This window comes from Salarias fasciatus, chromosome 4, assembly GCF_902148845.1.
Source record: "Salarias fasciatus chromosome 4, fSalaFa1.1, whole genome shotgun sequence".
NCBI classification, from domain to species: domain Eukaryota; kingdom Metazoa; phylum Chordata; class Actinopteri; order Blenniiformes; family Blenniidae; genus Salarias; species Salarias fasciatus.
The window spans coordinates 17,275,387-17,347,475 of record NC_043748.1 but is presented as its reverse complement, the minus strand read 5'-3'; the positions used below and the strand labels follow the sequence as shown (position 1 = coordinate 17,347,475).

Below are 72,089 nucleotides of genomic sequence, written 5' to 3'. Positions count from 1 at the left end.
CGTCAGCATACAGAACTTCCTGGTGGACACATGAGTGTTCAGGACCCGCAAGTCCAGAATGGGTCTCATCCCACCGCTCTTCTTGGGAACCAAGAAGTACGGGGAGTAAAAGCCCGAATGTGCCTCTTCGGCGCTTAGCTCTGTTAGCATGGCCCGGCGTAGGAGCGAGGACACCTCTGCTTCGAGAGCAGCCACCCCCCGTCAGGCACACAAGCTGCGTACGAAGGATCCCGTTGAAAAGAGGTGGGGGTGACCCGCGAACTCATCTCAGCCGCATCTCAGCGTCCTGAACAGCCAGGGTGAGAGCGGACCCAGCATCGCACACCATGTCTGGAAGTGGAGCATCAGCAGCTGTACCACGACCATGGCCGAGAGAGGCGACCCACTTATCCTCCCGGCCTTGGGAGTTTTGTCACGTTCAGTATTGAGCAATAAAACGTCTGATATTTACCTTCTTTCGAGGGTGGCCGGTCGCTAACAGCTTCATGATGCTTTGATAGCTCGCCATGAAAAATAGACAGACAGAAAAACTTTGTGGGAATCCTCCATTGTTGTTTTGCTTTGCTTGTAAGCGGCTTGCATGCACAGTGACGTACTGACATGGCTCCACCTCCATTTTCATGGCTCCCGGCAGGTGGAAAAGCAAAACCGGTTTTCTGGAGGCCCCAGATTTGAACCCTTATGGCCCAGGCCCCGATTCGGTCTGGGAGCCAGTTTAGTCGAAAAGGGCCAATGTGGCGCTCATCAATAGCCCCAGATTAGCCCAATACCGTTTTTATTAGGACCTCTTAGGTGCCCTGATTAATGCCTGAAGCAAAAACAATTTTAAAATAGAAAATATTAAACCTTCTTTTATTGAAAGACCAATATTTTTCGTAATGTCAAATTAAAAATTGGACCACGCACGGTTTATTTTAACAGTGACTGATGACGAGAGCAGCGATCAGGCAGACCAACGACATAGAAAACGACATGGACCAACGACAAGGACCAACAGCAGAGAGCAACAACATGAGCAAATCACAGAAGACAGACATATGTGCAGACAACTTCATAAGCAACCAGCAGAGGGCAAGAGCATCATATGCAAAGTAAGATGAACTGGCAAAATCAGGGAGTAATGACCACAACACATACGAGCGCAACATATGCAACAAACACATTTACAATATACACATATGCAGCAAATGCATGTGCAGCATCTACATATGCATCAAACACATATGCTAGGGGTGTCAACAATAATCAATTTGGCAATGCATTGCAATGCAGGGCATGCACGATTCAGCATCGATGTGGCAACGTGACGTAATCGATTATGTCGCTGTTTATTTTGGCCTTGAGTGGACAATAAAGTTGTGAAGTTTCAATTACGTTCAGCGGCATTTCTGGAGCAACGTAGCTACATGCTAAGCGGTGGCGCACTAGTTAGAGTACATACAGGACAGTGAATATCTGTGTTTTTATCTGCTGATATCTGCTCGAATAATGTCTCAACATCTCCATGATACGCTGCTCCCCTGGCCGGAGCACCACCGCGCCGAGCGGCACATCTCGGTGTGTGCCTGTGCCTTGCGCCGCATGCCGATGTTTCGAATTAACTGGTGCCCGTATTAACTTGTGACTAATAGATGACTTAAACATGTAGTCGTTCTGGCGAACGTCGGTTATCAACAGTTACAGTGAGTGTATACGTTTAAAGTCTTTTGTGAGTCTTACTTTAACAACTGCTGTAATCAGCATGTGTTTATGCAGACCTCTGCCGTCACTCGTTAACACGGGAACCAGTTAATCCATAACACCGGCCGGACGATCGCTTGTATTCTGCTATGGAGCTCTTTATACAACTCGCTGTTGCACGATTTGGTTCCATCTCACCTCTCCAGTGTTTTTTCTGTTGGGGTTTTTATTAAGAAGTTTTTTTCAACCACCGTGGTGTTCTTCTGCTGGTTTTTTGACTGTCCTTCTTCCCATTTACCACGCACATCACAGAGAAGGGTAGGACCCACAAACATGGAGAACCGCAGGGTTGTCCGAGTTGGAGGCAGACATATAACTCCGCCCCACGGCTGCGCTGTCTACTTCGTCTAACTCCGTCTACCTCTGGCTTTGCCATCGTGAACGCACCTACGGACACTGAGCGGATTGTCGGTGTAGACCACCTTGTACAATTGGCTCCAAAATACAATCCACTCCGAGTGAAGCGGATCCACTCGGTCATTTACGTGACACATTTTACAATCCGCTCCACGTATAATCCGTTTATACTGGTCCATGTAAATGTGCCCATTGTGTGCAGTAGAATTTTGATGCATCGTAGAATCGAATCGAATCGAGTCGTTATACCTGGTGAATCGTAATCGAATCGAATCGTGAGGGCAGTGCCAATGCACACCCCTAACATATGCACCAAATAGATGTGCAATGTCCACATATGCAGCAAACACATATGCAACATATACATATACATAAAGTAACAACACTTGGCAAAAACATTGATCACATAGACATAAACCAAATACACATAGCAACAGCATAGATCAGGGGTCCCCAAACTTTTTCCTGCGAGGGCCACATAACTTTTCCCTTATTTGATGGGGGCCGGTGTCACTTTGCAAAAGTCCAACTTTATTATCAAATACAAATACACATACTGTATTTTCCGCATTATAAGGTACACCAGATTATAAGTCACACCGTCAATGAATGGCTTTTTTTTTTTTTACTTTTTTCATGTATAGGATTCACGCGTTATAAGGCACATAGAATAGACAACCCAGTCTCACGGCAATTCATGCTATAAGTCCGATAAATTAATCTATTGAATCCTGTCCAGGAGCAGCGCTTTGCAGTTTTCGTGTCCCGTGCCTCTCTTTTTAAACTAATACATTTTAATGAGAGTCACCTGTCCATGCCCCCCTCACGATTAAATGATGCATATACTATTTTTTCTTTTATTCGGACACTCAGATAATATCCAGTTTTACTATTACTGTCCTGCTTCAGGCACATTCTCCACCTGGCCGCGCTGAGCTGCATGTCCGTGCAGAGGAGCGTCCTCAGTCAAACTAGCTTAGATATGTCGCTTTGCTCACTATTGAACACATTTCAACCGAGAATGTAACCACCTCGATCACCAATATGTATTTCGACCATACAGAAAGTGGATACTTTTTTCATCCCCTTTAATATTTGAATGGATACGATCGTGATGTTTGCAGAATGTTCCTGTTCAGTGTGTCTGCACACATCTTTAAAGTTACCTTCAGCGTGGACAGGGCAATAAAAGTAAAACTGGCTATTCTTTGAGTGTCTGAATAAAAGAAACAATTGCATATGCATCGTTTAATCACGAGGGCGGTGTGGCCAGGCGACTCTCATTGAAATGTATTAGTTTAAAAAGAGAGGCGTGGGACACGAAAAAACTGTGCAAATTGTGCTCCTGGACGCGATTCAATAGAGTAATTTTCGCGACTCATTGCACGAATTGCTGTGAGACTGGGTTGGTCCAGTGGAAACACGGGGTTATGCTTCCATTCCACCGATTGCATGGCACAAGAAATAATATTTATCCTATTATTCACTAAAGACTTTAATCCAAGTCTTTAGTGCACATTTGAGGTGTGGCATGGGTATTTGTCAAGATGTCCCAATTTGCCAGGATTGGTTTGAAAAAATTATTATCGGTGATGGATTTCTCATCCATTGGTACAAATGAACAGAATGAACTGTAAAGGCAGGATTTTTGATGAGCTTTGCAGACTAGTTCGATGGTCGTTGATTCAGCTGATCCAAAATACACTTTTGTATTCTCAAGCAAAAATGTCACTTTATAAATAAGGTTATCAATGACAATTTGAGACAAGTAATCTACCATGATTTAAAGGGGCTGTATCATGCAAAATTCACTTTTTGTATGTTTTAACATTGTTATATAGTTATGTACTCACCAAAAACACCCCCAAAGCATATTTTTCCTTCGTGCCTGTGTGTTTGAGCTTTCCTCATGTTTCTGCTGCTCAGAGAGGCAGCCCCTCCCGCACCCGTGAAAACTCTCCGTTTCCCAAGTTCACGTCACACGGAGAAGATGGCTCCCCTGAGCCCCCCTCCCGCAGGCCCTCGGCAATCAGCGTTGCCGCTTTTTTCTAACTCCGACAACGGAGATAAATTTTAACCATCATCTGAAAGCAACAATCAAGCAAGAGCAAGAGTCTGAAGGGTCTGAAGGGTCTGCGCTCGGTGAGTTTCTAACAGGAAAAGACGTTTTCGCGTGTCTTTGTGTGTAGAGAAGCTAGAGCTAAAGAGCTAAAGCTAGCCAGCGTATTTGTTTTGAAGCGCTGATTGGCTGAAGTACGCCGTCAGTCAAAGTCCACAGGGGGAGAGGTGGGATTTTCAGTGAAACAGAGCGTTTTCTCTTCCGGGTTTCAGAATTAGCCCCAGAAAATCTTTTATTTCACACAAAATGACTTTTCATTAGTGGCAAAAATAAACTATTACCATGTTCATACCATTTCTAGGGTTTGGACTAGCTGAAAAAGCATGATACAGCCCCTTTAACTTTTGAGGAACTGAGGAAAATTGGACAGTTCAATCATTCAGTGAAACTTAAGGCTCATTCCTTATTTGTTACATGATCAATTTCTCCAAATGTGACAGGGAACTTCTTGAAAGAGAGTTTAAATTGGATGTTGACCCTTTTACTCGTGCTTTTTTCCCCCACAATATCTGCATTAAATGGATGATTTGGACTTTCTCTCATCACATGCCATAAGCATAACGCTGTTGCCTGAACAACATATTCACTGCTTTAAATTCAGGGGGAATACAGTGTCTTTCTCTTGTTTCATGAATGAATATAAAATGTATTACATCTCTCTAACAGTGAAAGGACTTAAAACTCATATCGACCATCAGCAGCCAAATTTCCGAACTGCTGTTATTGTAAATGTTCCATGCCTGTTTGTTGTATGTATTTCATTTTGTATGCCATGGTAATTTGTATTTCCTGTTTGTATATCTTTGATGCCCCCTTGTGTCTGGTTTGTGTACTGCCGTCTACAAGAGAGAGTGAATGAACCAGCTGAACAAGAAGAGAGATTATGAGGGGCGTTTCTTCAAAGATGCAGGTATGAAGAATGAGAGAGAGAGAGAGAGAGAGAGAGAGAGAGAGAGAGAGAGAGAGAGAGAGAGAGAGAGAGGTGCCAGTCAGAGGCAACAGAAATGAAAGAAAAGATGCTGCTGCAGTTGAATAGTTTTTTCTTGAGTTCACTGTCCAGACTGTGACACTGTGTCAGTGAAAAGTGAAAAGGATAATGTTTCTGAGAAATGTATTGGTTGATGACTAATACCAGACTGTTTACATTTCAGATTTACAACCTACCAATTTCAACTACCACCATTATTAGTTGCAGTCAGGGTCTCTGTTTGATCAGTGTAACTAATGCCCCTTGGAGCCACTTGGAGCAGGCTATGTACCGCAGCTGTATGTATTTACTGATGAGAGTGGGAGAAATTAATGCATTGTTGTATTGAGAGTTGTATTAGCTGTACATTCTTGATCACCCTTCCAGAGGGGAGTTCCCTAATTCCAGCAGATAGTTTGGCAAAATCTGGATATTGATCATCCTCCTTCGAGACTGTTTATCCTGTTATGTCCCCAATCTAGGAGGTGTCTGATGCACCATGAGTTGGACCCCTCCCACATTCCCAACTGCCAAGAAGGCAGAAAACACTCAAGTTTTTAAACGAAGCAAAAACAGTTTAACAAAAATGCAGGGTCAAAAATCCAATGAACCAAAATCTTACCAGGACAAACTAACAAAAGAAAAAGGAACAGTAAGACTCCTGACCCAAACTATCTGAAAAGCAGGAGAAAACATGGTGGCAGCACCAACAAAAAGACCCTTTTACTCTTAAATATTAACAACCTGTTGCAGTGCTCTATATACAGCGATTAACCAAACAATACTTCAAAAACATGAAATAGATGAATGTTCACACAAAATATGCCCAAATTGGGCCACTGATCCTCAAAAAACACATTCACATACACACACACACACACACACGGTCAGGGGGAAGAGAAGCCATCTGAGGAGGCCACAACTCTTCATACATATGACCTGGGTCATAACAAACTTATATTCTCAGGGTGATGAGCCAGATGACAGTGGGTGAAGGTGAGTAAACGTAAACCCCGCAGGGAGACACAGTGTGTGTCACACTCTCACATTGATTCTTATGGACAGCAATTCATAAATTACTTCAAATGCATGTTTTTTGGAGTGTGGGAGGAAATTGGTCTTTCTCGAGGGGGAAAAAAAAACCTTGCACAAAGAAAACCAGCAAACCTCCTCCCAGATTTTAATGTTAATGAATCAATTGTTTCTGACTTCACTTGTTTGCGGGAAAAAGCAACAGAGAATTCTTTTTGGACAATGGCCTTCAAGAAAGAACCTGCACTGAAGACTGTAAGAGATTTGCTTAGTTTGAACATTGCTTAATAAACTTGACAGAAAACAAGTCAAGAACAGAAGTTAGCTGCAAATGCCTTGAATGGATTTGGAGTCACATGTGGTGCAGACTGAAAGCATTGAAGATTGATGACTGGTAAATGGCAGAAAGACAAGATGAACACATTCTAGCTGTTACATGCTGAAAAGCACAAGTTTGCAGTATTTACTGATGACTGTCCCACATCACTGAACTGCCCTCTATAATGAAAGACCACCTCTGAGAGAGCGAGAGAGCATCACATCTTCAATACCGATGAAGCATGAAAAAGATATCAGTGGTGAGTTCTTAAAACTCCATTTCAGTGCTGGGAGAAACTTCCAAAGTTTGCTTTTGTTTTGTTGAAAATTAATTGTCCTTACATGAGGTGCAGTCTTATTATTTAAGATACGATTATTAACCCTATTGTGGAATTTTTTTCATGCTTTATTATTGTCTGGAAACTGGGCATCACATTACACCTTATCAAGACAGTTTGAATGAAATGAAAATTACTGACAAAATCAATAAATGCAGTTGAGGAGTAGATCATATAAATATTTTTGAAAATTTTTGTTCTGCTGTTTCAGTTGTGTTTTAACAACAGTCTGTTCAATCTAAGCAATGCTTGTGCTTGAATACTTCTTCCAGGGCTATTTTCACTCCTGGAAATGTTTAGAAAGCAGAGAGGAGGAAAAGAAAAAGAAATAAAGATGTAGATGAAGACAGAGACAGAAGGATTCAACTGCAGCCATCAAGATAAACAAATCTCCTCCAAAGAGATCAAATAGAAACTGACAGGTAGCTTCAGGAAATCCATTATTTCTCTCAATCACACACATAAAACACACACAACACACATGCTCCTGTTAATGAATACTCTTAAAGAAGAAAGAAAAGGTCATCTGACATGATCCAGTCAGTCTTTGTCTCACTGGATCACAGCCTGGGAACCTGTCCTCCCAAATTCTCTTCTCCACCTTCACTTGTCGATCCATTTCTCCTCAAATCTCTTCCACACACATTGCCCTCAGTTACATCAGATTAGATTATTATAATACTCACGAGCCGTATCCGTAGTTTTTGAAGAAGAGGCGCCACCCCCATAAATACTGCAATTCTGACATCTACTGGCAAACAGGAGCAGTTACAACATCCATTTCTTTAAATTGAATTTGAACCAACTCCACAGAATGAAAAAAAATATGTAACTGAAGAAAGAAAAAGAAAAAATCTTTTGGAAACTTTTTTCATCAGGAGACATTTTTAATAGGCATTGTTCCATGTAAGCATTATAGCCAATTACAAATGTGGAATGTCTTGGAAAGCAAACTGTGAAACACTTCAAGGCACAGAGAATAAAGCTTTGGCACATTTTATGAAGTTCTATCTAACAAAACAGGTTCATGTCAACAAAGTGTCAACAAAGACACTAAGGCTTGAAACTACTTCAGGAGTAATTGTCAAATGTGCAGTAAATTTTAAAGTTACAGTTGCAGATCTACTGTGACTTTGTATATTCTAAAAGTGGCTGCTTGCTGCTCTCAGCTCACTGAAATTTGATCTTGCAGAGTAACGTGGTAAGCATTTGAGGCTACACCTCATGCATTCAGGAACTAAAAAAACAGACAAACTTAGCAAAAGTCTTTTTAAATTTAATCTAGCAAATTATGGGAGAATGGAGATCTACTTAATCTGCAAACTCGTGATGCGAACATCCCCGTCAAAGTTCAAGACTGAGTATTTCTCTGCACCAATGCGATTGGGGAAGTGGATTGCAGAGCCATCTGATAAAGTCACCACGAACTCGGCTGGAGTGAATTCAATGATGACCTAAACAGGAAGAAGAAATGAGAAGGAACATGAGATGAGCATACACTCCTGCTAAGAAACAGATATCTCAATATAACAGCTTAACAACAAATGCTATTAAAGAAGAAAGTTCAATTGTCTCACCGTGAACTCCTCTCCCTGGCGGAAGGGGAAGCCGCCCTCTCGATGCTCCTCACACCAGTTGCCTCCCTGGTAGGAGTTGCAGACCACCGTGTTCTCGTCTCCATGGGCATTGAAACGAGGGTTAATGTGCATCGTGATCTCCTGGTCATCATTGCCGATGTTGATGGCAAAACTATAATACAAAGAAACAGGTTTTAGTCACATTTGGCAAAATTCTTTCAAACGAAGGGGCCTGAACACATTAAACTGCTGAGACAACTTCAAAAGTTGCTCTTTTATTCAACGCCATCAGCAACTATATTTAAAGCCATTAGTCGGTTCATCTCGCTCATGTGGATTTTAATGAGAATATAAAGTCAAGTTCGGTCTCTGTGCTGCAGGAGAATCAGAGCAGGCATGGAAAGTAAGGAAAAAAATGAAGAAGAAGAAATGTTTGAACCATAGGTTTTTTTTTCATAATTTGCCTCCATCTTATTGGTAGAGTGAGTTGTGCATTAAATGGTAAGTTTAATATGTTCAGATTTGTTTTTAAATAGCTTAAAGTACCAAGATGACAAAAAGGAAGAGAAAAATACAAATCCTGACACGTAAATTCATGCTCATTTATAAATGTTTGACTATTTGATGGTTTAAGTTGGGTATTTGTATGTGTAACATAATAACTTTAATAACAGTTACAAACAAAACAAAAGAGAAACAAGGTGAAATATTTGCTCAAGCACGACCTCAAGATGTTCTTACAAAAAAATAAAACTGACAAAGAAAACAAGAAATCAAGGTCCTTACTACTAACACAGTGAGCATGAACCGTTTTAAAAACATACATAAGAAAGTCTGTAGAGTCATTTTCCTTGAGTACAGAAGCGAAACTGTGGGATCGGCAGAATATTGAAATTTTTGTGCAAAATTATTAAATGAAGAAGGTGAAATGAAATGAAGTCATTTTTTTTGCACTTTTGGATGCAACAAAATTGAAGGAGAAACAAAGAGTTTTCTCTTTTTTGGACATTTCGCTGTATGATAAGGCATAAGGTTGAGATTATACCAGGTTTTCATCAAAGGTTTTCGGTATGTTTGGGCTTTGTAAAAGCAACATTTTTCATGCATTGAAAACAGCAGCATCCTGTATCAGCAGAAAGACAATATCTTTGCTGCCTGAACATGAAAACGGATCAAAACAGGCCTTTTTTTTTTGACCGGGTTTACATCCAAGCTTACTTTGTAGAATCAGGAGTGGGGACTCCGACAACCGTCAAGGTCTGTCCGACCTTGAAGGACATGTTCTTCACAATCATTCCCTGTGGAGGCACAGAGTGGAGACAAGGGCTTTAGTTAGACAAAAGGTTATTGTGTGGTAATACAAGCAGAGTTTACGAGATCCATTTATTATTGTAGCTTCAGGCAGAAGAAAAGCACCACCGGTGTCCTCAGCCAGCGCTCCAAACCTCACTCCATCCTTATAAATTACAAAACATGTGTTCACAATTATTCTTTCATTGAGTGAGTGGTCAGAGATCCCACGTTTCTCTCTCCCTCTCTTATGCAGACATTTTCCTCTAAGCTGATGTTGGCAGAGGTTAAGTATGCAGAAAAATGATGAGGGACCGGTGTTGCACGGTTAAGTAAGATTTTCCAAAGTGCAGCACCAAACGGCAGCTGCAGAGTGGAAAAAAAAAGAGGCAAATCACAGCAGAAATCCTCTGCAGTCTTTACTGTACATGTGGCAGAGTGATACTGAGCCACAATTGGGAAAGTACACTTGAGCAATCTTTTACTTGGTTGTGAAACACAGATCACCATTTTAAGATTCTGTCATGTGCAAAATGTGAACTGTCAGTGGCAAAAGCCTAAAACGAGATGCTTCTTGGAGGATTTATCTTTTTTTTTAATCTTAAACATCATTAAACTAGAAAATCTACAAAACTCCATCAATAACATGTGTAGAAGCAGTCAGTTCAACAGGTTATAGTCTTTAGATGTGTTTTTACATATATCCAGAATTGTGAAAAGATTATTATTTGATGCCAAAATGTCCTGAAATGTGCACATTTTGCTCTGCCATGTCTCTCTGAAACTGGCTGGTTGCCACATTTCGGGGCACTTTCAGCTACTTGTGTTTACACGCTGCAGCTGCTGGGTGACGTGAAAAATCCCAGCAAATGTTAACAATGTTGGACACCGTGAGACTGAGTCTAAATACTTTATGAAGGTCATGGCAAAAGTGTTTAAACACTCCTGGTACACACCGCTGTACATTTTGTGCTCGGTATGTAAAAGAGCCCCTTATTTAAACAGACTCAAATTAAATTATGGGATTGTTAGTTGCAGGACATGAGAGGATGAATCAGGAAGAAGACAAAATCTGAAACGTCAACAAATTCTTAAAATCAGAGTGAGAGAGGGGGTAGAATGTCCTGGGTGTGGCAGTTCCCCCATGCCAGAGTCCCTCTGTGAAGTGCATGCACAACATGCAACACCACAGCTAAAACTGCAGGGGCTTTAGATGTGGCCAGAACCTGTATCCATTTCACACATTAAAAGAACAGACTTTACCACAGAAGACATGCAAATACTTTTACATGTTAGAACAATGAGAATCTATGTGAATAAAATGTGATTAAATTTCAAAGTATTTCTCATCCTGTTGAGTTTAAGATGCACATAAATACAAAATTGAGCTTTACAATGTGAGAGGTGTTCGTTGAAAGATTTCTTTTGCCTATTCATGCTCACTTCAAAACAGAAATTGGATTTTGTAGCAACTCATCGCACTCTATATTAGTACTTTATTTCAGTGAACTCCACGATGTGATTTGAGCCTCCAGACCTCATTTTCAATCTTGCTTACCCCTGTAGCTAACAATCAAGCAGGGTAATGCATGGCATTTATTGTAATCTACTTGGTTTATGAGTCCATCGCTCACCCCTGTTTATTTCTGACACAGAGTCAAAAAGGCTTGACTGGAGTGAAATGAACAAATGTGAACAACTGTTTGTGTTGCAGCATAATCAAATTACAAGAGTGTGACAAGAGAAGCAGCAGATTTTAATGCATTTTGCAGTGCCAATAATCAAGTTTAAAAAGGGGGAGACTAGTGTGCCTCTGGGGTGTGTATTGAATATTTTGGCCATAAAAGGCAATCACATGAAATCACAAGGCCAATACTGTAAGACATTAATAAAAATGTTATCAGCAACATTTTCTTGTTATCTATTTTCTCTTATTCTTCCTTTTAATATGCCGCTCTTGAAAATGAATTGTCCCTCGGGAATAAATGAAGTTTTCTGATTCTGATTCTGTAAAGATTCTGCATTTGTTCGAGCACAGTTCAACCAGTTCATCACTTTCATCGGCCTGAATTAGACTCTGCTAACATCAGCTGCCAACTCTATTTTTACAGCATGACTTGCATCCAAACATTTAAAGAGCTAAAACAATACAAGTACAAATGAGTTCACAGTCTTACTTACTTTCTGCATCTTTGCTTGATGTCGTTGGTCAGATCTTGAGAGGAGATGATGTTGCAGCAGGGCCTCACCTCCCTGCACCCAGACAGGCCTTTATATTCACTGCAGGGCGGTTCCTCCAGCTGACTGACATTTCATTGGACCAATACTGCATCGATGCTGCCGAGCTCCCTCCCACTCATTCAAAGCTAAGCTGCAGACTGTAAAAATCTTCATTTTAGTGGCTGATGAGCAGCTGCTGACTTGTGTGAAGTGACTCTAATTAGTGAGCGGTCATGGGTTGACAGCAGCCTGTTACTCCGTAACCCGGTAGAGTTGAGTCTGGCTGTGAGAGGGAGCACTACCCAGAGGAGCGGACAGAAATAGAACTCTGTTTGTTGCCAAGGAGACCACTAAATATTTAGCTCAGTCAGAAACCTTAATGTCCATGTAGTGCTTATAGCTCCTGAACTTAGAGGAAGATCAAATGGCAGCCTCTGACAGCCAAGAAAGTGAACTTTATATAGGCGGGAAATGAGAAAACGTGAATGGTGAAAGTGAGTCAAGTTTTAAGGAGGATTTGAATCTCTGACTCACAGCCAGTGGACGTCGACTCTTTTAGCTGCCGGCTGGCATGCAGCTCATGTGACTGACAGTAACACACCACACGCTTACACTACAGTGTATCAGAAATGTGCTTTAGATCCAAACAGTGGTCGTCCATGCATTTATTTACACTTTATTCGGATTAGACTCCCTGGTGCTGAAATAAATCAGGTTGCTGTGGGTGAAGACATGCTGAGGTACACCTCGGTCTGTTACAGGGCAAGCACAATAACAAACAGTCAATTTAGAGAAACTAATGCACTAAGGAAGCAGACTACAAACAGGAAACACAACATAGAAACCTCGTAACACAGAACTTCTCACTGACACCACAGTACAAACCACTAACACCTCTGGGCCACCTTTTACAGGATTAGATCATCAAAATCCCCATCTTTCTTCACTTTTTCTCCCTTGAAACTCAACTCACTGTTTAAAATGGTTAGATTCATTAGTATCTTACAACTAGGGAGCTTTTAATTTTTTCTGAGCTCTGTGAGCCCAATAATGTTCTGTGTGAAATGTTTTATCATTGCATTGTCCTTTCATTAAACATGAATGCAATAATCAATTCTCTTCAATAAACTAGTTTTGATATGCTTGTGTCCAAATGATTACCTTCTCTTGGTAATATGTCACAGTAAAGATACGTTTGACCAGTTTCATACTACATGTAGTAAACATGTAAACACAATTTTCAAATTCTTAGTAACAAAAGCCTCCTCGGCCTCCATGTATGGATGCAGAGTAAAATAAGTGATAATTACAGACTATGATTGCTCAGTGAAGTTGGCCTTTGAGTTCAATGTCAGCATTTTCAACATTCGCCAACAATGTTTGGAAAATTGGCCAGTTAACTGTTGATAGCTAAATTCTTGGCAGTCCATTTCTGACACCAAATTTGCACCAGTTTTTCAGTGTCTGTGAGAATGAAATTAAATAAAAAGGTCAGAATTTCAAGACCATAGACTCTAGCTTGATCTTCAGAAATGGTTATTTGTTTTTTTGTTGTAATCTTTATTTTTTTTTAATTAATGAACTAATGAACTGGTCATTTTTAAGTAGAAAACACTGTTGAAAAGGACAGTGTCAACAAAAACTCATCAACTCTACAGTTAAACTAAAAATCAAACACATACCAGGTTACTTCAGTTACAAGATGGATTGACTGTTGGAAAATGTTCATAAATGTGTGATACGAATGATTTCTCAGCTTCATGAAGAAAGGTCATGTTTGGTACATCTGTTTCTCTTCAATATCCCTTTATATAACTTCCAAGAGGCAGTCTGTGCCGTCTGACAGCTGCACACCCTCTCATTCGAAGGCTAACAGAGACTCAAATTGACTCTCCTGCTATGGTGAGAGTACAAAACACTTCTCCACTGTGCACTGCAGTTGACCTATGGTGCATTTTTGTTTCAGTTACAAAATGTTCATGGAGGAAATAATATCAGATACACCAGCACTATGCAGCAGTGATATATTGGAGAAAATCCCTTCAGCTGTTCACTGACACCAACAGCTGACACTTAACAGTGACCAGATGAGGTGTGTCCAAACTTCGACGCCACCAAACGTCTCCTCAGCAAACAAAGAGTTGTGTTCGATTTCATACAAAGCGTGGAAGAAGCTCGATCTGCAAGAGCTGATGACACGGAGAAGTGTGAGAATTGCATCAGACTTCCAGTGTGACACGGGGCTGTGATTTGGTTAAACTCACCCAAGAAGCAGTCTCAAGACAGTCATCAGGTCTGACACAGAGAGCTTTTACATAAACAGAAGGAATGCACACACAAACTCACTCTGAGACAGAGGCGACATAGCTATGTTACACTGGGTTATGATATGCAACAAATTTATTTTTAGAATGGTTCTGCAAAGGTTTCTTCCTGTTAAAAGGGAGTTTTTCCTTTACACAGTCACTTATGCTTGCTCTTGTGGATCTGTTGGGTTTCTTTGTAAAAGTGTCTAGAAACGACCATGTTGTAATTGGCACTTCATAAATAAAGCTGAATTGAATTGAATTGAATTGAATTGAATTGAATTGAATTGAATTGAATTGAATTGAAACAGACTGGTCAGGTAATTATGATGTATTGAGTGAATATTTTGTCTCTGATTTGCATTCATATACGTTTTAGAGTTTGAGTAAAAAGGACTTGCCTGGGCATGTTTGTTCATTGAGAGAAAAGTGAAGTTGACCTGAAGTTTACTGTCCTCTAGTGGACACTCTGAGCTACTACAAAAAAGGAAACAAACTTAAATTGACAAATTATTGTACAATTTTGTAATCATAAAACAATTAAAAATGAATGACAGATAGAATAATCAGCAACCTGGCAGAGCTGAGTTGGCTGTGAGGGGGACTCTACCCAAAAGAGAATAGAAAAAAATAAAAAATTCTAGTTGCCAGGGAGACAACAAAATATTTAGTGTAGTCTTACTGTATATAACTGCAACTGACAGGAAAATCAAACGTCACCATCTGAGCGAGATGTGGTTTATAAATGAATGAATGTAAGTGAGGAGAAAAATGAGGGTACGTTTTGATCTGAGTCATAATTTCAAAGCGATTCCGTTTCCTCCACAGCTGAACATTTAGAGCTGCTGACACACAAAATGCAAGTGATTGAAGAGTTTATTCAATTGTTCTTGTTAGCCAAATAACTGAAAGAACTTCTCTTGCCATCTTTAATCTGCAACTGAAGTCTAGAAGAAACAATGCAGAGAGATTATCATTGTCTCATTGGGTTGAGAGTTTGGGCTCGTTCAGGTGATCCTGTGTCTCCTTCATGATTAGCTTCTTCTACTTTTTTTTCTTTAACCTGTCCTTGATTCTTTTTTGCTGGACCCTAGTGAACAATTTTAAAGAAAGTTTGATCTGTCCGGCAGGTTTAATTATTCGGAGCTGACTTGGAGACATTCGGGTGTCGTATCAAAAGTTTTCTGTGGCACAAAGATGTGACGTGGTTAAACTCTACGACCCGGTCTCAAGACAGTCAGCAGATCTAATCACACAGAGGACTTTCACATAGAGAGGGGAAAGGCAGGCACACACACACACACACACACACACACACACACACACACACACACACACACACACACACACACACACACACACACACACACACACACACAAACACACACACACACACACACACACAAACACAATTTTCTTTCTTTTTTTGTTTTGGTAGGTTCTGACACAACTATAAACGCATTTCTTTCGTATAGAACATATCTCATATGTTATTAATGTTCTTACAAGTACTCAAATATCTCTCTATTCCAATTCTAGGACGCTATTTATGGTGTGTGACAATACTTGTCATGTGTGATCGAGTTCTTCTAGAGTAAATTCTCTGAGTGTAAAAGAATAAGCAAACAGGGAGTCAGACATCCACACACACTAGTCGTAGGTATAAGGAGGAAACTCAGCGCACACAGGTACAACATGCAGACTCCAAACATAAAAGGCCTGGTATGAGATACATTTAATCTATAATGGTAATATCATGATGAGACAAAACAGATCATTTAGGATAGTGATGAATACATTTTAATGAGTTTGGAGTTTGTACTTTTTTTATGTTCTTACTTTTTTTTTTTTTTTAACTCTGTTTGTGTGTGTCTGTTTATTGTGAACCCTGTTCACACCTGTTGTCAGCTGGATCAGATGCCCATTACCTCAAGTAACAACTATGCAGTTTTTTTTTTTAAAGTTTCTCAAAAACAAGAGAGAAAAAACATCTTATAGCTAATAGAAAATAGAAAAGACATCAGTAAATAACCACAAACAATGAAACTTTGACCTTTGCTATAATCTGTTTTTCCTGTAGAGAAGTCAAACTGTGCTATTGCTTCATAGAAGCAACATTATATGTCATATTTAATCATGGGTTACTTTTTGTTTGTATAAATCTTTTTTTAATGAGTCTACATTGATATGATTGATTTTGACTGTTTGTTATTGTCTGTTATTGATTCTTTTTGATCAATGGTCAATAATAATGTAAAAAAAATGTCATTTTTATATAATTAACTGCTTATACGTAATCAGATTACAGCTGTTCTTGTTGCTGTTGCATCAACTTTAGTGTAGAGGAGTTGCATTGTGTTACAACATGAGGGTGGAGGACCTGCGGAGGGACTGAGCACCTGTAATCATATGAACGTCCCCCGCGCTGCTATTGGCCCGCTGCACACAAAAACAGGACGTCTGCAACACTATTGGCACAAAACGAGTCGAAGCAGACGCCTTTCTGCTTAATATTCATCAGATGGTTGAGGTTTTATCATTAAACGGCTTAGTTCCAGAGTGGCTGATGATATATAAGTGACATACTGTATTGTTTAGGTTAGTTCCTTCCTGGAGAAAGCTAATATTTACCAAAGCACGGGTTAGCCAGAGCTGCTGGTTAGTGGGTGTGAGCTGTGTGAGCGTGCGTGTATGTGTGTGTGGGGTTGCCTGCCAGCAGTCATCACAACAATCGAGATTGTGAATTGTACCACTTCAGAGTTGACGTTTAAAAAATGGCATCAATAGCTGCAGCGGCTCATGAGCCGGGCATAAACCCGAGCTCGGTAGCGCTGGCTGACGCTTTAGTCCCCGCGAGCATTTTCGCTCCCGACCGGGGAGGATGCGGGGACGACGCCGGCGACGAGTGCTTCGAGGACGGGGACTTCATGAACGGCGAGCCCGAGGCCCGCGGGATTGACTTTACCAGCAAGGTAAAAAGCTAGGCCCGGCTAGCCTAGCGCCAGCTGCAGATGAATGAATGAAAACATATATACGTTACTGTCTTGTAACCATGTAATTACCGAACAGTGTGTTTTGCTTAATGTTTTTTTCACGCGATTAGAAACAAACGCAATACACACTTGTTTTTAGGTATTTAAAATTGTATATCCGTGTTAGCAATAGCTAATGCTAGCAGTAGCTAATGTTTGGGCCAGAGCTAACATAAGTTCCACACTGCACCATATGCTACCTCCGCACATCTCTCCACAAGGGCATAAGGAGATGATCGTGGTGCAAATTCAAGGCAAAATGAAAACACTGTCATTGGCTTCCTGATGGGTGTTATCATCAATATGCAAAACACACAGGCTGATGAAATACAAGAAGTTATAGTGGTTAGATTAATGTGTTGGACTAGAACCAGCAGCTAAACCCATGTGCAGCAGTATCAGGCTGTGAACATCTTCAGATCTACTGTAAATTCATATTTACATTGCTTAAAGCCAGTAAATCAGGTGGAGTTTTGACATGATGCAATGTTTATTATTTGCGTGTGAGTGACAGTTCGTGCGCAGAGGGGTCAAATTACACACAATACAGTTTCTGTTCCATCAACACATTACACAGAGTTGCATCAGGAGGGAAGTTCCTTCTGACTGAGAGCTTAATTGTCCTTCAACTTTTGTTATGCATATTAATGACAAGTTATAAACCTGGTAAACTGTGTGTTTTAGCACATCAACCTCAAACTACAGTACGGCTGTCAATGTGATGTTAGCAGATATGTGGACAGTTTTTTAATAAAAACACTTTTAATTTAGTTACTAACCTTTGATTGAGTTTTTTGAAGAAAAGTTTGTGGAAATAGACATATTCAAATAGAAATTTGGGTGAATATTTTAACTTATAAAACAGCCTTAAGCAGTTATTGTCTAACCAGCATAGTTTTTTTTTTTTTTTTTGCCGTTTATCAGCATCTAAATTATTGTGCAACCTTGAGTTACATTGTGAGAAGCCAGCCAACTGTGTTTGCATTTGAAGAGCAGCTTTTTCAGTTCCCTCCTGATTCCACCTTTCTGAGCATTTCAGTGTGCGCTCTTACCGCTTCATAAGAAAAATGTAAAGAATGAGTCATAACCAATCTTTTAGTCGCCACACCTGATGCAATTCCCTCTCAACCAAACACAGCACTCCAAGACTGTCTCTGAAAGCAGCTCGAGTTTCTTCGGATTAAACAAATCTGAGAATAATTGGGAGTGTGGCGGTGGTTTTGACAGTCAGTCTTTATGTCTAATATTCCTTTTAGCTGGCCCTTGTGAGCCCGAATGGCGAGCAGTATGACTCGTTACTTCGACAACTTCGGGACAGGATGGAGGAGGGATGTGGAGAGACCATCTACGTGGTCGGGATGGGTTCAGGTATGAGACGCACAACTTCTTTTTTACCCTCACTACACGCAAATTAGCATGAATGTTTTCCTCCCTTCCATCCCCCGCTGTTATCTCCTGTTCACCGATCTGTGGCGGTGCGCTTTCTAACGATTCTCCTCTCGCTCCTCTGTAGATGGTGGTGACTGGGGTCTGGATGAGAAAGATATGGAGGCCTCGGTGGCCACTGTGCGCTCTATGTGTGAGCAGCTGGACGCCGACCTCATCCCTCTGAGAGAGCGCAGCGAGGCTGCCGGCTTGGTACGAGACTTTCTCATCCGGAGGCGAGTGGGCGAGCTCGACTTTCTAGAAGTCAGGTGAGTACTTTACAGTGTTTTTGAACAGCTTTTCTTTCATGTATGTGAAGGAACAACTTGTAATTTAGTGAAAATTTAGAAGTTGCAACAAATAAAGTGATGTATTCACTTGTTGTGTCCCTCAGGGTGGCCGTGGTGGGGAACGTGGACGCCGGTAAGAGCACTCTTCTGGGAGTGTTGACGCACGGTGAGCTGGACAACGGCAGGGGCTTCGCTCGCCAGAAGCTTTTCAGACACAAGCATGAGATGGAGAGCGGCAGGACGAGCAGCGTGGGCAACGACATCCTGGGCTTTGACCAGGAGGGTCAGGTGAGGGTTAAAGTCGTGGCCGCTGTCGTGGTTATTCATGCAGTTGAAACAAATAATTGTGATGTCAGGTTAGCTTGACATATCAGAGCTGAACGCTATGCTGAAACAAACGAGCGAGGAGAAAAGGGACACAATCATTGATAAAACAACAAATCAGGAGTAACCAAATGGTAAGAAGGGCGTTCCAAAACACACTAAGCTCTCTACGTATTAGCACAAGTCTCAGCTAACAAACACTCCTTGAATCAATCCACTGCTGCTCTGCTCCTCTCCCTCCTGCTGAAGGGGTTTAAGAAGGCAGCCAATCGGTCTCTGATGCTGAACAGCTGTCAGACCGGTCCACAGCTGCACCAATCAGCTGTCTGATTCCCTCCTAATGTTTCTTCTTCAGCCAATGGCGTTTGGGTAACCTGTCAGATATCCTCACACAGCTGACAGGAGTTAAACACAAGACGAGATCAGCAGGGCAGCGATCCTAACAAGTACAAAAAATCTATTCAAGTACAGCAACAAAGTGAAGATATATATATATATATGTTTTCTTCTTCTGATATTGCAGTGAGAAAGTTACATGGAAGCAGTCATGATCACTCATTGAAGTCAAAGTATACTTTTATCAGTAGATGTGAGGTTTTTGCTGTGCATGATGTGATTAAATTTATTCAGTTGATAGTTCATGTGCAGAGAATTGCTGTCATTATTAAATCTACCCTGCAGCCAAAACGGCAGAAATAAAACTTAAAAGGCACTAATGTCATAGACATAATGTTTGACTGCTTCAGGAGCTCTCAGAGTGTGGGATGATGACTGTTTCTCAGAGATTAAGCCACATCGTATCCTGTTGAGATCTTTAGGCATTAAAAAGAGAATAAACCCCTGAAGTTACACATATATTTATGGTGAGGCTCTTCTCTGTGCACAGGTGGTGAACAAACCCGACAGTCATGGAGGAAGCCTGGACTGGACCAAAATCTGTGAGAAATCCTCCAAGGTGATCACCTTCATCGACCTGGCCGGCCACGAGAAATACCTGAAGACCACCGTGTTCGGGATGACCGGACACCTTCCAGACTTCTGCATGCTCATGGTCAGAAAGAGGGAGGGGAGGTGGGGTGTGTGTCTGTGTGTGGATGATCTCAGAACATCCGTGTCTGGATATCTGCCTCCATAAAAAAAAGATTTGACTTATGTGGAGTCAAATATTTAAAGTTTGGATTTATTACCTCGGTTTTACGATTTGTTTTCTCTCGTCCTCATCTTCCAGGTGGGCAGTAACGCAGGCATCGTAGGGATGACCAAAGAGCACCTGGGCTTGGCTTTAGCTCTCAATGTTCCTGTGTTTGTAGTGGTGACTAAGATAGACATGTGTCCAGCTAACATCTTACAAGGTCAGTCCTCAGAAGCTCCTTTTTTTCCTTTTCTTTTTTTTTATAACATCCTTGGACTGTAGAAGTCATCTCATGTTGTTATCTTGGTAAAAACAGTTTAGTTCTGCTTTACTTCCAACAGAAACCTTGAAGCTGCTTCAGAGACTACTGAAGTCTCCAGGCTGTAGGAAGATTCCCGTACTGGTCCAGAACAAAGACGACGTCATCGTCACAGCCTCCAACTTCAGCTCAGAGAGGTAATGAGTTCGACTTCGGATGCGTCCAGCCTTGAAATGCCGTGGCGTTAAAGGTTTTGCTGCCCCCTCCCCACAGGATGTGCCCCATCTTTCAGATCTCCAACGTGACTGGAGAGAACATGGACCTGCTCAAGATGTTCCTCAACCTGCTGTCCTCCAGGACGTCCTACCGAGACGATCAGCCCGCCGAGTTCCAGATAGACGACACCTACTCTGTCCCGGTAATCTGAAAACTGGGAGAACCCGATTCAGTCTCTTCAGCACTCACTAAACCATTGCTTATGTTTTTTGTCACGTCGCAGGGAGTAGGGACTGTGGTGTCGGGGACCACGTTACGAGGACTCATCCGTCTGAACGACACCATGCTCCTGGGCCCGGATCCTCTCGGGAGCTTCATCCAGATCGCCGTCAAATCAATTCACCGCAAGAGGATGCCTGTGAAGGAAGTCAGAGGCGGCCAGACCGCGTCGTTCGCGCTCAAAAAGGTGAGAGGAGGGGCTGTCGAAACGCATCGGGATGTGACTGCAGTTACTGTGCCGTTTCATGCTTGCATAACCACGTGTAAAATCTGTCGTGCGCCTCTCTCTAAAGATCAAGCGTTCATCTATACGGAAAGGCATGGTGATGGTGTCTCCCAGGCTAAGCCCACAGGCAACGTGGGAGTTTGAGGCAGAGATCCTGGTGCTGCACCATCCCACCACAATATCTCCAAGATACCAGGCCATGGGTGTGTTTCATCGACACTTAACTTTTCCGCCAGTCTGATTGCTTGTGATTTGTGTCCCACTTTACCCAGAACCCCGAGAGTATTGTAGAAAGACTTGTTCGCTTGTCATGGACTGAAACAAATCACTGTTGTGGACTTTACGTCCACTGAGGCTTTGAACCGTCTTGAAGTCATTTTTAATGTGTGACAGCAGTGTTATCTCCTGCCGTTCCTCATGTGAGAGGTGTCACCTGGTGGCGTTGTGTAAGAAACGAGCACGAAGCTCAGACAGCGGGAAGCACTCTGATCAGATCACAAACAAGCTCGCCCCACCCCCCTTTAATCTGATCCTAATGTCAGTCGGCCATTCTGATCAGATTGAAGAGCACAATGTGACGTGCATACCGTGGGTGAACGCATTCACCTTCCTGGTTTTTACATTTGGAAATGTAACATCTTCTCAATCAAGATGATGAAAAAGTCATACTGTATTATTCTCTCGAGAGATATTCAGCGACGCTTTCCTCAGTTATGAAATAATTATATGTGCATGTATTAGTGAGTCACCACTGCAAGCAAAGTCCGCCTGCATTCACTCTGCTGTCTGTGTCTTTTGTTCTGTGTTGCGACGCTCAGTCCACTGTGGCAGCATCAGGCAGACGGCCACCATCTTGTCCATGAACAGAGACTGTCTACGAACAGGCGACAAGGCCTCGGTCCACTTCCGCTTCATCAAGACCCCCGAGTACCTGCACTGCGACCAGAGGCTGGTGTTCAGGGAGGGGCGCACCAAAGCAGTGGGGACCATCACCAAGGTAGCAGAGCATCCTGGGAAAGGACTGCTAATCTCACTGTTTCTAGACAAAAGGCGACAAAAGGAGAGCTAATGTGACAGAGGAAGTTAAAAACATACTTTAAGCTTCCTCAACAGTTCTCATCATAATTCCGTAATGATCACTTTGGAGAGCATCTCTATTTAGTTTTCTCATAATGCTCACCTACGGGCTTGCGTCTTTTCCAGCTGCTGCAGTCCACCAACAACATGCCGTCAAACTCCAAGCCTGCGCAAATCAAGATGCAGTCCACAAAAAAGGCCCCGCTCCGAAAAGAGGACGGCACCACGGCAGCCGGTGACGACGCAGCCACGATAGCAACAATAGCACAGTCAGCGGGCGCCAACACGACACAACCGGTGAGTAAAAAGAAAAAAATAGACACTATAATACTTTCGGTGTGTTCTTGTTTCTTGTTTGAAACCATCCTGTCCTCTGCAGCATCTCTCTAAAGAAACACTCTTTCCTTTTTTTCCACTAACCTTGTCATGTCGCGTGACTTCTTTACACTCTCTCCCTCTTCGCTGCTACTCCGAAGGGAGAGGGAGATGAGGACCCTCAAATAAAGGAGGGCAGCAAAGAGAACAAGGTACAAGGTGTCGGTTGTGTTTGACTGTGCAGCATGTTTCTGAACCCGGCCAGGGGGGGTTCTTGTGAGGGGTCTACATGTGATTTGCGTGCTCTGTGGATTTGAGTTTAAGTGTGTGTGTATGTGTGTAAATATGTGTAGAGATTGCATGATCTCCTCCAGTCCAAAAGCATGTTGAACACATATTTGTTCACAGGCTGAGCGGGCTGGATTGGTGAAATAGTACCATAATAACCCGCGACCTGCTGATGGATGGAAGATGCGACACAAATAAATGTGTTGCTAAAGTCATCCTGACATTATCCGGTGCCTCGCTGAGCCTTTGTGTTCTTCTGTCCTGCAGCCAAAGTCTGGAGGCGGTGGACGGAGAAGAGGCGGCCAGAGGCACAAAGGAAAAGGCCAGAACAGCAACAGCAACTCCACAGCGGCGCCCCCGTCTTCAGGGACAGGAGGCTGCTGAATCGCTCTCTCTTTCATACAGACCCCCCCTCTCACACACACACACCACCACCACCATCGCCACCACCACCTCCTCTCGTTCACTCCACCAAGTGTCTTCATTTCCACAAAACACAAAGGAATACCGATGTTGGGAGCGAGACACTCCTCAGTCTCACTTCTCCGTTTGCCTTTCTCCATGATGGTCTCACAGTTTTTATAGCAAAGGGAAACAGAGCAGCGGGAAAGTGTCAGACCGAAAGCGGACACCCGGTTTGTAATTTACTGTCAGCTGCCTTTACGTTTTCGAATGGTTTGGGTGACGTGCAGTAGCCCGGTTAGCGAGGTCAGCCTCTCTCAGGAAGATGATTTATTTGATTATTGCCACATCATATGAAACCTTTGTGAAACCTGTGGCTCAGAGCCCGGGGCAGCGAGGGGGGCTAAATCCAAAACAAGAGTCGAGCACCGACATGAGCAGCTATATGTGGAATCCCCCCCCCCCATTACATTCCCAATGTATTTGCAATGATCCACAGTTGTACTATTTATACCGCATATGTAAATTAGCTGTTAGTTGTGCTGATTGGAAAGATGTATAAAATGTATGCAAATCACACATGAATGTAGCAGAGGGCACACAGTGGTTTTAAAATTCTAGATATACGGGAAATATAAGCTGTCGCCTTTTCTAACTGTCAGTTATTTATTTAGCATACATGCAAAAAAGAAAAAAAAAAAAAAATCTTGGATGGTCTTAAATTCTCTCCAGCTTATTTCGCCTGCTCTCTTAGATTCAGTAGTATCCGTCATGCCTCCATCGCCAGTCCATTTACAAACTGTGTGAACTGAAACCTTGAGCTGCTGCTAATGATTCCCAGTCATGCAGTACTTGCAGTGCTAGTTGTAACTCTGATAACCCGACGTGTTATGGCCTGTTGCTGTTGTCATGTTGTGACATTTTAAACACTTTGCCACAGAAAATACCGACAATAAACACCTTTTACTCAACCTTTCCGAGACTGCAGCGCATTCTGTGCTTTTTAAAATATCAAAATAAACACGGAAATATTTCAGTGGTGAAGAATTCAACATAAGAAAGAGGTTTTAATTCAGCTTTATCGTGCTCACTTTTTTCCCCCCTTCAATATACTGCAAGTCACTTTATGTACAGAAAACAGAGTTGCTGAAGTATCTTTAAAAAGATATCAGAATCCTCCAGTGTACGATTGCCAGTATCACACAATCGATGTGATTCACACAGAACACCATAGATACAATTATTTAAATCCAGAATCCTGGTTACTTCTATTTTATCTCATAGGAAACTCACATATACTTTTTCTTTTTTGAAGTACAAAAAAAGTGGACTTACAGTTGGAGTTAACCTAGTTGGCAGAGCAGGAATCAATACAACAAAAATAGCCATCAGTCAGGAATGAAAAGTGCATGGATTTCCAAAGTAACCTGCAGGAAATGTAACAATTGGAACACAAAACTTAAACTGAACGCAGCGTTTCCTGGAGGTTACGGACTGAAGACCGGTTGGAAAATCGGCCTAGTTGGTTTAACTTGCACACAAAAAAAAGAAAAACCAAACATGGCAAAATATAGCATATACATATAATTCTGTAACATGTATTTATGTAACACAAAAAGCATCTGCTTCATGTACATTATATCGTACAAGTGCCGACTGCTCACTACCACTGTTAGAGTCGCACAGGAGTCCAGAGTTCAGTATCGCAGTCAGAGAAGGCTTTACTCGGCATGTGCAACATTTCTACTCACGGAAAAGATTTAGTGGAATTCAGAATATTGACATAAGCAGCACTTTTCTCCCAAGAAACACTACAGCTTCATTTCGGTGTTTAAATTGGAAACGTTCGGTTGGGTTGCATTGACTGTTTTCACCGACACGGAACAGGCACTCCATGAACTATGAGAAGAGAGAACTACTGAGAATTCCTCCTGTCTGAACACATTGTTTCATGTGTTTATATATGTTTGTTTGTTTTTTAACCTTCTTGTGAAATGGCTTTTATCATGAGCGGAAAAAGTAATAATGTTCACATGCTTCAGCCCATAAAAACATTGTCCAGTTGCATGATGATTAAATTTTAGTCATCTTTTGATTTTTAAATTATCCAAAGTTGAAAGACGATAACAAGGCGCCTCTGTTCGGGCCTGTTTGGGTCTAAAGTGTGACTTAGTGTCTGCAAGTTTTAAAAAAAGAAAAAGAAAAAGTGGAGTCATTGAATATACACAGACACGCAGGTTTCAGCCATCTTTTTGGTGAGTGGTTAGCCGTCAATGTCCCAGCTGAAGAGATGATGTTTCACCAACATGTCCTGCACTCCCTCTTTCAGCGGCTTCTGCTCCTTCTCCTGGGAACAAAAGGCACAAAGTTTTTAATCGTGTCACAGACAGAAACTCCACTGTGCTGTTTCAAACTTCAAACTAAAATAAAAACTAAAACAAGTTAGAACGAAGAGACACATGAAAGTGGAGTTTCTTGAAACATGTCAGCAGCTAAAATAGAGATCTTCACAGATCACCACTACCGACTTATGGTTGTAAAAGAACAAGCATGAGGAAAAGCACATGCTGCTAATGCCTACTCTACTATAGTAAGTCAGGACATTGTGGCAGAGGAGACTAAATGAATAAACTGCCATTCATTCTGACTGCAAACTGCTTTTTTCTCACTGGAACTGGTTTCTAAAATGCCGGCATTTGCTGAGTTCAAACCACTGTGACGAGCTGCATTTCTCCCCCCTCCCTCCAGGGTGTCACTGAGGTAAAGAAAAGGTCAAGTCGCAGTGCTGTAACTTGCCAACCAACCCTCCGGAAGCTTCCTCATGTCTTTGCCTTGCCGGTTCACTTCAAACATGATCTGCTGTGTTTGTCCTGACAGAGGTGCCGCTGCGCTGCAGTGACGTTTTGGCGAACCGAGCGAGCCGGTTGACCTCACTCCGTCTACTGTTCATACAGCTGCCAGTCACAGCAGGTAGACGGCGGGCTGACCCCGTCATTCATGCTGATTAAACGCTTTCACACCCGCCCTGCACCCACCGAGGGGGGTGGAAGCAACTCTGTGACCTTTCTGAACAATGTTATAATGTGTCACCACAATGTCAATTTAACAATAAAGTGTGAACCTTGAAAACAGAGAAGTAATCTAACTACTGTCTACTCTACAGCAGTGACATTTTACCTAAAGATCCCAACTAAAGAGGTGATGCTGAACCAGCACATCCATAACTTCTGCTTTCATGACGGCGGACTTCTGAAAAAGCATAAAGTCCATTTTTTTTTCGCTTCTCTCTGATAGAACATTTAATCCATGTGTAACATTTGCTCACTATAGACTCGTTGTAGAGATGCTGTGACGTTCACTTGGCTCACCTCTTTCTTGTCAGGTAGCTCGCAGTCCTGGGAGAGACTGAAGGCAAACTTTGAAAGGACCCTGAAGAGACAGTAAGTGGTTTACTTGTTAGATCAAGTCTTTTCTGTAATAATTACTTTGTTTCTCTTTTATACACAGTAGAGAAGCAACTTCATGCTTCTAATGACAAATACAGTAGGTTGTATAAAATACACAAGAATAAAAGACAAGGATGTAGTGAACATGATTAGTAAATATTAGAAATAATTCAAAATGCAGTTCAAATAAATGCTGTACTTTCAAACTATTACAACACATGTGATGGAAGGATGTACAATAGAGTCATCTTCATCGCTACAGAACAGAATCTGTAAGTAAGTGAAATAATAGACAATTCGATGCTTCTTGTCATGCGTGTTTATTACCTGAGCTCGCATTTGATCTGCACCCATCCGGGGCTGCGGAGGAAGGACCACGGCTGGTACCACTTCTCTACAGCAGAGATGCTGGAGCACAACACCTCCAACCACAGGTGCAGGACCTGCTCACTGAGGAGACACGGTGGGAACCCAGGGGTTTGAGAAGGACTTGGAGCAGATTGAAGGTTCGACAAACACGAACAGAGTGAGGATTTCTGTCACAATAACTCACTTCAGTCCGACACAGATGAGAGATCTGAACTTGACGTCCATCTGAGCGTGCGCCGAGTCATGGCTCATGTTGACCGACTGCACCGCCTGGGAGGAGGAGATAGGGGGCGCTCAGGTACTGCTTACTCAGTCTGATATTTTTACAGAGAAGTTCAGTCTATTTCCTGACTATACTCAGAGTCAAGTCTTTTTTTTTGTCTTTATGATGTGAAAAAACTCATTTCTACTCACTCTGTATAGCAGCTCCTCAGGTGTCAGTACTTTCCCATCTTCATCTAACCTGGTAAATGCAAAACACAATGGTTTGTCAAATGTTTTGAATCTTGCAAATACAAGTTTAACATGAATATTTTGAATCTTTGCATCCCTAAACACACCATATTTAATGTTTTTGTGCACAGCAGGTTTCATAAAATAAATAGTAATAAAAAAAAAGGTAGATTTGGGAGCTTTACCTGTAGGTTTTACACAACACCAGTCTGGAATAGACGGAGTTGAAGTCTCTCTCCACTTCTCGACTCGCAGCCTGAAGGCGACGCACAAAATAGAGAGATGCAGCGCTCTGCTAAATTTGATACAAATTGTGTGAAATGTGGTGTCACGATGAATTAACAAAAGCTGTCTTACCTCCTCTATGAATAACCAGGGGTGACAGGGCCCCCCGAGTATGGAGGGCTTTTTGAGACCGTGCTGAAAGATGGCTTTCAGAGCTGGACACAGAGTCCCTCTGGCCAAGTCTGTCACCGCCTCCGTCACCGAGTCGTCGCCTGCTAGTGAGTACTGGGGACGAGACACGAGAGCACCGCTCAATGTCGAGGACACGGCATGACTTCACGCTCACAACGACTGCAGGAGAGACGTGACTAAAAGACAGAAGCTGCCGAACGATACATGACAAATACTCCGAAGAACTTCGGCTGAGAAAACCGGACAGTCTGCTACTATTTGAGGCTGAAGGTGGAATGTATTCATATTCTTACCTCTTTGCTTCTCTCGTCTAAAATCTCCACGAACTTTGCTGGAAACCAACCTAAAAAGAGCGAGAAAATAGATGTGGTGGGATGGATTCGTCTTCTAGTTTGCAGTAAGAGTCAATAAAAGCACAAACCTCTGAGTCCGTTTAGCTCTCCAACCCAACAGTGTTCGTCTTTCTGTGAGATGATCTAAAAGACAGAGACATTCATTCCCCATTACTCGTAATTCTCAGTTCAGTGGACGTCTGAACGTCGATCGGGACTCACAGTGATGATGTCGTTCTTCCTGAAGCCGAGCTCGTCGTCGTCATGTCGCTCAAAATCCAGCAGAGCCTTTGCTCTTCTCCGTCGAGTGCGAGACACAACGAGGAAGTTTTCATGGTCCCTCTGATGGCTCTCCATCGAGTAGTCTGGAGTCAGATCCTACGGAGAAAGGATGGGGGAAAACAGGTTGGAATGAATCCTGATAAAAGGTAAAGAAAAATGAGAAAAACCAAATATCGGCTGTATGATGGCAAAATTAGCCAGCTTCCTTCCTGTTCCTGACTCACCGTGCTGGAGTGACGAGGGTCCAGACAGTGGAAATGCTCTGCAGTGCGAGCTATGGCCTCTCGCAGGGCCGCCACCAACTCCGTCTGCTTAATATTCTTCGATTTCAGCGCCTCTGCCTCATCCTCCCCGAAGAGCAGGGAGCTTAATGTGGATTTTCTGCGCAGGGACTGTCTCCTCACCACCTGAATATATATACAATTATAGGATGAATGCATTTGCTTTTTTACCTTTTTTTTATTAAAACTTTAGAAAACATGAATTGAGCTTGTTGAACTTGAAATTCCTACGACTTAAGTATATCAGCACATTCAATTTTACAAGGCTACAGTCACTCACCTTGTTGAGATTAGTGTTGAGGGCTGCGTTGTTTCCATTGCTGAGCTGTGCCTGCTCGTTCAGGATGTAGGCGAGATGCTTGTGTCGGTGTGCTTCCAGAGTTTCCTGGGACATTGTCCCTGCTAATCTCATCGCCTCCCCGAGAACTTCAAGCCCATCCTTCAGCTGACTTGGCAAGTCTGACAGAGTATTAAAAATAGATGCCGAATTCTCCGAGGACACAAGCTCCTCCTCCTGCAGGCATGAAGTACACATCAAACACAATATGTGATCAGCAGGGAAATAGCAAGAATATTTTGCTGAAGTATGGAGTGACTTATCATTCCTGACTACTTTAATTTAAAACAGTTTTGTGGACCAAAGGAGGTGGAGAGCAGGTACCTTAATCTTGAGCATCCCCAGAGTGATCTGGAAGAGCACCAGAGAGCCTTGATAGAAGAGCAGATCCCAGATCCTGAGGAGCAGGCGGATGTCCACCACACTGGCAAACGACGTCAAGAACCAGTGCAGTGTGATCAGCGACAGCTCTGCATTTATAAGAAGGAGTGTGTTACATAAAATATGGACTACAGCCCCTGTAAGCATTCATTAGACCATATGCGGCACACACCTATGTCGTGCTCCTGAAGAAGACGGTCGAGGGCTGGCAGGTACTGAACTATGAGCTGACGGAGGACTCTTTGGTCTGTCTGGACACCCAGCAGAGTGGAGGAGAAGTACGAGGGAGGGAGGAGGTCTTCGATCAGGGCACACATCATCCATAAAGCATCCTCCTCCTCAAGAAAGAGCAGCAGACAGGAAACCACCTGGGTGACAGAGAGGGGAGTAGAGAGGAGAGACACAAGGAAGCAGGTCTAAGAATTTCATCAGGATGATGTTAAAGTGGTGAAGGTGCCAATACAAGTACCGTATTGGCCCGAATATAAGACGATGTTTTTTTCCAGAAATTGCATCCTCAAAAGTGGGGTCGTGTTATAATCGCGGACTTACGGTAGATGGTCAATACGCATCCGCGCCGCTAGATGGCGCCAAAGTATCACTGAGCAGAGAGCGAGTGGAGCGATGAAATGAGATCAAATGATCTGATGAAAAATGGCGGATCATCTGGAACAAAGGGGCTGAACGCTGGACAACTGAGCAAACAACAGAGGCGAAGTTATGATACCAACTTTAAACTGGTGGTGATCAACGCAGCAGAGTCATCAAACAACTGCCAAGCCGCCAAGAGATATGGTGCAGCAGAGCGCCTCGTTCGATGTTGGAGAGCACAGAAAAAACGCCTACAGAATGCTAACACCATGAGAAAAACTTTCCGTGGTCCCAGGAGCGGCGCTTCAGAGAGACTGATAGAAGGGTGAGTGAATACATCTCTGAAAAACGGAAAGACGGAATGTCCACCACCAGAGCCTGATTCAGCTAAAGGCACTGGAAAGTTATTTACATCATTTATGCAGTTTGAACCCCTTGAGGCTTCTTATTTGTTGCTTATTGTTTCTTACTGTAGTAATATTTTTTCATTTTATATCATGTGCAATGTTATCTCAGTTGTGAGTTTTTGAGTTTATAATAATTGTATAATAAAAAGTTGTTTTATGAATGACCTTACTGTTTTCAGCATTTTCTTTTTTTTTTTTTTTTCACAAAATGATCTTTGAAAAATAGGGGTCGTGTTATAATCGGAGTCGTCTTATATTAGGGCCAATACGGTAAGTGGTTTGTTCGTGCACGATCAGGTGTGTGTGATGTCCTCACCATGCCAGTGCCCTGACAGTACCCAATGTCAGGGTAAAGCCATGCAAGGCCTCTCAGTACCCGCCTCAGCCTCGGCACGCCAACGCTGCTCATGCTGTTAAAGCACGCGTTTGTGGGCATCGTCCGCAGCAGGTCCTTCTCTATCTGAAGAACGGAGTTTCAAAACATTGCAGTCATTAAGCTTACAAAGACAGACAGCGAGAGGTGAAGAAATCATTTTGCAACACAGTGACGCGAGCACTGTATTATTTACAATCTAATATCCGATGTTTGTCTTCCTGTGAAATGGGACTGTTATGTAATTGGAGACTTCTTAAACCGATCCCTCATCTTAATCATCTACCATGAACCACTGATGGACTCGTATGTGCAGAGGCAGTGGTTTTACCTGTTTAGCTGTGATGGTGTCGTCATTAGAACTGTTCTTGATGATTTCTCTGTAGGAGATTTCAGAACTCCTCTTCTTCTGTAACGCTCCAGACAGACGCATCCACAGCTAACAGACAGAGCAGTACAGCTCATCACTTTATCACAAACCGGGCTGGGAAGTATTACTGGGATGCCGTCAGTAGTCGGGCTCTGCTTCGGGTGTGCTTACCTGCGGCCTCATGCTGTGAGGTATTCCACCGAGCACCAGGGACCGCAGGCGCTCGGAGCGTGAAAGCACCGGATCGATGAGCTCCCAGGTCAAGTCGCCCACCGTGTGGTTGTGGGTGAACTCCAGGTGGGCTTGCCACCGCAGCCGCTGCTGGGGGTCCTCGCGCTGCGGCGAGCCCTCGCTGCCCAGCCAGGACTTAGATTCTTCTCCCTCTGAGTGAAGAGAATCACACAATCGCCTTAGATTCATGTTACTTTGTGAACATGCTCCTAAAAAACAAAAAGGACTTTTCAACCCCTTCAACTACAGAGTGATAGAGGAAACATAGCAGCGATGGCAAATTCTGTAAAATAAAGGATTGGAAAAAAGATTAAACTAAACCAAAAACAAATAATTCTCACTGTAGTATAACCACAATGAAGAAATAATCACAAAGGTAACAGAGATTTACAAAGACCAATATGCTTGGATGATTATTTTTAGTCCTTTTTCCTGATTAATGTCCAGGAAATCAGGCCGGTTTTGAAAAACATGGACTGCAGACAGAAACTGTGTTTGTGTGAGTGGGAACGAGTAAATGAAATACCCTCGGTGTCAACTCTGAAGCCAAACTCATCATACTGGCGCTCAGGCTGTTCTGAGGGCTCCTTCTGTGGAGACAAGGAGAAAAATGCACGTTGTTATTGCTCATCTCATCATGTAAATGTCCTGATGAAAATCCTGCTGTGGTTACAAGCCTGCTGCAACGCAACAAATCTGAATACGGGAGCAGTCCTGTTGTGGCCGCAGCTTCCTCCGAGTGTATTAAACTACACGGGTATGTCAAAATTTGCAATCTCATGCTCTGCCCTGCTCTCAAGAGGTGACATCCTTTTTCTCTGAAACACTTCGAGTGTTGTTCTCACATGATGGTACTTGGCCAAAATGTCCTGGGGCCACATGCTGGGGGTGAGAGCAGAGAAAGGCCCACCGGGGGCTGGAGTGTAGGTCCCTGAAACAGAGAAATAGCTATATTAAAAACAGGAAGCACAGGATAATCCATAAAAAGCAGTAAATACGTTTAAACTAAAAACACTCATTAGATTCAAAGTTAAAAAGGAAATATTGCAGATCCAGACCTGACATCCTGTCGGGAGCAGAGTGGACGTCTTAAATGGGGAGAGACTGAGCAGTCCGGGAAGAGAAAACAAACACATCAACTGATACCACTGCGGAAAAAAACAAGAGGGAGAAAACATGTTGCAGTTCAATCCAAGGATTTTTCCACAGACATGTTGAAGCGTACTCAACGAGAAGATCCCAAAGCCTAACTTCAGTGTTTTCATGGGTAAATGTCAGGACACAACACATCTCAAATTATTTGACTCTCAGAAGTAAAAGACTCAGCGGAGGCAGAACGATAAAGTGATAACTTCAATTTGTTTTTATGCCAAAAGTGATTCAGTCCATTTGTTAATAAATCTGTCATTTGCAAATGTGAAATGACAGTCTAATATTTCCACATCTATAAACACTTTCCCCAAACAAATTGCTAAATGAACTAAATTAGTTGATTAATTATAAGCATTTAGAGTCATTGTATGAATGTATGCAGCTTCCTGACATCTGAAATAGCCAGAGGTGCATACAAGTTTCTAAATGTGTAGTTCTGCATGCAACACTCACACAAACTATGGCTTGAGTCTCATATTTAAGGAAGCTCAACATGCATCGCTGATCTGTCCACACTAAGAAAATAATAGTCCTGGTCTCTAATGCTTTCTGACTTATAAACACAGATTCCAACTCAATATCAAAGCGTTCTTGTCTAAAACTGCTTACCCAGCTTTCTAAACACCGCCGCCAGTCCCAAAACACCTTATTAATGAAGGAAAGACGTCGAGTCTAAAGTCCAGTAACTGTAGTGATGAACAGTTTCTTGCTCTATCACAACTTAACAGATTTGTTCTGCACGCTTCAAGTGGGGAAATAAAAAATGTTCCGTGTCGAAGGATCATATGACTGTGCACTTTCAACAAGCTGTTTATCTCAAGTGTGTGTGTGTGTGTGTGTTGGTCTTGACTCATTTTTAGCATGTATGTCTCGAGGCACAGTTAAACACTCAAATGAGTGGAACCTTTGTTCTGAATTTGGAATTTATGTTCAAAGTCTTCCACCAGACGTCTCTCATTTTTTTTTCCACTCAGCTTTTTCTGGATGAAAATGTAATCATGTTTGTTGGCAGGAAGGTATGCGTACGCAATTCTCTCAGAATTGCATTACTTTGATTAGAGGGGTCAGAAAATAGAACGAACCGTTCCGCAACTCTGAGAAATACAGTTAGCTCTTCTCACTTTAAGATTGGAATCACTGCACAGCCTCCCAGATTGTGTTTTTTAGATATGGACTGTGTGCTATAAAACTATTGCAAGAAACAAAACTGTCTTCTTAGTACAACAATTTCCTACGTAACATGCCACTTCAACTAAGGCCTTTGCCTAACAGGTCACACTTGGATGTAAATGAATTAAACATGAAAAAAAAAAACTGGTAGTGAGAGCCAGAATATGCATAACGTAAACATTATTTTATACCAAACATTCCACCTCTGATACATAACCATGTGTTTCACAGTCCTGCTAAATGTCTATATATTTATTGCACAAGATACTGGTCTTACAGCACGTAGTAGAAACAGGGGAAGTGTTCCTCCATACAAGAATATATTTTTAATACCGATACTATCTGTACTACAAGTCCAAACTAAACACACACAAACCACAACAGTGTAACAAGCATAACCGGCAAACGAGGCTCACCAGCACGCACACACCCAGCCAAAATGATTCATTCTACCAGCAGGCTTGCAGCATCTGAAGGAGGATTTAGGACTTAAGAGAGATGAGAAATCAATTTGAGGTCTGGAGCATGGCCAGATGCTTTCAGGGTAGCTGTGTGTGTAGCTCGGGGGAGCACAGGGATTTCACCGCTACTCCCTTACAAGAACATTAACAGTTTAATCACCTGCCAAGAAAACCAACATCACAGGGCCCCACCTGCAAACTGTTGCACGTACTGATTATCTAATTGCAAAGTCTGCCACCACAGAAAGAGCCAAAAAACCACCAGAATCATTCATCTCATGTAATAAACATGATTAGTCTTAATTTGAAGCCAGACTCCCAGAGTCACATGTGGGTGTAGGACCGGTTCAAAGGAAACACTAAGCATATTAAATAAATGGTCAACTGTTTGTTTACAATTTGATAAGACACATTTGTCCTTTGTTGCTACAGTTGGACATTGTTCTGGAGTTTGACCATCTATTGACGACTCCAAAATGTCAATAATAGCGAACAATGGCTTCATTAGACTCAGGTTACCATAAATACAGTAATGCCAGAACACAGAGGGGTGAGAGGTCTTCTGAGATTGTTCTGATGACATTTTCATTTTCCTTGGCACAAATGTTTATGAAAATCAAAATGTCATCTGTTGAATCAATATTCTGAACAGTTATATAGCTACAAAAACCTCTCAGAGGTTCGTAGAGTTTTCTAAAAGTAAAATGATCAGGTCCCACATTCACATGTGTAGAATCACGTATCAAACTGTTTGTTGTACTACATCGTTTTTCATTATTCTGTAACCGCAAGTAGTACAGCAGAAAGTCACCACCTCTGTTCATGTATGACTACACTCACTGGAAAAGTATCATAAGATATTTTAGTTATAACTGGAGACAGAATTGAGATGATGACAAATTGCGAATCCAAATTACAGCACAACTACAATTACTATGTATAACAGTATAAAACCTAAGCAATAACTGGCTAAGGGTAGGAAGGAAAAGTCCAGATGAAGATGTTTGGTGTAAGAATGTTGGATCACGAACGATCATGTATTCCGCCCTCATTTGCTTCGGATGGAAAAAAATATATATAATAACTTATTTCACGAGGACATCACTTCTGTTACGTCACGAGGAGCTCTGCTCACCTATGTTGACACACGCTGGTCAACACCCTGCTGCAAGAAAAGCAACATCCTGTTGCTCAGATGATGCAACAGTGTGCACAGCAAAAGTATTCCTCCTCCTTCACTCGGATGAGGAGCTTGTGCAGCCCTGTTAATCTCCCCTCCCCTTCCTATTAACCTCCTCCAGTTGTTCCTCAGAGAAACCACGGTTTTAGTGACTCATGTTCCCCTCTCATGAACACGCCTACCTGCACAACCATGCATGTCAGTGCATTACTCTCTTGGAAACCTGCTGCATTCGCCTCGGATGAATATTGACAGCCTTTCGTTCCCGTTGGCAGACAGGGCTTTTCCGTCTCACTCCTCTCTCTCTCTGACACACATACAGTCACATCTACCCATTCACACTTGCAGGCATGTGTCACTGTGATGATCAGGGATGCCACATCCTCAACAACAGGAAAATGTTAATCTGTTGGGAACCCCCTCTTTATAATGGGAAGGGCTGCAAAAGTGAGCCAGCATTCTGCAGGGAAAAGGAGACAAAGAGCTAATAATGCTGTCTTCTATATATGCGACAGAGCTATGCATACAGCAACAAGTGATTGACTAATAAATGGAGGAAATAGTGCACAAATTGCATAGCGAGGTGCTGTAAGTGTAACAGTAAAACTACTGAGACAGGCTGCAAAATACTCATTGTATGTCTAACTGTTTCTATATATTTAAAATAAATTGTTTGATAAAACTGACATGATGTATGGGTAATATCGAGCACACTGGTGATCTAAACAAACCCAGGGAGGATACTTTACTTACGTCTGTGTACACAGCAGACGTGTACCTACATAAACGCTACGTCAAACCGCAGCTGACGTCAGGTGCAGTTTTAACGAGATATCGCGTTAAATTACCCGCGGCAGCACGTTCAGTCCACTGCATTTACAGTAAATTCACAAAAGTTACAGCCGCAATATTCTTACAAGCTTGACGAAACGCCTTAGGGACCAATGCAACGTCCATGTTTTCACTTGTCAGCTGTTAGCCATACGTGCTACATGTAGCTTTCAGCTAGTAGTTACGTGCAAAGTGTGAGCACGCGAAGCCGCGTCACCTACCTTTACATTATTCTGAGGCGGCAGTTTATGGCAGACGTGAATCGGTACCGCTGGAGAAGGAGACCCATCAGTTATGCCATGATTCGCATCACAATTGTGATTTCCCTTTACGGTGCACCTGCTAGTGCCGACGTGTAGCTCCGTAGTATTCTTGCGCCCTGCGAGGGCTTTTTCTTCCCTGTTTCCTCTTCCATCCCGAGAAGTAGTTCCAAATCCCGGAACTACGCTTCTCGGTGGATATAGAAAAAACTGTATCCTTCCGCGGGGGAACGGGTGACGCAGGCACACGACGTCCATTCCCCGTTTGTTCCATTCATTCATTTTCTCCTCTCCCACCTCATTCATCCCCGATCAGCACTAATCCCACCGTGAGAGCAAACTGCGCACACGGTCGACAACAGCTTCTAGTATTTTTTTTTTATTATTTTTTTGACCTATTTCATAGAAACAGATCCAAAAAAGCAGGTTAGGGAAATATGAAGTTTAAAAAAGATATATGTAAAACATATGGCAGTTATATTCTATTCTCCTCTCATAACAACAACACTGTGGGTTTGATCCTGGGCCTGGGTCTTTGTTGTGAACTTTACATGTTCTCTCTATCTGTGTCGATGTGCCCCACAACATTAAATTGGATAGAGTAGTATATAAGATAGACAGTGAGATAGATTGTATTAGCACCCATCCATAAAGTGTCAGTGTATGTGGTTGTCTATTTCTCTGTGTTTGTGTTGTGGTGGACTGGTAACCTGTCCAGCTGGGATTTTGCGACCCTGCACACAATTATATGGAAGTTATCGAAGGTTTATGGGTGGATATATTGTTTGCATCTCAGTACATCTACATGACATGGTCATTGAATAATAGGTCAAGACCTCTGAACTTCAGATCTCTAAAACAGGAGTCTGCAACTTTCAAGACCAAAAGAGGCATTTTTGTGACTTTCTGCCAAGTCAAGTTTGTCTGGAGCCACAAAGCACATTTAACCTTTAAAATAAGGCTAATGCAGCTTTTGAAGTTTCATTTATAGTTTTGATGCAAACTCAAAAACTATCTTATGCTGCATTTATGAAATACTTTTAACTACAGTTCAAAACAGTGAACATTTTATTACATTTAATGTCTTTTTGTACTTGATTTTAAAAGTTTTACTCCTCCTCTCAGGCTGTCTTGTTGGCAGTTTTGAAATTTTAGCTGTTTTAACCGTTTTACCAATTTCTAAGCAGTTTTGCATGCTTTTATACAACCATATTCCTGTTTTAGAAATTCTAGACATTTCAGGTTTTTTAAGCCATTCTTTAACCCCATTTCTTGTGGTTTTAGCTATTTTTCCAAATTTTACTTGCCACCTTTTTTTAATCCCTTTTGAACCAAGAGTGACTAATCATTTTGAACAATACTGAGGTGTGTCACTATAATAAAAATAAGTTAAATGTTCAGCTACATTCACACTTCATGAAGCCACTACAGAGGAACAAAAGAGCCACATGTGACTTCAGAACAGCAGGTTTTAGACCCCTGCTATAAAATAGGAGAACCTGAATTTGTTATTAAAGCTGTGTTGCCCTGCCCAAAGTAATACCCTCATATCAACCAGTTAGACACTCAAAAAACGATGCAGGCATAGAGAGAACACAAAATTCCAAACCACATTCAAGCCAGTGATCTTTGAAGTGCCTCATTATTTTCACACTTGTGTTTCGTGTGTTGAGTGTGGGAGACCCAGGTTAAAATCATTGTAGGAAATAGCAAAAGACACTTGCTGTGGCAGGCTTATGAATGTCAGAGTGGCAATGTGATGTGAATACATCATACAACACTATCACGGTGTGTTCATGGAAGGTTGTCTGTTTATCCTGAATTGTCTGGATTTTTTTTGGGAGTGGGGGGCACAAGTGTTTTTATTTTGATAGCAAGTCAGTGAAATGCCTTTACACTTGAACACATTTGATATAATGAAATAGTGATCTTTATATATTACAATTTTTAGTTAGTTAAGTAAGCACCCAATAATCCATTAAAATGCAGAACATGCTTTTTAAAACCCCCCATTCTGGTGTTGCCCATTACATTTACATTGCAGTTCATCATCTGTACCAGCAATGTTCATCTTGAGCATCTCGCAGTGAAAAAGTTTTTGTGTCCTTTTTGTTCTCACCAGACTCTTTTCTTCAGTACCTTTTTGTTTTTGCCTCTGTCTGCTGACACATCAGAATGACACTATTTTGTCTCCAGCCCACTTGCACTGCTTGCATGCTCCGTCTGCTGCACCATGCCAGAGTGAGTCACATCATTAAAGACGCTGAAGCCACCGACCTTGCCCACAGCTTACCAGCCAAATAGCCCAAATGGTGCATTCAGCCAACATGCCACAGTGAAGTGGGTGGGGATCAGCGTCTTTCTGCCACATCTTTCCCCCATCCCCACCTCCTCTGCTGCTCGTCGGCCTGGCTGTCTGTGTAATTTTTGATAGAATGATTTGCACTGTCAAGCAAGCCCTGAATCTTACACTGCGGTTACTATGACGTCAGGCCGAAGCAGAGAGGCGGAGGCAGATGCCATGGGGAGGGATGAGGAGACAGGCAGAGATCGAGAGACACTAAGGGTGGGAAAATATATGTGAGAGGGAGGGATGGGAAATAATACTGTGATAAGCAGAGAAAAATAATTGGATCACGTAGGAATTTGTGAGTGAAACAAGAGGAAGTGACCAAGGGAAAGGGTGAAGCAGGCATAGCAGTACAAACAGGAAGGAGGAGGAGAACAGCACATCAAAAAGGCATTTTTTTTTTTTTTTATTTGCTGTTGTGAAAAAACCCTGAAAACTCAGCCTGTTGTGCGTGTGGGTGGGCCTTGGCTCAGAGGCTTGCACAGACACAAGAATGCATGCCCTTGTGTTATTGGCATGTTCATTGGATTAGATGAAGGAGCTCAGTGATACAGATGAATCAGCAGGTCACCATCAGAAAGATTAAAGGGGGAAAAAGAAAGAGAGTTGCCACTTGTTCGCACTGGATCAATATGCTGCAGTCCTGCAGTTACATGTTGTGACAGAAGATGGTACTGTTGCATCGCATCAGGCTGTGCACAATTAATTATGGATGTGGGCCATATTTCAGATTATATAGTAAATGTTAATGTGTGCGTGTGTGCATTTGTCCGTATGTGTGTGTGTGTGTGTATTCATGTGCATACAGGCGTGCACTCATGTATATGAAAATGCACTTGTGAACTCACATGTGTCTGTGCTGTTCATGCATGAGCATGTATAAGTGTATGCACGCATGCATAATTGTATTCTCCGTGTCATACGTACACGTGCGAGGCTTTTTGACAGAATGCGACTCCACAGTCTTTTTCATGTGACCATAACCCCCTTCACCTGAAGCCATTACTCTGAAGTATGATTAAGTCTACATGTCTGCGCCGTCATTATGGGAAGGCATATACGGCCCTCCTGAGACACTGAGTGGAGGGTGATGTGACCTGCTTGATGTACCCTCTGCTTTTGGGATAATTTCCATCATTTATGCATATCGGGGCCGGCCAGACGAAGTCAGGCAGGGTCTCTGGGGCAGGATACGGGGCTTTTACACAGCTGTTCCCTCGATCTCACAGGGCTTCTCCTGTGATGAGAAGGATTGAAAGTAAAGTGCAGGGTCAACGGCATGTGATGCCTCCTGGGTGCCGTGTCGGGATGGTATATGCATATTGTTTGCAACCCAGAGCATGAACTAATGATAATAAAAGCTATTGGAATGAAGAATAATACCAATCAAATAGAATTCAAATGCTAATTTGACTTAAAAACTTTTTTTTTCTTTCTTCCTATTTTTGGATCACAAATAGGAAACGTGTTAAGGTCAGGTCAAAGAGAACAAAAAAATAAATGACAGAGGCCTCCTGGGTGTAGCCACATCTTCAGTGTGCCTCTGTGTGAATCCTGCACATTTTTATTTCTCTGTCTAGGCATGTTTATCATTCATGGAGGTTGAGCCATTTGGGAAATGAGGCACTGAGTTGCAACAAATACACATGCGTGTTCACACATCGCGGCAGTCGATGCGACGCGATGCGAGGGAGGTGAGTCTGATGATGGACGCAGAGGTTGAAAGCGGGGTACATGCTGGAGTAAAGTGGTGGGGAAAAAATATAAGGGAGACATTTTTGTTTGTGAGAATGTAACAGAGACAGGAAGGAAGGGGTTAGAAGCCATAAAGCCGCCGTAGAATATTTAGATGGTAATTCCACTGCAGCATGCAAATGCACAGCAATAAGGCATAAGAGCAATAAAACTTATGTATCTCTGTCTGAAAGAAATGATAGAAGAGCCAAAAGTTTAGGCTATAAAAGAAATCAAGATTTCGTGATGGAGCTGCAGTGTGGTATCACATCGCAGCAGAGACTTGATTGCAATTTGTAAAGTTTGCCAACACGATGTAGGCAGTGCTGAGACGTGGCATCAGTTCTCTGAAAAATGCATACTCCCCGGAGATATTTCCCGTGCATCCTGTGCTTTTAACGGTCATGCGTGATGACAGTGCTGTCACTGTTTGTGTGGTAATCATGTCACGTCGTTGTGTCCGTCTGACCTGGCCATGTGTGAAGTGAGGGGACAGACATCATTTGCCTTAGTGATAGACACAGATGACTGGGTGTTATGGTAACGCTAATCTCTGCAACCACCTCCTCCGCTGACCTTCAGTGTAATGCTTGTTAACCCTTGAACCCCCTGCTGAGCCGTGCGTTGCAGTGTGTGTGCGTGTTTGTTGGCACAGATGAATTCACAGCGGATATATAAATATAGAGGATCGCTTTCCACTGAACAGACTCGCATCAGTCATTTCTTAAACACTTCACCCAAACAACCAGACCGGACAGGCCCGGACAGGTTTCCAGAACATCACAGATTAAACACAAAGAGACAGACAACTCTCAGTTGCGGCCTCGTGAAATTTGACCTCAGTTGACGGCAAGAAAATCCACAAAAAAGTGTCCTACCTGGACTCAAACCAGGGATGTTCCTGCTGCGGAGTGACAGTGCTAACCGCCACGGCTCAGAGCAGCCCTGCTTTACACACGCAATGCATTAAAATGAGACCTGCCATGATGCTGGGAATTTGGCCGTACGAAAGACTGTAATCTAGGATTAGATTCCCTCTCACTTGTTTAGCAAAACTGTTATAGATGTAATAGGAATAATGTTGAGTAAATTACTTTCTGTGAAAAGCTAAAGCCTTTAATTTTCATTATGGGAATCACTGTCTCAGAGTAATTGTGAATTACGCGTCGTGTGCTCTTGTTTGCTACCTGCATTATGATTCTGTCAGCTGCTGATTTATATGGTGGTGACATAAGATTAGAAGTGCTGCTGTGAGTGTTATGAAACAGCAGGCTGGCTTTGAAACACGGTACACCACTGTGGTTTTAATGTTAAAGGGTTCCATGGAGTTGTTGACAAAGCAACTGGAATTGCGTAAAGAACAGTGGATTTAATATCAGCTTGTTTGGGTATCATGCAATTCTGAAATCACTTTATTAACTACTTAAAGAACTCTCTGTTTTTCTACAGCACAAAATGGTAATTGCCTTCTTAAGAGATTGAGATGGATCTCTCTCTGTAGGTTGTCTTTATCACTCCCATTAGTCCTGATAAGAGACAGAAAGAAAAGAGAAGAGAGTAAAGGACTGAACGGACAGTAAAAATATAAGATCTCAGCTGACTGTAGGTCAACACATTTATGCGTGTGCATATCTGTGTCATTTACTGAAGCTGAGTGCGAGCTAAGAAGATTAAAGAGTGGTGCTTTTTTTCCCTATATGTTGACTTATAACCACTTATAACAATAATAACAGGCACACAGGCTCGCCTATATTGGTGCTAATGTCTGTAACCACACACTCAGTTTGTGAAGAGAGCTTGATATGGAAGCCTAATGGGTAAAAAGCACAGGGATTACTTTAAACATGTCCGACGAAGACTGTCCGTCAATAAAGTTGTTATAAGTTAATAATCTAAATATACATCACTGTGAGTGTGTTATTGCATTCATAAACAACAGATGGCCTTTTGTCAGCTTTCTTCAAGTGCTGCCGGTGTCACAGTGGGTAAAATTTACATGCAGGTCTTCTTTGGTGGATGTCAGTTCTGAATATTATACAGCGTGAATAAAAATCCCTGCAGCAACACAGTGCAAGACAGAAAGCTTTTGCTCTCAGCCATACGCACAAACAAATAGTTACTCCTCTTTTTTTTCTCAAATCTCTTGATACTTTTCCACTTGTTGCGTAACTGTTTTCGTCTGTTTCTCACTGTAGTCTGTGTGAGATGGATGTTTTTGAATAATGCCTGATACAAATAATTACTACAACATCAAATCAATGAAACGGGACAGACAATGTTAACATTAATAAACATATTAATATTAATATAGAATTATACAGTATAAGAAATTAACGCCAGTTCAGGGTTTGATGGATTATGCAAGTCATGTTGATTAAATCTTTAAATCTTTTGATATAAATGTTGGCTTCTCTCCTGCGCCCGAGATAAATTATGGAACTACAGCTGAAGAATTTGAGAGCTGCTTGAGTTTAATTGAGTTCCATGATACTGCAAGTTTGCATTTATTCCCACTAATTCCTACAGAAATCTTTGATAACCCTACGAGATGTGGAATTTGTACGGCTATACTCAGGTTTTCTGGCACAGTATTTTTTTTTTTTTCTATTAAAATATGATCATAACTCATCCCATTCGTCCTAATAAAAAATGAGCGTTTAAACTTTCAGTAGAAGTTTCAATCATGTCTAACAGAAATGGTTCTGCGGACCACTGCAGATAAAAATCAGCATCAGGAGGAGCTCCTGGTGGTAATGACTGATAATAGTGACGGATGGGATCCCGGTTTCCCTGATACACATCAGCTGATGGAGATGGCGCCGTCGACTATCAGCACGCCGGCTGTTGATAAACACTTGCGAGTCCTTGTGAGAGCATATTCAAAAGGTCACAATATCGCAGCACTATATTAGATAGGCAAGGCCATCCTTTGCTCTGCGAAAAGTAGATCGACTTCATGGCTGAGATAAGAGCTTCGCACAATTTCTTCGCCCTGGTGCTGCAAATCTCCTGTTACACCGTTTCCAAAGGTGTTTGATTCAGATCTGGTTACATAGGAGGCAACTAATATGGGACACTCTTCTGTTAAATGAATGAATATTACATTTTCATTTCTTACACAGCACTAATCACAACAGCGCCTTCTCTTCCATTGGTAGCTAGCCTCAGCCTGTCCAGGGTGGTGAATGCAGCTTTCAGTCTGACCCATGGGAAAAATCAAAGACAGAACAGCGAACACAACATAAAGTGGAGCTCTTGGTAATTGCCAGATGAAACAAAACCAAAACAAGAAAACAACAATACATCAGAAGAGCTTCATCCTCTTGAACGAAGAGAAACTGTGGCAATCCGTCAATATGACAATCCAACGCACAAAAGAGGCAATAATTAACTCTGACATATTGAATGTTTGTCGGAGGCTGAGGAGTAACTGAAGATATGACACAACGATTGGGAGAAACACCCTGGAGCTAAGAATGCAAGAGAAACCATCACCAATATGCAAATGTGACACTAAGCCGGGCTGAAGGACCAGTCGATCAGGTAAAACTATTTAGGTGTTAGAGAAGACAGAACAGTGCCCCATATTGCTTTTCAGTAGCGCAAATTTTACAAGTATTAAATTGAAATGCTGCTGCAAAAGCAGTAGTCCTGGTAACTATTTATGAAATAAAACCATAATACATTTCAAAGCCATGCAGTCCCTCTAAACAGGAAATATTAAACTCTTACAGTGCAATGGCAGCAAGGTTGGTAAAGCAGATGTTAAAGAGGTTGAAATCTGTTACTGTTCATACATCTTAAGGCTGGCTGCACCCTTTAATCCATTTATCGAGTGTTTATATAAGATAACTGACAGTCAGTCGACCTCTCTCATCAAAAAAAGCAAAGAACTGCCTCTCACTTTGCTTTATTCTCTCACAGCATAATTAAACTTTACAGACAGATGGCTATCTGATCATCATCATCAATCAATCACCGTCACATTTTAACCTCATTCTGGTGTTTGATTCTAACGTGGACTCATTTGACACAGAAGCCACTTGCAGTAGAATATAATAAGCATGCATTTATCACAGCTTTGTGAATATTTATATGAGCGGGAGTTAGAGTGGAACAGCAATATCCAGTAAAAAAAAACACACAATTGGTTTCTTTTCCCCAAGTTGGACCATGATGAACTTTTTCTAATTTGGTTTTTCGACAGAGCATATCAAGCCGTTCATACATCACAGTTTGAGTTTGGGAAATAAAACTCAAACAGCATAAAAAAATTTAATAAAATTGAGCTGCTGGGGTTTGCTTAAAATGCTTTGTGCAATTTGGATGCATGTACTGCCTAAACTCCTACCACAGAGACTTTATTAAAACCTGTTTGGAGTAAACACATCCCAGTGGGTATCTAATCCGAGAGAGCAACAGAAATGCCTCCGAGCGATCGCTAACTGAAGGTGAGAGTAAGTCATTCAAGAGAAAAGTTAGAGGCGACAAAAAAAATCTCATTATAATGGGTGCAGAAAAATTAGCTATTAGGCACAAACAAATATGGCTGTTGACATGCTTTTCAAAAAGCACGTAGCTGATTATTCAGCCTCCCAAGAAAATGCCGAGCACACACACAAAGCCCATGTGTCACAGTGTGCGGTAAAAAGCTTATTTTTAAAATGAAACAACATGAAGCTCCAATGGCAGATACTTGTATTGAACCCTACGACGCAGTGCTGATTCACAGCAGGTCCAAACATCTTTACATCCAGGAAAACATCACAAAATGTAGAATAAATGATGCAAAGAAGCAGAAATAAATGATAACAGTACAGATTCACAATGCATTAAAACTATAATTACAGAAATACAAAACAAAATAAACTACAGGTTGAACGCCGATTGAAATACACTTGAGAAGAGAGGTAGTTCAGGAGCGACGCACACACCTGGGGGAAATTCGTTCCACAGTTTGGGAGCAGCAACTGTGAATGCATGATCGCATCAGAGTGTCTATCTCCACAGAGAGACAACCGGCGTGAGCTGACCAGATAACCTCAGCACCTCGTCGTGTTTGCATGTCGCAGACAGACGTCTCAGATAGATAGGGTCATAAACAAAGCCACCAACAGCTTTAAAAACAAACGGAAAGAGCTTAAAATGTGTTGTAAAGAGAAGAGACTGAGCCACAGGAGCAATGCGTTCATCTATGGAAGTGTTTGTTAAAAGGTGAGCAGCAGCCATTTGGAGGCAAGAGAGGGAGAAATGTCAGAGACCAATTTATGAAGCAATATAATAAATAAATAAATAAATAAACTTACATTTTCTTCTAAATCATTTTGATTCTGAAAGGGTTTTGCTTTAGATAAAAAATGAAGTTGGAAAAAACTTGCTTTCACAACAGATTCAAATCAATCAAAACTCATTTTTACTACTTCTTTAATGCGCTGAGCCAAAAAAATCCAGGCTTCGAAGCAGCATGTTACCCATGAACGGAGAACCAAACACGATACAGTAGGTATTCTGTCGATTCAAATGAGGAAAATATCGAGCCAGCCACTGCCCACGGTCATTAATACAGTTAAGCAGAGAATTAAATATGTGGCTTACATTTAATCCCAAATGCTGTTGGCACAACAATCCAAAGACAGATTGTGCTTTGCCGAAATTGACCCAGGGGGCAGCATTCTTCAATGTACATACACAAAATGGAAGGAAAATTAGATATTAAATACAGTAAATAAGCAATAAGATAGATAATAAAAAGATGAACATAAAAAGCACTTTCAAAAGACTCGCCAAACTACAAAGAATCATGGTTTATTTCACATGACTCAAATCACAAAGAAAAAAAAAACACAACAGGAAAAAGAAAAACACCTTCGAACATGTATTTATAGTTTGGCTAATTCAGTCTTGTAGAAGGCAACATCATGTTCTTCTGAGTCTTTCCTTTCAAGGCCACATGTCCATTTGTGTTTGTCCATGGGTGTGAGAAAAACATGGCAATGAGCTTAGAGAAAATGGTTTATTTATAACTGGGAAACGGCCTCATCAGCTTTGCAACTCTCCTCGTATGACTCAGTGGCTTCAAATTGACGTCCTGACACGAGGTCTAAACGCACAAACCAGTCCTCATCCGGCCACTCCGTGTCATGTGTTTGAATGTTCACGTCCGCTATGCGTTTTGCTTGGATGCATATGTTCATGAGATTATATGACATGGTGGGTGACATGAAAGAAATGTTCACCATTAAACATAAACCCGAATTGAAATAATGAGATCTGCAACACAGAAAAATAAAACTAATTTACAGTGTAAAACTATTCAGGAGGTTACTAAATATATTAGCACTCAAATGGCCCAGTCAGGGCCAGAACAGTAATCAAATGAAATTAATGCACAGTTAAATCACACTGTAAAAATAACTTTTCAATTGAAAAAGGAGGTGAAAGCAGAGGTGGTTTCATCAGATGTTTGCCACTGTGTAGCAATCAGTGCCGAACAAAAGTCGGCTCCGGTGTGTAATACTTCCAAGACTAGCTATAAATCATGTTGAAACATGATATCCCAACTTGATTTTTTTTTTTTTTTTTTTTGTCTTTTTTGATATGCTAAGCAGGACAGAAGTGTGACATTTCACAGGAAGGGAACAATTTCTCTCCTTTAGGAGCAGCTCCTCTGTCCATGTGGAAAGCGGCGTTCAGCTTCCGCTGTGTAACTGATATAATCCGAAGGAGTTCATCTGCTTTATTTTTTTCATCATTAAATTCATCCTGGGGTGCAGGTATCAGCGGTTTAAGCTCTGTTGATGTTGGTTTCATCCTCTCACACTTCGAGAACCCCCGCACGCTGCAATAGTACAACTCGATTGACTGCACGCTTGTGATCAAGTGGTATTTAACTTGATTATATTTTTCTGAAACATGTTTTCTGAGTGTTAATGGTTGGTGAGCTTCTGGGTTGTTGTACTCTGAATACCCTGCATTTTTATGCTTTGCCTATTAAAGCCTTGAAACTGAGTGAAGTAGTTTCCCATCACCCGCTTTGCATGTGGTCAATATAATCAGTTTGTTAACTCGAGAGGTTGGTGGCCGCTTGTGCTCATGTGCTGAAAATAATTGCTCCGCTGTGTACTCTCTTTTCATCACCTGTGCATTTGCAGCCTGGCAGGGCGCTGAAAAAAGTCATTATCATAATATGAAAGGAAAAATGTGAGGATAGTTTCATTGCATGGTTGCTGGAACACAAAGACAAAAACACTGTTTGACTCTTAGACTGATAAATGTAAAGTAATTGTATCTTGACATTAACATACAGTTTTGTATGTTTTAAAGGCCAGCATGAAAATAGGGATTAATTTCTTGACTTGCTAGTGAAATATTAATGCCACTCCTCGATTTAGACAGTCAGGGCCTGCTTTTTTTGTGGCATCATACGGTACCTGGGTTCAATCAAATATTTAAGATAATCCTTTCACCTCACTCATCCTTGAAGCCTGAGCACCAGAAAATCAAATATTCAAAGTCTGGCCTTTAATAAATAAGTTGGGCATGCTACACACGCACACGGAAATACATACGCACACAATTTGTGTGCACATTCGCAATCATGCATGCAAAACCACATATTTAGATTCAAATTCATGGAGATATGGTGAGAGTGACACAGACTGCAGAGAGTGGGGGAAACACTCACTATTTTCATGCCATATACAGATATTCACAATATACATTTTTATGGAGCATGTATTTTCTCTAGCTCTGATATAAAAGCTGGGAAATTATCACCATGTAAATCCATTCACTGTGATGTAAAATCATTCTTAGGTTTTCTTTACATTCCACAGATGTTAATCTACCTGAAGATTTAAAATAAAACTGATGAGTAAACAAGACCGATGAATACTTCAACCTGATGTAATTTGTTATGAATGCTTTGCATTCTGTTAGTTTAATATCTGAGGTTGCAATGCTTATTTTTCTTTCTACTGTGGTGACAAAGAGATTTCCATGAACTCTGCTGTAGCTTCAGTCTTGGTATTTGGTCGTCTTTGGTAGTCAAAAGGTAGCTTGTTTCTACCGCTGCGCTGCAGCTCAGGTTTCAGTGTTGTGCTATGGTCAATATCCACTCAATAAATTTCAAATACGTTACTTTTATTGAAAAAAAAAATCAAGTAGATGTTTGCTTACTTATGGACCACAGAGAGTACATTTCACCCCTCCGATCAGGGACAATTTATTTGTGGTACTAAGTACACTGACATCCATCACAACTAAAAAATCAAAGACGAACAAACAATCCAAAAAAAAAAATTCCCACTGATTTCATTAGGAACTAGAAAAACACTCAGAGAGCACCGACCTTCACCAAAACAGCTTAAATCTAATCACTTGTCCCTAGTTCCATTTCGGACGTTTCCTGAAAATTTCAGTATAATCCGCATAACTTTTTGAGTTATGCTGCTAAACAAAGAGACAAACCCTGGCAGAGGTAAATACTGAAACTAAATGAATTCAACTTGAATCGTAGCAACTGTATGCAGACGACGCACTTGTGTTATTCTAATTTAATTCAAAAAATTTACAACCATACTTTTTTGGCAGGTCAAAAGAAAAACAGTATCCAGCTGAGGCTGCATCAGGCTGAATTAAAAGCAGAGTAAATTACTGCACTACATGTGACTAATTCTTTTTCTTCTTCTTCTTCCTCTTCTTCAATATCGATATTCATGTCCATCCTCTAAAATATATCCCTACAATGTGCTGCAATCCTCAAGGTTTGTATTTCTACAGTTTTCGAACATTTATGTTTGTTATTAATGGAGAATGATCAGATATAACTAAGACGTTTTTTGTTCAGTATACCAGGCAGTTACCACATCCTATGAATAACGCATGAGTTTACGCCACATGCAAATATTTGTGTAAATGTGGATATGTTGACATGGAGTTGCCTCTGTAATGCCGCAATCTTATATGTATGCTGTGCAGTGCTCGGTGTTTGTCAGGGTCTGTTCGACATTAATATTTCAGGTTGCTAATAACACAGCTGTCACTGACTGTCTTGCTGACTTTTTAAGGCTGCCCGTAACTCCTGGAATTTTCCACCACCCGTCTCTCCTCATCCTCACATTTATCTCCATCTTCAGCGACTATAATCCTGTCATCGTTTCTCTCATTGGCTCTCGGCACAGATTCGAGTGTCAGTTTGTCTACCTCTCCTCTCTGTCCCAGTCATTTGTCCATTCCTGGAGCCTCCATCGCGTCTCTTTCTGTCTCTCCAGTCATCCGTGCCCCCCCCCCCCCCCCCCCCCCCCCTCTCATTTTTCTCATTCTGTGCTCTCCTCTCTCCATTCACCTCTTCTTACCCCGCCTGCCCGCTCTGTCTGCCCACTTTCTGTCCTCGTCTTCTCCACCTGATAACAAGCAGAGTAGTGCAATGCCACGCTTCACTGCCATCCCCCCCTTGCTGCACACGAAGAATGAGAATGCTGCACAGAAAGAAACAGATGGTGTTACACAAACACGCGCACGAGCATACGCACGCACACACGCACATACACACTCACACACAGTATACCGACATATATTTGATTTATCTATTTTCACCATGAGTCATCAGCCTGGTGAGAGGCTAGCGGCCGCCATGAAGTAATGAAATTTAAAGCTGTCTTTAACTAGCCAGCTTCACTTTCAATACGAATGCTGAAGCAGCAAGACACGGATATGAATAATGCCATACTTTCCGTCCAGGACATTAATTTTTTCCTGCTTGCTGCTTTAGATCCATGTGAAGTGTTTTGCATATCCCGAGGCGATTTCATTGCCCTTGTGGTGCTGTTAATAAAGTTAAGGTTGAAGAAAAGATTGACTATAACCCTGTAGGATTTTGTTAATAATCAACCCTTAGGTTATTGTTTGATAATTTGACAGTAATAGGGCTGAACGCTATGGGCAAATTTTCATATCTCGATATCCATGCCAGATATCTTCATATCGATACGATATATTACAATGGATTCCGTGAAAGTTAAGCTTTTTTCCGAAAAATAAAAACATCATAATACAAAAGGATGTAAAAAAATGCAGTTTTATTTATGAGAACTCACTGCCACTACCACCAAACTCGTTTGTGCAGATTCTTCAGCCGCCCTCTGCCATCAGCTGTCAACCAGTAAACGAGGTTTGTGCATGGCTGGCCTTACCTGTGCATGGCCGAGCTTACATGCAGGGCAAGCAGGGGAAATCTTCATATCGTTGATTTTGAGGAACTAATGTCCTGAATGTTCATATCGCGGTATCGATATGATAACGATATATCGTTCACCCCTAGACAGTAACCCTAAAAAGCACAAGAAAATAAGACTGCAAGCATCCAAGCATATAGAAAGCAGACAAGCCTTTTTAAGGTTTGTAATCACAAAGTTGTATCATAGTAGAGGCTTGAAGAGTCATACAAAGAAACTATTGAGGGCAATCATAGCCAGAATATTGCTTTCTACTGGTGGCATTTCCTCAGAGGTTGAATTTTTCTTTGCTGAGAGGATCTAGTCTTTTGACAATGTCAAAAATCTAAAAATGACAAAAATCACTGAAATGCAAAAGAAAACCACCATGAAGAAAAGACGAGGGAAAAAATGTCAGTCAAGAAATACTGACTTGAATTATAAGGGAGGATATGAATTGCCTGTACCAGCAAATTAGACATGTAAGGCAACAATTGCACTGTGGACAAAAGGATTAAGTGACTTTCATTCATGGCTCAGTATGACATTAAGAGAGTATATATGCACGCTAAATTATGGGGTGTAGAGTTTGATTGACAGATAATAGCTGACGATAAAAAAAGAGCTTTTCTGGATGCAATAAAGTTGTTTTTCTCTCAAAGGAAACCCCTTGCAACTCCACTGGAAGCTGTAGCTGCTGACATTCATAAAGAACTGACATATTTTGTTTACTCTTGAAACCTGAAAATTTTATAAAAACAATTGCAGTTAATACAGGCCTTGCTGCACATGCACACAGTGACACACAACTGAACAAAATAGACTATTTAATAATCACATCAGCAGTGGGGGTCTTGTTGCATTGCTTCATCTTGATATAAAGTAAAAGTACCTCATTTTCAATGGTGTCAGCACGTCTTTGTTGTCGATGTTCCCGGAGAGCAGAAAGCACGAGTCACTGGAGATAACTTGAGTAATTAAAAACATATCAGTCATAAATCTTTCTTATTAATTGGCTAATTATTCAGATACCTTAAATAGAAAGACAGCACTGATAAAGAGCAGAAAAATCCTAGAGTGGAGATAATGTTTGACATAAAGCAATCACAGTCACACTGATCATTTATCCAGAATGGAAAATTGCTTCATGCTTGCTTGTACTCAGATTGGGAATTATCCTGAAATGTGTTGTGTTGTTTTGATAAAGGAGTGTGTTTGTTTCGGCGCGAAAATATTCATTTTTGTTGTTTATCTGGGGCTTTTTGAACATCTGGAGTTTGCATAATATATATCAGCCCATCCATTAGGACTGTTTGTATGAATCATAATCAGTTGATGCCGGTGGCAGCATGGTGGTGTTGAGAGGGCAGCCAGTTCATGCCCGTATGACAGGAAACATCTGCTCAGTGCAATTGAGCTCTGACTCTGAACTCTGACCTCTCCATGAAATGAGAGCAATGTAATAAAACATACATCCAGGCAATGTCACTGGCCGAGGCAACTCATGAAAGAAGAAACAAACGAGGCAAAAGCAGGGAAGATCTAATGAGCGCTCGACCACACCACATGGGCCATGAGGTGGTGTCTTTGTATCAACGTATGTTGACAAGTTTTCCTCTCCTCCTCATCAAGATGTGTTAGTTTTCATTTCTGATGCAGAATTGTGGTCCTGTCCCACAGTCATTTGGATTATTACTCAGCTTTTTCATTTTATAAGCAAATTATAATTCCCCAAAGTGCTATTATACCAGCAATCTGTTATATTGTTGAGTCCTCCCTTTTGAAGCCCCGGTCTGGGTCTACTGTGGATCACAGTGTAACACTATCGTATCAGGACCAATGCTTACTTTCTGCAGTATTCTGACCTACCCCAGCTCGTGTGTTTGATCAGACAACACTGGCCAGCCTTCGCTCAAAACAGCGACCCTGTTGACGGTTCGCTGTTTTATTTTCTTTAAATCCTTTTTGTTCTGCTGCTGCTAATAGAGAATACCCCACTAACTGTTGTGACCCCTCAAATTCAACTCAGTGATGCAGTGATGCTTATCATTTCTGCTGCTCGCACACTGCTTGATCTCACCCAATAGCAGCTGTTAGAATAAAAAAAGTACTAATATTATGACATTTCTACTTGCTCATTTGAGTGTGATTGTCCTAAAGTGAAATGTAGGCAGGAATTTTGGTATCACATTGCTATTGAGAGGGAATGGGCAGCAACTGCTCAATGAACAGACAATTCTGCACTCAGTATCTTTCTTCATAAGTGCCTATTACAATGTGCACATAGAGGGGTGGCCCACAACTCACTGTCCTTGTTCTGCAAAGGTTTGGGCCTGAAATGTTATCATCAGTCTTTCTTGCCCCAAGCTGTTTGCAAGATTTCTTTCCTCTGAGTTGAAAAATACCTGCAGCAGGATCTCTCCATGCAGCCCCAGAGCGGGGAAGTGTGCACTTGTGCAACTGGTCGTGGTAATATGAGTATTTACTTATGCACAACATGAGGACGGGCGCAATCATTTTCTAACAGCAGATGAAATCAGACAGGTGAGCTATCACACAAAAACAGTGCATAAATCAGTCGCTGTCCCCAGTCCTAAGCGCAAGTGATTTGTTTTTTTCTTCGACATTGCCTTTTCAGCCAGCAGCTCAAAGCACTGCTGATGGGAGGGTTAAAATCACATGATCATAGCAGCATTTGGTTAAAATAAAAGTTACTAAATTGCCTATACTTAGATAACAAAGAGACATGCGTGCTTTTGTGTCTGTTTTGCTATGATTTATGATTATTTTAAATTTCGACAGCTGGGTAAAATGTAAGCCACAGCTGAGTCCTGAATGTTAGACGACTCTGTTTGGATTTATCTGATTTCAGCTCCAATCCCAGAGCAGGCTGCCAGCGCTCCAAAGTTGCTCTTGGCAATTTAGGAGAATCAGTGCAACCCCTTTAAACCGTGCACCAAAGACTTGGCAGAATAACTTTAAAATGGCTGACATGGCAAATGTGCAGTTTGACCTGTCCACATGCACCAGTAGCTAGAATTTTGGACTGTGCACTTCAGACAGTTATATAAAGAGCCCTCTGTCCCATGCTTATCCCAAATATGAACGTCTCACAACCTGCTGCCTTTCTGTATTTAGTTACGAATATCTCATGATCTGGAAGGCATCGAAAAAGGAAGTGATGGATAGTGTGAGGGAGCTGGACAAGATAACAAACAGCGAGAAAAAGCACGACAAAAACACAAGATGAAACAACAGAATATGTAAGTGTGCAACAGGGGCGAGCAATAGAGGAAGAGAGAGAGCACTGAGGAACAAAGCAAAGAGAATAAGGGAGCAGCAGCGATAGGAGGATGAGGAGAGCTGAGGCAGAGGCTCCTCTGGGTTGTAATTAAGGCTCTGAATACTGTTTGCCATTGACCGCTGGAGCTTGAGCGAGAGGAGGGCAGTGATGTACAGGGGAAGATGCAACAAGAAGGGATGAAACACAAGGGATGGGAGTCCCTCTGCGAAGCAAAGGGTAAGAAAAAACAGAGAAAAAAGGTTATGAAAGTAAAAAAGAGCAGTAATAGAGGGGAGCGAAGAGTTGGAAACAGTGGAACAAAGAATGTTCACTAAAAAGAGTAAATCACCTCTGAACATTTGTGGATCCCTCATGAAATGGGGGAGGGGGGCGGTTACAGGAGACTGACTTCTCCCTGTAATATCACACAACTGAACCTTTATGCTGTGTGTTTACTGTTACAGTCATTCCCTCATCTTGCTTGGGTTGGTTGCTGGAGGTTTCTGTCTGGAGTTTGCATGTTCTCCCCATTCATCCCTCACAGTACAAAAACATGCATGTGAGGTTAAGTGGCGACCCTAAATCGCCCCCAGATATGAATGGGTGTCTGTCTTTGTGTTTGATCGATGACCTCTCCAGGGTGTAACCTGCCTTTGCTCATATGGGATTGGCTCCAGCGCCCAATGACCCTGAACAGAATGAAGCAGTACAGAGGATGGATGGATGGATGGATGGATGGCTTGTTCTCTTCTTTGGAACAGGTATACAAGAAACAAAGAAAAAAAATGCATTATAATAAGCAAATATTTGGAAGATGACAGGAACTATAATTAAGCACTTTGTAAACTAATAAAAACAGATTTCATACTATTTTAGTATTAATAGTTCCCATCTCAACATATTTCACAGTAAAAACTCACAGAAATGTTTGAAATGTCGTCCCTGCTCTTACAATGTCACATATCTTTGCCATTTTGTCACATTTTCACAGCCACTGCACTCGTCCCCTCTCTCATCACCCCTCATATGTTGATCAGTCACCATTAACACGGCTTTATCAAACATCGCCACTTATTATTTGGGAATTTGAAAAGCTATGGTGGATTGAACTCAGGACCGAAACGTTACTGTGGCGAAGAAAAAGACAGGAAAGAGATTCAAAACAGTGGTGTCAGCGTTATTTTCCCGTGTCTTTTAAACCAGGGGCATCAAGGGAGGAGGCGCTGCTAATATGTTGAGTCGGTGAGATTGGTTGTGATAAATATTTTCCTCCCACAAATTAAACTTTTGATTTCACAAAGCTTTAATCTGGAGGTAATTAAGCTGAATGATAACAGCATTTTTTTTAATTTTAGCCCCTTCGCATCTTTCAAAGGGGGAGTAGCTTGGACCTATCCACGGGGAAAAGAAATTAATTATCATCCAGGTTTTGAACAGACTGTATGATAGATCGACTTTTAAGAAGCAACATCTTTTCGCTGCAGGTTTACACCTAATTTACTGTCATTATCTGCATTATATTTAAAGTGTGCTTAATTGAAGTATCGGCGATCGCGATGCAAACACGTCTCGGTCATAATTAACCCGGCTCATGTTCACACCGGCTGCTTTCTTAACTCCAGTCTCTGTGAAATCTCCATGAGGCGATGATGTGCCGAATACAGTGTGACACAGAGATCTGCGAGATGACATGTCTTTGAAACTGGCATGCCTCAGAGTCAACCTCTCCCAGGATTTGTGAGCTCCCAGAGGACACAGAGGTAAAGCCGACAGAGCGTTTACGGTCTAACATGCAACACTGATCCTATCACATTTGACATGCCTTGCACACAGCCAATAGAAGAAGTCAGCCATACAGAGTTAATTGCTTGATTTTATATCCGCACAGAAATGTGCGCCGGAGAAACAGGTTATTGACGTAAACTCAAAGCGTCTATCAACGCACTGATATTATATCCGATCGCGGAACACTTTCACTCAGACCCTGAAGAGCGTAACGGATGATGACAATTCACCTCCGGTTCAGCCAGATGAACTGAAGCATGAAGATGATTTGAAAAAAGTCACCATAATTGACGCTGACAGTCGTAGGTTGACTGTGCGCTGGGTGCTGTTTCCCTTTCGAAAGGAGGTTTGGCGCTGCGAGCGTCGGGCTGCTTTGGCTTGCCGCTGATGCCGGGTTCCCCCGGGTGCAGTGGTGAGTCAGGTTCCCTGTCGCAATGCATTCGCTACAACACAGAGATGCTCTGGGGAGTCCATGACTGATCCTTCTGCCCTGCAGTGCGCGCGCTCTTGTTTTTGTGTGTGTGTGTGTGTGTGTGTGTGTGTGTGTGTGTCTATGTGTTAAATGTACACATCAAATGTGTCCGGCAAAACAACAAGATAGAGGAAAGACTTTGAAGCTACCCGCTAATGTCACATATCTTGACCCTGTGGGCAAATGGCAGAACCTCATAAAGATATGCATAATGTGTTTGTGTTCTTGGACTGTAACAATACGGCTGCACCAGTTTGTGTTTTTTTTTTGCTTGGAGCAGGAGAAGCGACGAAATGCCAGTTACCTGAGTGTTTACTTACACTGGTATCTTGAACTATGTGCTGCACGTGGATCAACAATGCAGCCGGCAAGCTGGCGGTTGCAGATATGTTGGGCTGGATGTTTATTGCAGTCTGTATCTGCATCAAATGCATTACGGTGTGGCCACATTGACGACGAGAACTGACATAGCGCGCTGCCCTCTCTTTACCAAGAACATCACACAGTCATGTATGGACACAGCTTTGAATTTCAATCAGTGAGAATGTACTCATTCTGCATTTTTCCATCAAAACCATGCTTAATAGCCTTCTTCTTCCAGGAATCATCGCTATAATTTTAATATTTAAAGAGGGAAAAGTCTTTTTTGCTCCATAATAATTGTTTAAAGCTGATTTAAGCTTTTCACATAACATGAGTTGTGTCTGGTGATTTCCTCATATTGAGGATGTTTGTCGTTTCTGCTGTGATTACTCGCCTCCTCTTCTTGTTTCAGGGATCCTTCCTTCCAGTTCCTGTGCTGATTACATGCTGCTCTGATTGTGTGCATGTGTCTCGCCGTCTCACCCATCCCTCGTGCTTTAAAGCGGTGGGCTGCATGTCGTCTGTGTCAGTTCACCTTGAATCACCCATCCAAGCGTTGTCAGGCTGACTATACGCTTTCAAGTCTGTCAAAGTCAGAATTTTAGCCTTGTTTTTTTGTTATTGTTGCCAGAGATCTCTTTATGAGTCTGTTGTTTGGGAGCCGTGTGCGGCATTGATGTATTCTGGACGAAGTTGCTAAAATTACTTTATTAATCTTAATGCATGAACGAGCCACATCGGATAGTTTTAACTCTGAATCTTTTCTTAGCTGAAAGACTGACAGCTTGAAGAAAGACGACTGATGATAAAGTTCAAAGTTGATCATGCCCTATTTTGTTCACACAATATTTTATGAGGTTGGTTTTGTTGACAGTTGGGTGAAACTGGTGGAAAAAAAAAACAAAACAAAAACAAAACATATTGTTCCTTTATCCTTCACATGTGCTGATAAATTATGGGAATGTCTGTCCGAAATCAGTGTTTAGAGGTATTAGATCAGTTATCTGCATGTCTATTTGTATTAAATTAAGTAATCATTTAATTAGTAAGATAGCTCTTGGGTGAATTCCAACCGGTTCACTGGATTTCCAGAGCTCACATGCATTTAAACAGGACTGAACGGAATTTAGCAAGACACGTAATTCTTGCAGCAATGTTCAGTAAGATTTATTACCTTGGTTTTACATTGTTGTCCAGAACACTTAAAGAAAATGAAAACAATCATGAAACAACGAGCACAGATAGGACAATATCATTATGTACTGCAGTCGTGAGTCATGGTATGTGCAAAGCGACTGGCCTCGGGGGCCTGTCTGTATGCTGATAGGTGCCGAAGACAGATGATTGGATGGTACTTTTAACTCTTTTTTGGGGGGGGGGAATTTGAGACTTGGATTTAGCCGTCTGAAACAGCACTGGATGATTGTTGTATTTATTTGGCATTAATGTTGCTGTAAACCGAAGGCCGGGGAGGCCGAATGAGGAACCTATGTAATCCTCGTTGCTGTTCAACCTCTGCTAATGCCTGCTGAAAAGCCTCTCAAGTGGTAAATGTCTCTAAAGAAATGCTTATCGACAGATAAGTAAATGAGTGTAGGGGTGAGAGGGATAAGAGCGAGGAGGAATACACAGCGGAGTAAACAATCAGGCAGCTACCTTGTCTGTTCGTGTCTCCCTCATCCCTTCAAATCTCATCTTACACTTATTCTTTATCTTCAAGCTGTATTCCTCCTTCGTAAGCTAGTTTAGTGATCCAAGCACATGGGCGCACACAAACAAAGCAATAAATGACTTCACATTATTCAATGGAACATCTTTCTGCCAACATAAAACTGCATTCAGGGTCAATACTGAATACACGCGTATATTTCTCAGCCTGGATTGTAAAAATTAATTAGGTTCAGAACATCTCGGTGATAATCCGAATGGCCCTCGTCAGCAGCTTTTTGTGTCAGTGAAGATTTTGCCCTGTGAAATTGAGGTTATTGAAGTCTTCTGTGAATTTAAATCCACACTGACTCGATGTAACATCCGTCAGACTTCCTCTGTTAGGAATTAAATGCAATGTTACAATAAAAAAAAAGCGTATTTGTTTTCACAGTTTCCTGGACTTTGTTTCTATTATACTGCAAACACTTTGCCTTGTTGCTGAAATGCACTGTACAAATGAAGTTACCGTATCCAATCATAACCTATTTAAAAGATCCACACATGCATGTGAAAAAGCACATATTTACTCATTTGTTTACACTTTTCAAAAAATAATAATATAGCGAATTTTTCACGGTGCATATTTAATAATTGATTCAAAAAGTAGCAAGGCATGCTGCAATACATTTCTCCAAATTATAGAATTATTTACTGCCCAGCTTTCAGTCTGATGAAATAAATCCATTTCCTAGTGGAAAACAGTGAAATCTATTAAACCATGAAGATGTTCAGAAGTGTTAAATTCTTTGTAAACAGCACTTTATCCAACAAAATAGGACTATTACTGTAACAGACATTTTTTTTAAAAGAAAAAAAAAACACATGAATCTTTCTTCTGTTTTGTTTATTGCAGCAGATTCAATCTTGGTTCAGCAGAATAGATAAAAAGGGGAAAAGTGGTGGCCTTGAGCAGTGATTCCCAACAAAAAACTCATGGGCGGGTTGTTAAACCCTCTGGATTTTAAGGGTTATAATATTTTTTTCTCAGTTTTAAAAATGGGGTCGCCAAGGTTTGCAATGAAGTGAAAAAAGAAAACACACAGATCTGGAGGCTATTGAAGGAAGCTTGTTTGTAAAAGGTGGCTGGTTGAATTGCCGGGACCAGCAGGACTGTCCCCTGAACCGCCTCAGTGCCACCAAGTGTCTGCGCTGCTTCTGAGGACGGGCTAATTGCAGAAAACAAATCTCACTGTGCTGCTGTGACAAATATATTAAAACCATCCTTCACCTCAATGGTTTGCTGTCCAGACCCATCACTACTGAGCTTCTGCATTTGTTCCCATCACATATGAAGTCTGGAGTCACAATCATGACGGAATTTAACATGTTATACAAGCTTTCCGAGTTACAGTGGATTTCATAGGCCGAATGCAGTCATTTCTAAGCCACTGCAGTGAGCGTGACACCATATGAATTATTGTTTTGGATGATTTGCAGTCAAGAAAGCATTTCTTTGTTAGCTCTGCTTTTAACCTTCAACTGCTTTGAACTTTTTGTTTCCACGTCCAATTGAGAAGACGACAGCGGTGTGAATCAGGAAGCCACAAAAGAGAAACAAAAAAAAACCTTAAGATGGAGCATGTTTCCGTATCTACACCCACGGGCGCACACGTGCTTCCCTCTAATTACAGTGCAAGGCAGTTGAAACCTTTACAATGCCCCTTCAACTGTGTAAATTATCATAATCATGTTTCTCTGAGTAGTCTGACTTTTCCTAGCCTCCATTCTGCCCTCTCTTTCATGCTCTTGCTCACTCCCCTTCACTCTCTTCTTCTATTGGTGTTTTTACAGCAGCGAGGTAATTACAGTGTGCACGCTCATGCTGACACACACACACACACACACACACACACACACACACACACACACACACACACACACACACACATACATACACTGGAAGTCTCACACAGAGAAATAGAGCACATTCAATATTTATGGGGGCACTCTGAGAGGTTATTCCTCCCTGAAATTTTAATGTCCCTTTCCCGATAGAACCCTGGGAACATATGAGCACATATACATATCTTCATGCAGCATCGTGTCGGAAATGGGCAAAAGGTGTGCCATGGACGTGGGTTTCATTGTCAAACTATTTATTTATCACAAAGACGTGCACAGTTAAAGAAACGACTTGACGAGAAAAACTAAAATGGAACAAATAAAGAACACATAACCAAAGCACTATAATATATGGGAAAAAAAAAAAAGTAAAAATGTGATGTTGCAATGTTGTACTCCTCATGTTTTGAAATGACTTACTATGTACTGCAACATTTTCTGTTTTTTATTTTGTCTATTTTGAGGGTGCATCCATGCTGCATGTATTTGTGTTTTTCTGCATTTGTAAGTTATTTCGAGCCACTTCAATACAATCAATAAGTAAAGGTTAACTAATGTAATTAAAACAAAATGCTTGCAATCGATCCTCACAGGGTTCCTTTAATTCTTCATTAACGGTTTCAACGAACCAAAATACACCTCGGGAATAAAAAGAAAATGTTATTTCTGTGATACACTGTTTATCAGATCCCTTTCTGTCCCAATATGAGGACTAAAAGGTCTGCAGCCATGACAGCCTGTCAGCTGGGGTCCGTGGCGTGATGAGCTCCAAGTGGAGCATGACAGGCCTGGCGGTGGGCTGATGGAGCACAGCCTTGTGGGAAGGTCAGTTCTCCGGGCAGTGGGAGAGAGGTAAAGGTTACCCATGATGCAACAGGAAGCACTAAGGGTAGGGCACTGAGATGGAACAAGCTTGTGGGGTGCCAGTGTGGAGGATTTATACATATCCATTTGCCTCACATGATGGGAACCGTCTGCTGACTGTAGTAAGCTGGTCTTAAAGCTGCAGACTCCGTCTTTAAGTTAGTTTATTTATTCACTTGATAAGTACCATGAGGTCAGAATAAAATCCAACTATGTAACAGTAAAAACTAAAACAGGTTACATTCAGTTGTCTCAATGGAAGATATGAAACATCTGTCTCCAATGTTTCAGAGCAGTTGTGTTTTCCCCATTTCCACTCATTTTAAACATATATTTAATTTTCTTTTTTTTACATTGATCACTATGAAGAGGGCTCAACTGTATGTTTAAAAAGACTATAGAGGGAAGAGAAAGTGGGAAATGTGACAGGAATCCCTCCATGGATCGTACCCTGGTCAACCACAACAGCGAGCCGGTGATTTACAGCTTGAGGGTGAGTGTGTTTGTTGCGGCTGCCTCTCCTTGGGGGGAAGAGGTGGGGCGTACTACATCATATTGAAGAGGTTGATAAGAAACCTGTTTAAACTGCCATCATATGAAGTGAGTGTTTCTATCAGGTCTGTGAGCTAATTTTCAGTGATAAGGAGTGTGTTTGATTTACACAAATGGTCATAAACGGCAATATTCGTAGCCTGATTTACCAGACCGCGGCCATGTCTGCTTTCTTTGTCATGATTTTGTTTGTGTTTATATTTAGAGGCAGATGCATGTGTGCCTTCACAGTTTTTTTAATATATGTTGTCAATTCTTTCACAGTGCTTTGTTTCAGTGTAAACACAGCCTACTGTTACAACTCCGGGAAGCCGGTGCAGCATGTGAATGGGACGAACTGGCATCCACACAACATGGACACGGATAATAAATTGACTCCACAAAATAAAATTATCCATCCACATACACAATTCCCACACTTGCTCCAAAAGCATTAAACCTTCAATTTTTAGCATCTTGTGAAATTAATCTTTCAGCGTACGGCAGCCTTGCACAGGTCCCTGCTCTGGTACAATCATTTGTATTCCATAGCAGCATGAAATGATTCAAGTAGCTTAGAGAACTGAAATCAACAGCCCACAGCCAATTTCTCACTGTTCATCTCCTGTCTATTATCAGACTCAACAATTCAGGTGGGATTTAGGTCCATATTCGCGTCCACAGGCTACATCCAGCAAACTGCAGCCATCTCACGAGTCAATATACAGTACATGAAATAATGCAAGCCCAGACAGAGTGGACGCAAGCTTTATGGAGAAAGGCTTCACGTGTGATTGTAGCCTACATGCACGTATGCAAATTTATCGATGAATTTAAATAAGCAAGAACAAACTGATGCACATGGAGGAACAAGCACCGTTTGCTGGAAGACGCGCCACAAAACAATAAGCTACAGTATGTGGACTGAACGATTTTATATTGATAGCACAGCATCGAATGAGCCGTGTGGACGTGGTGGCAGTGATCTCGTGAGGTGTTTTGTTTAAGTGAGTTAAAGCGACACTAAGGAACTTTCAGTTTTCGTTGATTTTGGCGGCGCCAGTGGACTAAAGCGGTAGTGTTTTGCCTGAACGGATACCACAGTTCCCATGAGGGCTAGCGCGTGGCGTCGTAAAATGCTGCTCCCGGTGGCGTGCTGTCGGACTGAACTCGCCTGCATTTGTTTCCAGTGGCTGTGTGAAGGATGGATAGCGACGAGGTAATGATGTAAATGAATCTAACGGTGGCTAAACAATGTTATATCATGATGCTGAAAATAAACGTTTAACTTTGGTAAACGTAACTTTGTTTTTGTACCGCTTTTCCCCCCTCGGAGACCATGCTGTAAAGCATTCCACACATTTGGAGCTTTTTAGTGTGCAGGGTTCCTACCACCCTCCTCACAGCTGCTTAGTCCATGTGAAAGCAATACTGACGCCCTCAGGCCGTGACAGAGGGGTCATACAACTAGTTGTAAGTCGATGCATCATCACAAAAGATATTAAAATGTTTTATTAAGGTTGAAAAGTTATCAAGTATCGCTTTAATGTGTGACTATTAAAAAAAAAAACTTCTAAAAGCTTAATCATAAAAATAAACTCAGCAAAGCAAAACCCTGTGAAGTTATGTCGGCTGTAATTGGATGATCGGATGTAAATTAATTCAAATTTACATATAAAATTTGACAGTCTTCAGTGAAGCAAAGATTCAAGAGATCGAACTGCTTTGCTATCGAATGGCTTGACATTTCTTTCACGTTCCACGCAACAACAGTATGTTACTTTCAGAGTGTGTAAAGAGAGATTTGTAAGTCGTCGCTCTGTGCAACCAGCAATTTACAACGACATGCCCACTCAGTGTTTCGGTGGAGTTTTAAAGTGGGACAAGCAATTTCGAGCTCCCTCAGTTTCAGGAAGTTGAACGTCCAATTTTCCTTGTTCCCCCCCGATGAAAACGTTACATTTGACTCTCGGGAGCACTTTGCGGCTCGGGAGATCTCCTCTTACACTCGTCTATCCAAATAATTAACAACTTCGCTACAATTACCGGGCTGCAATCAGCGAGAAGCATCCAGTGTGGAAAGCCTGAAATTCTCCTACCAGCATGGGAGAGCCGAAAGTGGTGCTGAGTAAAGTGGAAAACATTGTTCAAAGCCTAAATCGCTTCACTTCAGCTGCAATGGTGTGTTGTTTCACTAACAACTACCTGGCTAACAAATGGCGCTCTTATAAGCCTTTTAAATACTTGAATGAAACTCCTTGTTTGTCAGCTTTTGTTTTCATCTTGTGACTGATGGATATTTGTTAAATCAGACGTCCATAATTTGTCAAAGTAGGAATTTTCTTTCAGGATTGATTTTCATGACAAAGATGAAAGAAAACTACAATCATGCAAACGCCACAGTAAATAAACACGAGCACTGAGTTAACGGCGGTACCTGTCCTTTTAAGCGGCAGCTTGTTACCATAGCAGTGCTTGTAGTTCCCTGGTGGCGAAGACACTAATGCCCAAATCATTACTCCCTGCTCTAGGCTAAAATTACTTTTAATCTGTATTAGATTATTATGGCATGACAATTTGCCCACAGGTGTGACATGAAAAACACTGGAGTGGAACGTTCTCAACACGTCTCTGGCTGTGGTGTGTGTCGCCTGCCTCTATTTCCCCGGCATCAAGCAGACTGACGCGCAGTCGAGCGAATGAGCGGGAGTCCTCTGGAAATTGTTGGCTTTCTGACATATTTGGACAAGCACACGGTTGATCCTCTTCGACAGTGCGCTCACAAATACAAGCGATTTCCTTGAACCGAAACGCGCTTGAACAGCATTTTGAATGAAGAAGTGATTCTACAAAATTTAACAGTTGCAATGTTCTATTGAAAAAAAATAACATTAATATGTCTCATGCTTGAAACATCTTCTTATGAAATGACATTTAGACATTTAGTGACAACTTTGAGCAAAAATTGCTGAAGTGGTCAAGTCTTGAATTTTAGATGAATTAAAGGTGCTGTGGGCAGGATTCGGCATCTTTGACCCATGTAAGATGGCGATTTGAAACCCAGCACAGCCAATCCTGTCCTGTTTTCTCTGACATCACGCCCTTACGCAAGTTAAGCCCCTCCCACAAGAACGTGCGACGAACGCCCCTCGACCAATCACGGTTAGAGCCTCAGGGGCTCTTCTGATTGGTCAAAGATACCTGGAGCTGTCGAGATTCCTTTTCAGCTCAGAACAGAGACAGATGGAAACGCTGCGCCCTCACTGTAGTGCAATTATGCTACACTCCTAAAGGATTATCAATGGATACTCTAACATTTAATCCAAAGAAAGCACAGAAAAATTAGCACTGACTAGCAAAATCCTGCCTACAGCACCTTTAACTGACAACGAGGAAAAAATTTACAATTTCATCGTGTTTCATCATTAGTGTTTAAAATCAGATCAAATAAACTAAATTAAGCACAAAAACTAATTAAATTTGTGCACAGTAGATTATTTCTTTGTAACGATAAAGCCGACAACATTGGAAAGCCAGTGTGCGATTATTCTACAGGTGACTGAGGCTCCCGTTTGGTAAACGAATAAATTGTTCAGTTAGAAATACGTCTTGTTTCTTTTCCAAATTCAACCATATAATCAGCAAAGAGGATCTGCTTGAACATTTAGCTGATTTTCCGTGAGTGTAGCCCACAGAAGCACTGAAATAATCCACTAAACACTATTCCCTTCCAGCCTATGTGTAGTTTATGCTCTTCCCTGTGCTCACTGTGTGGAGTCCTGCCTTTTACTTCATGTTTAGAACACTGATCTCTGTTTGGCCCGACAATCACTATAGTGCATTTAGTTGCTTACAATTGTTAATGGCCTCAGTGTGTGTATAGCTGCAACGAGAGCAGCTGCTACAAGCTAAACATACACAGCAAAGCTCTGGGGTAGGAGAATGCCTGTTGGTGATTACTGAGGGCTTGCTGCTTGTAAGCCCCGGCTTCTGCAGGGGCTGTGCGAAGGTCTACCAGTGCTACGCTTCAGTTAACACCTCCGAGACGCTGCTGCATGTTTGTGTATACACTTTGTTTTGTGCTTACACTCTGTGACTACAACAAAATGATCGCGCAGGCATCGACAAGGTGTTACAGCGGCTGCTTGGCCTCAGCCTGGAATGAATCTCAGGATAACAATAATGTCCCCAAAGTGGTGGTGGTGGTGGTGGTGGTGGTGGGGGGAAAACGTCTTCCTATACGCACATGTAGTGCGTGGTGAATCACACCAAAGCCCCTTTCTTCTCCGTTCATCCATGTTTTGATTCTCATCCTCTCTCACTCACACAAACAGCCACACAGCCACCAGGGAGTGTGTCACAACAAATGTTATTAGAAAAAAGCAGGGGGCCAAGGAGCTCAGAGCAGCTGAGCCGCTTTTTCCTTCCTCCTCAAAACGGCACTGTAAACGTTTCATCTGATTAGACATTATGTGTTGATAATGTTCATTTAGCTCTGGGGTGTTTTATTTAAATCTCATCCATGCTTGAAAATAACCGACGGCGAGTAAAGAATGTGTAGGGTTAGAATGAATTGTTTCGGAGCATGCCCATCCATCAAATAGACATACTTTCATTTACAGGCTGCTACATGAGTGTGTGCGCACACATACACACACATACATACACACCCGCGTTGAATTTTCTGGGAAACTCCCGTGGGATCTACATTTTCCAGGCAAAATATAATCCAGATTTCTCTGGGGAATATTATCATTCCCACATGTTGCTTCAATCACGCGCAGCAGCTCCCGTGCACTCGTGGTATTCCTTGAAGTATTTTGTTCATTAAACCACGTGGCACCACAATGACCAAATGATTGACTCCATGAGAATGTCTTGATCAAATCTGGGAATATGACCTCAGTGAGGATGAGGGGGGCTGCCGGATGGATGAAGGCTGCAGGGAAGTCAATGGAAAACGACAACATGTCTGTGATTGAGGGAAGATAGAGGGAAATGATCCGTCAGACCAGTATCACAGAGCTTACACGGATCTCCTAATCAAATAGTGGTTGTTACGTCAACAATAAAAAAAAGACCCTTATAGCTCTCATTTTATACTATTTTCCAAAGTGAAGTCCTTAAATCCTGATTTGAACTGTTTTTGACAGCATATGTTTCGACCACAACTCTGAACATAACAAATGTGGAAGGGAGTCAGGTGCAGAAGCAGCAGACCTGACAGACATGCAGGCTTGGAGATTCTGAGTGACGTTTAAGGATCAAGACACAAATTCTTCTCTGTTCTATAAACCTGCAGGAACTGGCCTGGCATGTGGTGATGCCACCATGGCATTGACTGGTTTCATCTGTCTTTATACTACAGATACTCATCTTGACCATTGTCACATAATTTAATGTACGTTGTGCAGCCCTACTTCACATTCATGAACTAGTCAGTAAAGTTTTATTTGATTCACATCTTCAAACAGAGGAAATAAACACAAAGTGTGCTGTAAAAATTGTCATTGACAACATTCCCACACCACCGTGATGGATCTCTACCTTCATTTTACAAGTGAATTTGGATATTACCATGTAAATGTTGCTGCAGAAACTCCTGGGACACATCGGAACAGGAAACGTTTTTCCAGTTTTATTGGAACTGCGCAAACTGTAGAATTGCTTTCATCACTGAGAGAAATGGGATCTGGTGTGGTCTTGTTTTGCTGTACTGCGTCCACTCGGTTCAGAGATGGTTGTTCGATAAAGAGGACATAGAAGACAAATGAACGGATGGTCGCCTGCATATCTTGGTTGTAGCAAGTGGCGGTGTATCCTTCTATTTCAGAGTAACATATGAGAAAAAGAGGGACATGTCTGAAATCGTTTATCAAGATTACCAGAAATGATAGTGGCGCCACCGTCGGTGCGGTAGTTCACTGTCTAAAGCAGCCGGCTGTAGTGGGAGTCTGGCACAGAAACACATGAAAGCACAGGCGTACACACTACATTGACTTCGCCACGCCCTGCTACGCTCCGTGTGCCATCTTACCTCAGTCTTTTCACACACAGGCACACTCAGCTGAGGCGAGCGCGGCAAAGAAAAACTCTCACACACATGCTCGCATATTCAATGAGACCATGAACAAATATGACTAAAAACACATTCAACATTCAACACATGCCATTTATATTTAAGCACAATGAATAAAACATCTGGCAGAATCCGGAATGTGCACTCTCCATTAAAAATGCAAAGGATCCCTCCAACAGGTTTTTAATGAGGCTGATTGGTTAAAGGAGCCGTGTTAGTGAGAGTTCATTTGTGTCGCATTGTAAGGACACCTCAGCTCTATTTCATGCCATATTTGTATTCATGTGACACCCAGTTAATATCTTTGTTGCCCTATTGTAAAGCAGCAGCATGACCCAACAGTAATTATCGGATGTAATTACAATAAAATGCATGACAATTACATCCATGATAGAGCTGCATAATTGAAGCCTTTCTTTTATTTTACAAGACGAAACAGTGTTGCGGGGGGGGGGGGGAAGGGAAAGAGGTTGCAACAGGAGGAGTTCGTGACCAGAGTGATGAATAACCAAGCATAAGAGAACAACAACAGACAGAAAAAAAAAGATCAGCTGACAGACAGCATGGATTTCTCATTTAGCTGAACAGCCATATGTACCCATGCTAAGAGGGCACGTAAGGAAGAGTGATAACCTAAGGAGCGATAAGTAAAGGATTAACGGATGGAAAAGTTCAAATGAAGTGAAAGAGGGTGGAAATCAAGGATGGAGAGACATTCCAATGAGTGTTAATAGTTTTATAATCACATGGGGTGATTTCTGACATGCTTTTAATGCGGGAGCCTGGATGACACCGAATATTCAGGGTAATTACATGGTGCCACGGCGGGCTTTGAAATCCTTCGCCGCGGCAGCTGACGGCGCCACACTCGTTTGTGAGACAGCCGGATAATGTTCCCCAGCCCGCTGTACCAGGACGAGTGGGATTTTAAAGGTACATCTCTTCATATGTATTACATCTTATTAAAGAACTAAAAAAATAAATATTTAACAGAATGTGGCATCATCTCAAAAACACCCAGGTGTCATGCTATAAATCTACAAAAAATATCTCTCACATAAGGCAATTGAGTGTATTAAGTTGCTGTAAGGTCGAGATTGCAGATCAGTTACAATGTCCCTTACAACCCAATTCAACATTATTGGGCCTGACTATAAAAAGACTTAATACTTTATTTATACAAGTCGTCCCATTGAGACCTGCAGTTTCATTTACCAGACAGACCTGACGAAAAATCAATAAACACCGGCTACTCCTGATATTCACATTATTTGAGGGAAACGAGACATGCGTGTCATGAACCTGTTTTGCCAGATCCAGCAAGAATTGAATGAAAATGCATTTTTAAAAAAGGGTCTAACTGAAATCATCTTTTCCAAAGTGATTCTCTTCTCTTCATTAAAATGAATAAAGCTTTCCAGCAATGTTCTCAACGAACTGCTCATAACCGTGATCAAATTCAAATACAAAAGAATAAAAGGGAATTAAATAAGGATATGACAGAAGGATATGTAATAAAACAATACAGTGGAATGAAAATGCACGAAATTGTTTAAAGGCAATAAAAAAGATAAATTAAAAAACATGAAAATGAATGTTGCATCCCGAAAACGCTCCTGGAAATAAAATTTAAAAAAAGAAAAAAAAAATTACAGTAAGAGATGGATTTTCAATGTTCAATTCTTTCTGATATCAAAATAATGCAAACCCTACTGGACAATTCAGGTACGTCAGCTATTTAGCAACACAAGGTTAAATACATTTTAGATCATTTGCACAGTTTGAATTTACCTCGACACTGTTGAAAGGAATATTTGCTCAATGGACGGTCAAGTAGTGGTGAATATCCCCATCTGGACATCTTAGCTTGGATCAAAGTCACTCATCGATCATGAATCTGTGTTTCAAACCCTTTTTTACCAATTTTATGAAGCGGAGAGTTGATCTGAGAACTGTCTCTATGTTGAAATGTTATTCATGTTAAAGGGATTCATATTAGTGCAGCGTTTTGCTCTGACTTTTCCTTTTTAAACGTCGAACCAATCCCCTTTTTCTCAAAAGCAGCTTTTCACTGCGGCCTTCGTTGGGGCATTTTGGAACGACTTCTAACATAATTGACTTGTGATGAGATCTGACAACATATTTTAAGAACTAAATGAAGCTATAGATAGTTAGAGAAAGGAGAGGTCACTGCTGATGTTCTTGCTAGCAGCCTAATTAGTTTCTTTATTTAATCGGACATCCTCAAGCTGCTGCAAGCTCCAGACGTCAGAAACACATCTGTGCTACTGCTTTAAGAAGTTACCCTTAAATACTGTAATCTTGGCACATCTAAGAATCTTTTTAATCTGCATTAACCTCTTGTTTTTGGTGTATGCGTACAAGATAGTAAAAACAGTCTCTCCTCAGTGATATTTCGGTGCTATGAGAGCCTGATCCTCGGTTGGGGTTGCTGAAGCAGTAACCTGATGACAAAGAGTGGGCACACGCTCTTCTTTCTGCCGTCTCCAAGTGCAAATAGATGATATCTCACTGACAGCCATCTCACGACACTCAAAGATGGAACAGCAAATGTCACAGGATGAGAACTTGAACATGAACCGCTGATACAGAGAGGCTGCTGTGTTCTCACTATTACCTCTCTTTCGGTTCAGTGCCACATTTCAACACAATTCACACATGCTTCTGTGCCCAAAAATGCAAATATTCATAACCACACACGTGCACATATGCACGCACGCACAAAAGAAAGACAAAGCTCTGTGAGTTTTATCCGTTAAAACGAGGCTCTTTTGGAAATTACACCCCAGCAGTCCAATCATAGGAATATGTTGTGACTCTCTTATATTTATAGACTCCAGTGTCGCTGCAATCTCAACTCCATTTCACCAATGTTTGCGAGGAGAAAACCATTTAAAACGCAGAATTCAAAATTGTTCCCAGGGAAGATGAAGATACTGAATTATTAATAGAACTTTTCTTTTTTTTTTTTTTTTGAAAGATATTTCTTTTTTATCCCTTCTGGCTTTCTGGCATATTTTCCTTGCATCCACCTCGTGCCTTGTTTACACGGGGAATACATCAAAATTTAAAAGGCAGCTGGTTTCAAAGGAGAGGGGAAGAAATCGAGGGATGGTTTGGGCACACTGTATGGACAGCAACTGCAGAAATGGCCTCATTCCAGCAGTGTAGATGAACGAGTGACTCATTTTAGTTCAGTGGTCACACACAGTCCAGTTTGAGCAGAGCCTGAATATGTCCACAGGATGACATTAAGCTTAAAATAGCAAGAAAAGTAACTGCAGTTCCTTGTATTTCCACTAGAAGTTAGAATTTTTAAGTAGAGATGCCAGATACAATACTTTGTCTTGTTTTCACATCTTATATGTCTTACAACAAGTCCTACAACAATTTTTATTATCTAAAATGTAAAAGACCGTAGATATTGCTGAACAGACACATTTGTTATGTATTGAGGTCATTGTTAAGCACATATTAGGATGTATCCTGAAACAGGGTTTGAATCCTTCCCGTCTGTCTTTCTTATCATTTTCTCTCTTTCTTCTCAATCCTCCACAAGTATCCCACTGTTAAAAGGGAGTTTTCCCTTTTCACTGTCACTTATGCTTGCTCATGTGGAATAGTTGGGTTTTGCTCTGTGAAAGTGCCTTGGCGTGACTGTGCTGTATTCGGCGCTGCAGAAATAAAACTGAAATTGTATTGAACTTTTAGCGCATTATTGGATACACTTGAGGTAAACTCATTTTCTTATGGCTTATGTTTGTTAAAGCAGCTGCACATGGATGTGCTCAAACACATTTTGTTGCGTGTCTTTCTTAGTTTTGATTTCTTCATTTGTGTGTGTGTGTGTGTGTGTGTGTGTGTGTGTGTGTGTGTGTGTGTGTGTGTGTGTGTGTGTGTGCGTGCATGTGCATGCATGCGTGTGTGTGTGTGTGTGTGTGGGTTTAACTCAATCTCTCTACAAATTAGTCAAAGTCACAGGGATCTC

At 41.6% G+C, this 72,089-nt stretch overlaps 3 protein-coding genes across 4 annotated transcripts; 1 reads left to right on the top strand and 2 right to left on the bottom strand.

Moving 5' to 3' along the window:
• Window positions 1-7,740: 7,740 nt before the first annotated feature.
• On the bottom strand, window positions 7,741-12,065 carry LOC115386659 (beta-galactoside-binding lectin). Its single transcript, XM_030089071.1, has 4 exons — window positions 11,920-12,065; window positions 9,667-9,746; window positions 8,449-8,620; window positions 7,741-8,325 (listed from the first exon to the last, which is right to left on the bottom strand). The coding sequence occupies exons 1-4, from the start codon at window positions 11,926-11,928 to the stop codon at window positions 8,179-8,181; spliced, it is 408 nt and encodes a 135-aa protein (XP_029944931.1). The 5' UTR covers window positions 11,929-12,065; the 3' UTR covers window positions 7,741-8,178.
• Window positions 12,066-16,852: 4,787 nt separating this feature from the next.
• Window positions 16,853-23,531, top strand: gtpbp1 (GTP binding protein 1). 2 transcript variants are annotated; one of them, XM_030089069.1, is made up of 14 exons: window positions 16,853-17,236; window positions 18,553-18,664; window positions 18,810-18,990; window positions 19,116-19,299; window positions 20,222-20,386; window positions 20,564-20,687; window positions 20,809-20,923; window positions 21,000-21,144; window positions 21,226-21,408; window positions 21,515-21,650; window positions 22,266-22,444; window positions 22,651-22,821; window positions 23,001-23,051; window positions 23,395-23,531. In XM_030089069.1, exons 1-14 carry the CDS (start codon window positions 17,039-17,041, stop codon window positions 23,509-23,511), a joined length of 2,061 nt encoding a protein of 686 aa, XP_029944929.1. In that variant the 5' UTR covers window positions 16,853-17,038; the 3' UTR covers window positions 23,512-23,531. The 2 variants fall into 2 exon arrangements, with proteins under 2 accessions (XP_029944929.1, XP_029944930.1); XM_030089070.1 differs by lacking the exon at window positions 23,001-23,051 and having other exon boundaries at window positions 16,854-17,236.
• Window positions 23,532-24,632: 1,101 nt separating this feature from the next.
• sgsm3 (small G protein signaling modulator 3) lies at window positions 24,633-36,987 on the bottom strand. Its single transcript, XM_030089068.1, has 21 exons — window positions 36,815-36,987; window positions 32,858-32,947; window positions 32,645-32,730; window positions 32,326-32,389; window positions 31,740-31,951; window positions 31,530-31,637; window positions 31,142-31,285; window positions 30,000-30,195; window positions 29,771-29,916; window positions 29,390-29,623; window positions 29,053-29,235; window positions 28,769-28,924; window positions 28,636-28,690; window positions 28,508-28,557; window positions 28,155-28,307; window positions 27,983-28,053; window positions 27,759-27,807; window positions 27,529-27,614; window positions 27,303-27,425; window positions 26,898-26,958; window positions 24,633-25,876 (listed from the first exon to the last, which is right to left on the bottom strand). The coding sequence occupies exons 2-21, from the start codon at window positions 32,862-32,864 to the stop codon at window positions 25,793-25,795; spliced, it is 2,268 nt and encodes a 755-aa protein (XP_029944928.1). The 5' UTR covers window positions 32,865-32,947; window positions 36,815-36,987; the 3' UTR covers window positions 24,633-25,792.
• Window positions 36,988-72,089: the final 35,102 nt, after the last annotated feature.

Coding starts and splice junctions, on each gene's coding strand:
- gtpbp1 (XM_030089069.1), top strand. CDS start 17,039: ATGGCATCAATAGCTGCAGCGGCTCATGAGCCGGGCATAAACCCGAGC. Junction 17,237..18,552: donor GGATTGACTTTACCAGCAAG/GTAAAAAGCTAG, acceptor TATTCCTTTTAG/CTGGCCCTTGTGAGCCCGAA. Junction 19,300..20,221: donor GCTTTGACCAGGAGGGTCAG/GTGAGGGTTAAA, acceptor CTCTGTGCACAG/GTGGTGAACAAACCCGACAG.
- sgsm3 (XM_030089068.1), bottom strand. Junction 31,286..31,529: donor ACACCATCACAGCTAAACAG/GTAAAACCACTG, acceptor TCCGTTCTTCAG/ATAGAGAAGGACCTGCTGCG. Junction 28,925..29,052: donor ACCCTCGTCACTCCAGCACG/GTGAGTCAGGAA, acceptor CTTTCTCCGTAG/GATCTGACTCCAGACTACTC.
- LOC115386659 (XM_030089071.1), bottom strand. Junction 8,621..9,666: donor CCCACTCCTGATTCTACAAA/GTAAGCTTGGAT, acceptor TTTGTATTATAG/TTTTGCCATCAACATCGGCA. Junction 8,326..8,448: donor GCCAGGGAGAGGAGTTCACG/GTGAGACAATTG, acceptor CTTCCTGTTTAG/GTCATCATTGAATTCACTCC.